At 41.9% G+C, this 60,816-nt stretch overlaps 5 protein-coding genes, 1 long non-coding RNA gene and 1 pseudogene across 6 annotated transcripts; 1 reads left to right on the top strand and 6 right to left on the bottom strand.

Moving 5' to 3' along the window:
• Positions 1-4,312: 4,312 nt before the first annotated feature.
• On the bottom strand, positions 4,313-7,379 carry LOC116358299 (olfactory receptor 10G7-like). The gene has a single exon (XM_031809485.1). It carries the CDS (start codon positions 7,233-7,235, stop codon positions 6,285-6,287), a length of 951 nt encoding a protein of 316 aa, XP_031665345.1. The 5' UTR covers positions 7,236-7,379; the 3' UTR covers positions 4,313-6,284.
• Positions 7,380-16,144: 8,765 nt separating this feature from the next.
• On the bottom strand, positions 16,145-20,697 carry LOC109873901 (olfactory receptor 1-like). Its single transcript, XM_031809388.1, has 7 exons — positions 20,611-20,697; positions 20,064-20,251; positions 19,461-19,513; positions 18,699-18,920; positions 18,411-18,527; positions 18,088-18,282; positions 16,145-16,594 (listed from the first exon to the last, which is right to left on the bottom strand). Exons 2-7 carry the CDS (start codon positions 20,208-20,210, stop codon positions 16,336-16,338), a joined length of 993 nt encoding a protein of 330 aa, XP_031665248.1. The 5' UTR covers positions 20,211-20,251; positions 20,611-20,697; the 3' UTR covers positions 16,145-16,335.
• Positions 20,698-24,023: 3,326 nt separating this feature from the next.
• Positions 24,024-26,329, bottom strand: LOC116358296 (olfactory receptor 10G7-like). Its single transcript, XM_031809471.1, has one exon. It carries the CDS (start codon positions 26,167-26,169, stop codon positions 25,219-25,221), a length of 951 nt encoding a protein of 316 aa, XP_031665331.1. The 5' UTR covers positions 26,170-26,329; the 3' UTR covers positions 24,024-25,218.
• Positions 26,330-35,160: 8,831 nt separating this feature from the next.
• Positions 35,161-36,035, bottom strand: LOC116352939 (olfactory receptor 1361-like). The gene is made up of 3 exons (XM_031809082.1): positions 35,779-36,035; positions 35,491-35,607; positions 35,161-35,362 (listed from the first exon to the last, which is right to left on the bottom strand). The coding sequence occupies exons 1-3, from the start codon at positions 36,033-36,035 to the stop codon at positions 35,161-35,163; spliced, it is 576 nt and encodes a 191-aa protein (XP_031664942.1).
• Positions 36,036-37,779: 1,744 nt separating this feature from the next.
• LOC109873902 (uncharacterized) lies at positions 37,780-38,749 on the bottom strand. The gene is made up of 3 exons (XR_004206171.1): positions 38,669-38,749; positions 38,122-38,309; positions 37,780-37,832 (listed from the first exon to the last, which is right to left on the bottom strand). It is a non-coding gene; the product is annotated as an uncharacterized LOC109873902 (long non-coding RNA).
• An 8,250-nt stretch (positions 38,750-46,999) lies between these two features.
• LOC116352930 (olfactory receptor 10G4-like) lies at positions 47,000-48,938 on the bottom strand. Its single transcript, XM_031809495.1, has one exon. It carries the CDS (start codon positions 48,753-48,755, stop codon positions 47,793-47,795), a length of 963 nt encoding a protein of 320 aa, XP_031665355.1. The 5' UTR covers positions 48,756-48,938; the 3' UTR covers positions 47,000-47,792.
• Positions 48,939-58,472: 9,534 nt separating this feature from the next.
• On the top strand, positions 58,473-59,148 carry LOC109873903 (olfactory receptor 6Y1-like; annotated as a pseudogene).
• The last annotated feature ends 1,668 nt before the right edge of the window (positions 59,149-60,816 follow it).

Genomic DNA, 60,816 nt, shown 5'->3' with positions numbered 1-60,816 from the left:
CTTGCTAGTTAACCAAATGACACCTGCATCTGTAGCTGTAGCCACCGAAAACAATATGGGGGGAAAAAGCCATTCACCCACTTGTCCAAGGACATGACATCCTCCCTAGCTAACATTAGGCCTTGTGTGTTTAGCTTGCTAAATAAATAGCTACATAAATAGATAAGCTAGCCTATTAGCCACATTACTCTGTCATGGAATTTTGATTTAAATTTAACCTAATTTTAAAACTTCATTTAAAGTTGGCTTTGAAGTATAAACTGGGAATTTTATATTTTTACTGATATTATGATTGTCTGTTGGATTCCAATCGGCAACGTAGTTAAAATGCTGTCCATTCAACTTTAAATTGTTGAAATAAGTAAGTTCCCATGAAATGTGTCTGGAACATTGACTGTCCGGCGCCGACAGAGATGGCCGCCTCGCTTCGCGTTCCTAGGAAACTATGCAGTTTTTTGTTTTTTTACGTGTTATTTCTTACATTAGTACCCCAGGTCATCTTAGGTTTCATTACATACAGTCGAGAAGAACTACTGAATATAAGATCAGCGTCAACTCACCATCAGTACGACCAAGAATATGTTTTTCGCGACGCGGATCCTGTGTTCTGCCTTACAAACAGTACAACGGAGCGGATCCTATGCAGCGACCCAAAAATCGACTCCGAAAGAGAGGGAAACGAGGCGGTCTTCTGGTCAGACTCCGGAGACGGGCACACCGTGCACCACTCCCTAGCATTCTTCTTGCCAATGTCCAGTCTCTTGACAACAAGGTTGATGAAATCCGAGCAAGGGTAGCATTCCAGAGGGACATCAGAGACTGTAATGTTCTTTGCTTCACGGAAACGTGGCTCACCGGAGAGACGCTATCCGAAGTGGTGCAGCCAACGGGTTTCTCCACGCATCGCGCCGACAGAAACAAACATCTTTCTGGTAAGAAGAGGGGTGGGGGCGTATGCCTTATGGCCAACGTGACATGGTGTGATGAAAGAAACATACAGGAACTCAAATCCTTCTGTTCCCCTGATTTAGAATTCCTCACAATCAAATGTAGACCGCATTATCTGCCAAGAGAATTCTCTTCGATTATAATCACAGCCGCATATATCCCCCCCAAGCAGACACATCGATGGCTCTGAACCTACTTTATTTAACTCTCTGCAAACTGGAAACAATTTATCCGGAGGCTGCATTCATTGTAGCTGGGGATTTTAACAAGGCTAATCTGAAAACAAGACTCCCTAAATTTTATCAGCATATCGATTGCACAACCAGGGGTGGAAAGACCTTGGATCATTGTTACTCTAACTTCCGCGACGCATATAAGGCCCTGCCCCGCCCCCCTTTCGGAAAAGCTGACCACGACTCCATTTTGTTGATCCCTGCCTACAGACAGAAACTAAAACAAGAGGCTCCCACGCTGAGGTCTGTCCAACGCTGGTCCGACCAAGCTGACTCCACACTCCAAGACTGCTTCCATCACGTGGACTGGGAGATGTTTCGTATTGCGTCAGATAACAACATTGACGAATACGCTGATTCGGTGTGCGAGTTCATTAAAACGTGCGTTGAAGATGTCGTTCCCATAGCAACGATTAAAACATTCCCTAACCAGAAACCGTGGATTGATGGCAGCATTCGTGTGAAACTGAAAGCGCGAACCACTGCTTTTAATCAGGGCAAGGTGTCTGGTAACATGACCGAATACAAACAGTGCAGCTATTCCCTCCGCAAGGCTATCAAACAAGCTAAGCGCCAGTACAGAGACAAAGTAGAATCTCAATTCAACGGCTCAGACACAAGAGGCATGTGGCAGGGTCTACAGTCAATCACGGACTACAGGAAGAAATCCAGCCCAGTCACGGACCAGGATGTCTTGCTCCCAGGCAGACTAAATAACTTTTTTGCCCGCTTTGAGGACAATACTGTGCCACTGACACGGCCTGCAACGAAAACATGCGGTCTCTCCTTCACTGCAGCCGAGGTGAGTAAGACATTTAAACGTGTTAACCCTCGCAAGGCTGCAGGCCCAGACGGCATCCCCAGCCGCGCCCTCAGAGCATGCGCAGACCAGCTGGCCGGTGTGTTCACGGACATATTCAATCAATCCCTATACCAGTCTGCTGTTCCCACATGCTTCAAGAGGGCCACCATTGTTCCTGTTCCCAAGAAAGCTAAGGTAACTGAGCTAAACGACTACCGCCCCGTAGCACTCACATCCGTCATCATGAAGTGCTTTGAGAGACTAGTCAAGGACCATATCACCTTCACCCTACCTGACACCCTAGACCCACTCCAATTTGCTTACCGCCCAAATAGGTCCACAGACGATGCAATCTCAACCACACTGCACACTGCCCTAACCCATCTGGACAAGAGGAATACCTATGTGAGAATGCTGTTCATTGACTACAGCTCGGCATTCAACACCATAGTACCCTCCAAGCTCTTCATCAAGCTCGAGACCCTGGGTCTCGACCCCGCCCTGTGCAACTGGGTACTGGACTTCCTGATGGGCCGCCCCCAGGTGGTGAGGGTAGGCAACAACATCTCCACCCCTCTGATCCTCAACACTGGGGCCCCACAAGGGTGCGTTCTGAGCCCTCTCCTGTACACCCTGTTTACCCACGACTGCGTGGCCACGCACGCCTCCAACTCAATCATCAAGTTTGCGGACGACACAACAGTGGTAGGCTTGATTACCAACAACGACGAGACGGCCTACAGGGAGGAGGTGAGGGCCCTCGGAGTGTGGTGTCAGGAAAATAACCTCACACTCAACGTCAACAAAACTAAGGAGATGATTGTGGACTTCAGGAAACAGCAGAGGGAACACCCCCCTATCCACATCGATGGAACAGTAGTGGAGAGGGTAGCAAGTTTTAAGTTCCTTGGCATACACATCACAGACAAACTGAATTGGTCCACTCACACAGACAGCATCGTGAAGAAGGCGCAGCAGCGCCTCTTCAACCTCAGGAGGCTGAAGAAATTCGGCTTGTCACCAAAAGCACTCACAAACTTCTACAGATGCACAATCGAGAGCATCCTGGCGGGGTGTATCACCGCCTGGTATGGCAACTGCACCGCCCTCAACCGTAAGGCTATCCAGAGGGTAGTGAGGTCTGCACAACGCATCACCGGGGGCAAACTACCTGCCCTCCAGGACACCTACACCACCCGATGCTACAGGAAGGCCATAAAGATCATCAAGGACATCAACCACCCGAGCCACTGCATGTTCACCCCGCTGTCATCCAGAAGGCGAGGTCAGTACAGGTGCATCAAAGCTGGGACCGAGAGACTGAAAAACAGCTTCTATCTCAAGGCCATCAGACTGTTAAACAGCCACCACTAACATTGAGTGGCTGCTGCCAACACACTGTCAATGACACTGACTCAACTCCAGCCACTTTAATAATGGGAATTGATGGGAAATTATGTAAATATATCACTAGCCACTTTAAACAATGCTACCTTATATAATGTTACTTACCCTACATTATTCATCTCATATGCATATGTATATACTGTACTCTATATCATCGACTGCATCCTTATGTAATACATGTATCACTAGCCACTTTAACTATGCCACTTTGTTTACATACTCATCTCATATGTTATACTGTACTCGATATCATCTACTGTATCTTGCCTATGCTGCTTTGTACCATCACTCATTCATATATCCTTATGTACATATTCCTTATCCCCTTACACTGTGTATAAGACAGTAGTTTTTTTGGAATTGTTAGTTAGATTACTTGTTCGTTATTACTGCATTGTCGGAACTAGAAGCACAAGCATTTCGCTACACTCGCATTAACATCTGCTAACCATGTGTATGTGACAAATAAAATTTGATTTGATTTGATTTGATATCTTATATTATGAGGACATGGCAACCATGTCCTGTATATGTTCGGTAAACATGGTAACCATGTCCTGTATATGTTCGGTAAACATGGTAACCATGTCCTGTATATGTTCGGTAAACATGGTAACCATGTCCTGTATATGTTCGGTAAACATGGCAACCATGTCCTGTATATGTTCGGTAAACATGGTAACCATGTCCTGTATATGTTCGGTAAACATGGTAACCATGTCCTGTATATGTTCGGTAAACATGGCAACCATGTCCTGTATATGTTCGGTAAACATGGTAACCATGTCCTGTATATGTTCGGTAAACATGGCAACCATGTCCTGTATATGTTCGGTAAACATGGTAACCATGTTCACACACAACAGTCAGGTATTATCAGTACTGTAATGGCTTACAGATTGCAGTGACACTGATGACGCTATGACACTTACAATGGATTGTTTTTATTGTTACTAAGCTTCAATAAAATAAATAGAGCTATTTCATTAACAACAATGCACAGTGACATAGTGGTCTTCTCACATATAAACATGACCCATATTTTATATTTCTTTGTGTCTGTAACTTTAAATGTATTTTGTAAAAGGATCCTTTAAATGAGACCAAACTCTTTGGTCCTGTGTGGCTCAGACAGACTTCCCAGGATGCATCCCAAATGGTACCCTATTGCCTATATTATTTAATTTTTATTCATTTTTATTTCACCTTTATTTTATTTAACCGGGTAGGCTAGTTGAGAACAAGTTCTCATTTGCAACTACTACCAGTTCAAGATAAAGCATAGCAGTTCAACACATACAACAACACAGAGTTACTCATGGAATAAACAAACATACAGTCAATAAAACAGTAGAAAAAAGGAAAACAAAAAGTCTATAAACAGTGAGTGTAAATTAATTAAGATAAGGGAGTTAAGGCAATAAATAGGCCATGATGGCGAAGTAATCACAATTTCGCAATTCAACACTGGAATGGTAGATGTGCAGAAGATGAATGTACGATATAGTGCACTACTTTTTGTTCCCGGTCACCTGGCACTATAAAGGGAATAGGGTGCCATTTGGGACAAATTGTCTTCCAGCTTCTCCACTGCATCTCCGTAGGCCTCAATAACTAGGTCCTGATTGAATGAATGCAACCAATCATTATTAATGGTTCTTATGGGTGATGATGATGACACAGTGGGAATAGACATTAACTACTACGTTGGTGGGGATTGTGACCTACTAAAGCTGTGAAGCATATTATAGCTATAATTTCTTGACTTCATTTTTATATCACTTTATTCAGAGGGCCTGTGGATTCATTGATAAAGAGTCAGGTTACAATCAAGCTCCTTTCTATAGATGAATCCTTCCCAACTAACAGCAGCACCAACTTTAGTTGCACAACAACATGTTATCTCCATCACTTCACTTCTCTGTCATTCACACATCTCTCATGTGAAACTCTTCTCACTTGCAGATGAGTATGGGAAAGGTACTTTCAGAATAAAACCCAGACATAAATTCTAGATGGCAATGCCATAATGAAAGTCTTGATAGACCTTACATACAGCAGTTCTGATGACTAAACTGAATACCATGGCTCCACTAGTACTATTGACAGTCTCTTCATGGTGTGCTTGGGGCTATGGTCCTGGCCTAGTAGGCATAAGAAAGAACAAGATCCAGATCAATCTTTGCCATGAAATAAGGAAAAGTCAAATGTATTCCGAGAGGGCTTCATCCTTGTCCAATTTTCATCTTCGTCCAATCTTTATCAGTGTTTAGACAATTGGGTGTTTGTTCAATTGTGTGTGTATCGGGTGGTTGTGGTGTGCATCGTTGTTGCGGTGTGTGTCGGCCATGGGGCCCAACACAATTGGCCCAGTGTTGTCCGGGATTGGCTGGGGTAGGCCGTCATTGTAAATAATAATTTGTTCTTAACAGACTTACCTAGTTAAGTAAAGGTTCAATTAAACAAATAAATATAAAGGGGTTATATAATCAAATCAAGTTTATTTGTCTTTTGAACCAGACACATGTTGTGTATACAGTACAATCAAATTCTAACTTGCATGTATAACTCTTGACATTGCAACAACAACAAAAATAATTATGTGGAATATACAAATGTAATAAAAACATTTAGATACAATAGATACATGAAAATAGACAGGTGTAGTAATGTAAATTGCAAACAGAAGAAGCCGGAACTATTTAAACCTTGGACTGTGGTTATTCAACGTAAATCCAATCTGATCTTTCTTGAAGACGAAGCAACTCTTAAAGGCAACGTAAACGCTGCTGATGTGAGCTGAATTGGAAATTATCTTTCAAATCTTTAAACACACATCTGTGCAATTTCTGATTTAATCCTGGGCCATGTCGCAAAAAAATACTGTCAAGACCTCATTTCATCACTGCAGTTCTTTTTCTAGACAGTATCTGAACCAATCTCTTTCTAATCTCCTTGGTCTTCAGACAGTAGACTACTGGGTTGATCAGAGAAGGTAACAGCGTGGCCATAATCAGTAAAGCATTACGCTCCGTCAGATTCAGCCTCACCCCTATCCTCGTCAACAACACAGAGACCAACTTGGGAGCGTAGTAACAGGACACCACAATGATGTGACAAATACAGGTATTAAACACCTGCACTCTGCTCTCGTTGTTTGGCAGTCTCAGTACTGTGTAGATCAGATTCACGTATGACAGCAGAATGAATATGAACTGTGCACCAATCAACCACAGACCCAGGATGGTGGGAAGCATCCAATAGGGTTCAGGGTTGACACAGGCAGCTCTGACCATAGCAGGATAGTCACAGAACACATATCTAATGATGGGCTGGCAGTATGGAAGGCTGTCTACCTGAGCTGCTACTACCCCCATGACCCCTAACCCTAACAGCCAGGTAGCTGTGATCAACAGGAAGAGCCGTGGGTTAGTCAGGATGCTGTGGTACCTAAGAGGGGTGCTGATAGCGATGGTTCGGTCCAAAGCCATCAGGGACAGAGACAGAAACTCTTCGATGTCACCCAGGTGGTAGATGGACATGCTTGATATGCAGGAGTAGTAAGAGATGGTTTTGACCTCGGCCAGCAAGACAGAGATCATGGTGATGCTGGTGCTGGTGGTGAACATGATGTCCACCACGGCCAGGTTACAGATGAGGAGGTACATGGGCGTGTGCAGCCGTCTGTCCGTCAAAATGATGCAGATGTTGGTGCCGCTTCCCAGAAGCACAAGGAAATAGGTGATGAAGATGAGGAAGCCCAGGAGCTTCTGGTGAGAGAGGTGGTCGAAGCCTGTGATGGTAAACTCCTCCACATTCTTCCCAGTGAAATTCACTGAAGACATCCTACACAAGCATCAGCCTACACAGACATAAAGATGATATAAAAACACAGTTAAACTAAGACACTAACAAGTGGTGACACAAGTCGCATGATCAAAGTCCTCCATTGAAACTAGCTGTGTAGACAGAACTCTTAAACCCCTAGGCTGTGTACTGTGACACTGTGACTGTCAGCACTTATACATTAGGTGACCAACCCACGTGGTGAAAAGGAGGGGGAGGTGTTTCCCAAATAACAGGTCAGGACCCACTGGGAGGAGACAGCCTATTGATTTTGAATCATGGCCTAAGTTTTGGTCTTGGATATCATTATTTGGAAACCTATATAGTTTGACATAAGAACATTTTAACAAAACCATCACAATTTATAGATCCAAAAGTCATCAGCTAATAAGACCACAGACTGCAACACTGCTGGCTTTCATCTCTCCTCTCTAATCAGGGAATGACTGTCGAATACCCATCAGTGAATTACCACTAAGAAAAAAGGCCAGCAGTACTGTGGATCTAGACTCCTAGATCTGAAAACCCCTCAGGATATAACATCTCCTTTAGTGAGTGTTATCGTATCTCTGGGGAGTAAACACCTACAGACAACAGGTGTAATCATTAGACGCTATACTATGCTATGCTACGCTTTCTCTGGGGCTCAACACCTACAGTCCCCAGGTCCAGAGGTCTAATCATTAGACTAATGGTTTCCCTCTCTTATTATTAAGGTTAATAAACATCATCAGGGAGCAGTATTACCACTTCCTAATTGAATTGATAGTCCCACTGATCCATCCAACTGGCTCCATGTGGACAAAGATACAGTAGATGATATGCAATGTATACGCTATCTCTAGATATACCCAGGCAATTCACACAAGGAGGTACAATTTCGATGGCCTCACCTGCTTCGTACTGCAAGACTAAACGAAAACTTTCAGATTGTAATGTATCTCAAGGTAGTGGTAAAAGTGAAAACATACACCTACGCCAAATACATTTAAACTGTCTTTCACAATTACTGACGTTTAATCCTAGTAAACATTCCCTGTCGTAGGTCAGTTAGGATCATCACTTTATTTTAAGAGTGTTAAACGTCAGAATAATAGTAGAGAGAATTATTTCTTCCAGCTATTTCAGCTTTATTTCATCACATCCCCAGTGGGTCAGAAGTTTGAATATGCTCAATTAGTATTTGGAAGCTTTGCCTTTAAATTGTTTTACTTGGGTCAAGAGTTTCAGGTAGCCTTCCACAAGCTTCCCACAAAACGTTGGGTGAAATTTGGCCCATTCCACCTGACAGAGGTGGTGTAACTGAGTCATGTTTGTAGGCCTCCCTGCTCACACATGCTTTTTCAGTTCTGCCCACATATTTTCCATTTAGAAGACCTGTTTGCGACCAAGATTTAACTTCTTGACTGAGGTCTTGAGATGTTGCTTCAATTTATCCACATAATTTTCCTTCTTCATAGTGCCATCTATTTTGTGACGTGCGTCAGTCCCTCCTGCAGCAAAGCACCACCACAACATGATGCTGCCACCCCAGTGCTTCACGGTTGGGGTGGTGTTCTTTGGCTTGCAAGCCTCCCCCTTTTTCCTACAAACACAATGATGGTCATTATGGCCAAACAGTTGTATTTTTGTTTCATCAGACCAGAGGACATTTCTCCAAAAAGTACGATCTTTGTTCCCATGTGCAGTTGCAAACCGTAGTCTGGCTTTTTTATGGAAGTTTTGGAGCAGTGGCTTCTGATGGCTGTGTGGTCCCACGGTGTTCTTTCTTGCATACTATTGTTTGTACAGATGAACAAGGTACCTTCAGGTGTTTGGAAATTGCTCCAAAAGGATGAACCAGACTTGTGGAGGTCTACAATTGTTTTTTTGGCTGATGTTCCGTTGATTTTCCCATGATGTCAAGCAAAGAGGCACTGAGTTTGAAGGTAGGCCTTGAAATACATCCACAGGTATACCACCAATTGACTCAAATGACGTCAATTAGCCTATCAGAAGCTTCTAAAGCCATGACATCCTTTTCTGGAATATTCCAAGCTGTTTAAAGGCACAGTCAGTTTAGTGTATGTTAACTTCTGACCAACTGAAATTGTGATACAGTGAATTATAAGTGAAATAATCTGTCTGTAAATAATTGTTGAAAAAATGAATTGTGTCATGCACGAAGTAGATGTCCTAACCGACTTGCCAAAAGTATAGTTTGTTATTAACAAGAAATGTGTGGAGTGGTTGAAAATTAGTTTTAATGACGCCAACCTAAGTGTATGTAAACTTCCAACTTCAACTGTACATTTGGGCTTAACATTGTGGCCTAAAGACAGGCCCCAACTTCATCTGAAGCATAATGTAGCTAACATCAGTTCCATCATCACCTGAATGGCTACCTGTAAACAGGTGAGGTGATGACTCAGGATCCCAGGTCTACCAACACTCTAATTAGGTCTCTGATGACCACCTGTTTGTTGATCCTGAGTCTGAGGAGAGTGACAGGGACACTATACCTGGTGGGAATACTGCTCTGCCATCATACAACTTGTTACTGTACACTCATTACGAGAGAGAGAGACTCGTTTAAGCAACAGGCCAAAGCAATGGGTTTAGGCAAGCTAATTAAATATTACTGCTAAATGTAAATTTGCTGAATCTTGCCAAAAGACTGTTAATCCATCTCTCTACATTGTCCCTAAAACACACAACAGTTAGTGGGTTGGTAATATTTTCAACACTGTAACATCAACCTTCTCATAGGATCTGATGTCACTCTGTACAGAGTTAACAAATAGGCAGTCATCAGAGAGACAATTATAATGTTGATACACCTGAGAAGAGTGTTTACAGGTAGACAACTTAGGCTGGGGAGAGTTAGGACGTTTAGGGTCAAAGGGCTACAGAACAAGGTCAATGCAGGTCAGCACTTTTGTTACTACCTTGCATGCTGTCAATTGCAAAGCACTTGAAAATAAACGACTGAAAATGTAGAACCAGACAAGGTTGTCCCTTCTCCCCCCTTTTGTTCACTATTGTGAAAAGCCACTGGTCATCTCAGTCCAGGCCAATGAGAACATAAGGGAAGTGAAACGGAATGACATTCAGGTCAATTAAAACATAAGGGAAGTGAAACAGAAGGACATGCAGGTCATTGAGAACATAAGGGAGGTGAAACAGAAGGACATTCAGGTCATTGAGAACATAAGGGAGGTGAAACAGAAGGACATTCAGGTCATTGAGAACATAAGGGAGGTGAAACGGAAGGACATCCAGGCCAATGACAACATAAGGGAGGTGAAACAGAAGGACATTCAGGTCATTGAGAACATATCAGGAGCTGTTCCAGAGGGCTCAGGCAGTGGTCAGACAACATTCCCATTTCAGAGTAATGAGTGAGTGATGCCATCCAGTCAGTGCCATGCTGGCACATGTCCATTGTCGAATTTAGGCACAGGCGACATGGGCATCCTGCCGGGGGGCAGCATGTGATGCCTGCTAAAATAAATTAAATAATGATATATATATATATATATATATATATATATATATACAAATTATATCCCGAATGGTGACATATGCGCGATCAGTTTTATATCGCTCATTTGCACATCACGTTGTCACGTTCTGACCTTTATTTCCTTTGTTTTGTATTTAGTTAGTATGGTCAGGGCGTGAGTTGGGTGGGCAGTCTATGTTTGATTTTCTATGATTTGGGGATTTCTATGTTTCGGCCTGGTTCTCAATCAGAGGCAGGTGTCATTAGTTGTCTCTGTTTGAGAATCATACTTAGGTAGCCTGGGTTGCACTGTTTGTTTGTGGGTGATTGTCTATGTTAGTGGCTTGTGTCAGCACAGGTCTCATTTGTAGCTTCACGGTCATATTTGGTTTATTGTTTTTGTTACTCTGTGTTTGATGGTGTGATTTATTCGTGTATTTATTCTCCGGACTATTTTGTCCTGTTGTTTGGACTGGCAACTTATATACGCCCTGTGCATTGGCGTGACTGTTTTCTTGCGCTGGGGAATACATTTGAAAAAAAGACTGAACCCTGCTCTCTGCGCCTGATTCCACCCACCACTCCTAGTTGATCGTAACACACGTCAATGATATCATGTCATCGTGTGGGACTGTGGGTCAATAATACTTGTCGGAGTGGGCGTCCTGATTCTAGTTTCTGAGCTTAGCAGGCTACTGCCTGGGAAGGTCCCTCACTCAGAAGTATGAGATATGGAGTGGGCGGGGTTAGGTTGACCTCAGGTCACTGGAAGCCCGAGGTAGGGAGAGCAGGTTGAATCTATCAAATAGAGAACCTCAAACTTTCTTCAGTACTAATGCAATTAGTTGTGTAATTTAGTTTGTGTGTTTCTTGTTTGAAGTGCAGTAGTGTAATAATCTTCTTTATAAGTGTGTTATCTATTTGTATATTTGTGTGGTATAGGATTTGTGCAATTTAGTTTCATTTGTGTGTTTTTTGTTAGCAATAGGGTAATAGTGTATTAATTCGATACTCTTTAACATTTGTATTTATATACTACAATTTGTTTCTATTTGTCTTTGTTAGTTTTGATATTTATGAGTCTTATTTTTGTATATATAATTATATTTATATAGTTTTTAATGTTTTGATTATTATTTGTGTTGTTCCAAATGTCAACAGATGGAGGACTGAAGAAATGCTTTGGAGTCCTCTGCTGTCTGAACTGGGAGACATTTCCCTCAATATTAAATTGATTCAAGACACATCTGTTACTTTTTATCATTTTTGTTATTATTGAATCCAATGGTATTATCATTACAGGGAGGAGTCTGTGTATTCTTCAAACATGCAAGGGAACTCCTGTCTTATACGGGGCACCATACAGGGAGGTATAATATTTGTACATTGTGATATTAGCAGAACACTGCTTCTACAGTATTGTGTGAAGGATGGTTTATTCTACATGAAACTGTTACACCTGAAAGTTAGCGAATCAAATGTATTTGTATTTGTCACATGCGCTGAATACAACAGGTGTAGACCTTACAGTGAAATGCTTACTTACAAGCCATTAACCCACACTTCAGCTTTAAGAAAAAAAAACATTAAGAAGTAAGTAACAAATACTTAAAGAGCAGCAGTAAATAACAATAGCGGGGCTATATACAGGGGTTATTGGTACAGAATCAATGTGTGAGGGCACCGGTGTCGAGGTAATTGAGGTAATATGTACATGTAGATATAGTTAAAGTTATTAAAATGGCTATGTAGATAATAGATAATAACAGAGAGTAGCAGCAGCGTAGAAGAGAGGTAGGGGGCGGGCAATGCAAATAGTCTGGGTAGCCATTTGATTAACGTCTCTGTCCTGAAGCAAGCACCAATTAGCCTGGAGCTAGCCCATGCTAGGCTCATCTTCCCGGCTAGCTGAAGAGGTCCATCAGCCACTCCTGGGCTACAATACCTATTTTGCCAATTGGCCAGGAACCCTTTTACTGCCGGTTCGAAGCCCCACCAATCCTTCACGACTGGACTACCGATGGGTTCTTCAACTGGCTAAAACATTGCGATGTCCCCTGAATGATCATCTGCTAGCATGCTAGCCACGGTCCTCTAGCTGTCTAGAGCATATTGGACTGTTAGCTGAATATGTACATCGGCCAATTTCTTGTGCCACTATACCTATTTTGGCAATTGGACTGGACCCCTTTTACTACACGGAACCCTGCTTATCCATCACGACTGGACTACCGACGTAATCTGCCCAAGTTTTTTTTTTTTACCAACAGGCCCCTCCGTCATCACGGAGGGGCCTGCTAGCCACGGGCCGCTAGCTGTTTAGAGAATATTTGGACTGTTAGCGGAAGAGACCCATCGGCCAATTTCTTGGGCCACTATACTGTATAGTACATACTATATACTATATATATTTTGCCAATTGGACTGGACCCCCTTCACTAAACGGAACCCTACTAATCCATCACAACTGGTTTGCCAACGTAACAGCACGAGGAGGCTCCGCATGAGGAGGCTATAACAGACTTATTTCGTCGCGACGTCCCTCTAAGGCCCTTCTGCTAGCTTGCCAGCACCGGCCCGCTAGCTGTCTAAATCGCCGTGTCTCTAGCCAGCCTAACTACTCACTGGACCCTTATGACCACTCGGCTATGCATGCCTCTCCCTAATGTCAATATGCCTTGTCCATTGCTGTTCTGGTTAGTGATTATTGTCTTATTTCACTATAGAGCCTCAAGCCCTGCTCAATATGCCTTAGCTAACCCTTTAGTTCCACCTCCCACACATGTGGTGACGTCACCTGGTTTAAATTATATTTCTAGAGTCAATATCTCTCTCATCATCACTCAATGCCTAGTCTTACCTCCACTGTATTCACATCCTACCATACCTTTGTCTGTACATTAACCCTTGGATCTATTCTATCGCGCCAATAATCCTGCTCCTTTTACTCTCTGTTCCGAACGTACTAGACAACCAGTTCTTATAGCCTTTAGCCGTACCCTTATCCTACTCCTCCTCTGTTCCCCTGGTGATGTAGAGGTTAATCCAGGCCCTGCAGTGCCTAGCTCCACTCCCATTCCCCAGGCGCTCTCATTTGTTGACTTCTGTAACTGTAAAAGCCTTTGTTTCATGCATGTTGACATTAGAAGCCTCCTCCCTCCTTCTTTATTCACTACTTTAGCACACTCTGCCAACCGGATGTCCTAGCCGTAGCTGAATCCTGGCTTAGGAAGACCACCAAAAACCCTGAAATGTCCATCCCTAAACATTTTCCAACAAGATAGAAATGCCAAAGTGGGCGGAGTTGCAATCTACTGCAGAGATAGCCTGCAGAGTTCTGTCTTTCTATCCAGGTCTGTATCCAAACAATTTGACCTTCTACTTTTAAAAATCCATCTTTCCAGAAACAAGTCTCTCACTGTGGCTGCTTGCTATATACCACCCTCTCCCCCCAGCTGTGCCCTGGACACCATATGTGAATTGATTGCCCCCCATCTATCTTCAGAGCTCATGCTGCTAGGTGACCTAAACTGTGACATACTTAATAACACCCTGGCCATCCTACAATCTAAGCTTGATGCCCTCAACCTCACACAAATTATCAATGAACCTACCAGGTACAACCCCAAACCCGTAAACACAGGCACCCTCATAGATATCATCCTAACCAACTTGCCCTCCAAATACACCTCTGCTGTCTTCAACCGAGATCTCATCGATCACTGTCACATTGCCTGCATCCGTAATGGGTCTGCGGTCAAACGACCACCCCTTATTACTGTCAAAAGCTCCCTCAATCACTTCAGCGAGCAGGCCTTTCTAATCAACCTGGCTCTGGTATCCTGGAAGGATATTGACCTCATCCCGTCAGTAGAGGATGCCTGCTTATTCTTTAAAAGTGCCTTCCTCACCATCTTAAATAAGCATGCCACATTGAAAAAATTTAGAACCAGGAACAGATATAGCCCTTGGTTCACACCAGACCTGACTGCCCTTGACCAGAATAGCCCCCGTGATATGCAACTTTTCAGGGAAGTTAGGAACCAATTTACACAGGCAGTTAGGAAAGTAAAGGCTAGCTTTTTCAAACAGAAATTTGCATCCTGTAGCACAAACTCAAAAAAGTTCTGGGACAGTGTAAAGTCCATGGAGAATAAGAGCACCTCCTCCCAGCTGCCCACTGCACTGAGGCTAGGAAACTCTGTCACCACTGATAAATCCACTATAAAGCATTTTTCTACGGCTGGCCATGCTTTCCACCTGGCTACCCCTACCCCGGTCAACAGCCCTGCACGCCCCACAGCAACTCTCCCAAACCTTCCCCATTTCTCCTTCACCCAAATCCAGGTAGATGATGTTCTGGAAGAACTTCAAAATCTGGACCCCTACAAATCAGCCAGGCTAGACAATCTGGACCCTCTCTTTCTAATATTATCTGCCGAGATTGTTGCAACCCATATTACTAGCCTGTTCAACCTCCCTTTCGTATCATCTGAGATTGGAAAGCTGCCGCGGTCATCCCCCTCTTCAAAGGGGGAGACACTCTAGACCCAAACTGCTACAGACCTATAAAAGTTTAACTCTTATGGATCCCGTCGCGCGCCAATCCCTTTAGATCGATTTGACAACATCCAGTGAATTTGCAGTGCGCCAAATTCAAAAACAGAAATACTCATAACAAAAATTCACAAAACATACATGGCTAATACATCAAAATAAAGCTTAACTTCTTGTTAATCCATCCGCAGTGTCAGATTTCAAAAAGGATTTACGGCGAAATCATGTGATTATCTGAGGAAAGCACCCTGCATACAAACATGAAAATCATATTTCAACCATCCAGGTGCGACACAAACGTCAGAAATAACGATATAATTGATGCCTTACTTTTGAAGATCTTCTTCTGTTGGCACTCCAAAATGTCCCAGAAACATCACAAATGGTCCTTTTGTTCGATAAATTCCTTCTTTATGTCAATTTATTTGGCGCATTTGATTCAGAAATCCACTAGTTCCAACTCGCCCAACATGACTACAAAGTATCTAATAAGTTACCTGTAAACTTGGTCCAAACATTTCAAACAATAAACAAGCCAATAACACAATAAACAAGTGAATGACACCGTAGAAAAAAGAAAGTCTACATACAGTGTGTGCAAAAGGCATGAGGAGGTAGGCAATAAATAGGCCATAGGAGCGACTAATTACAATTTAGCAGATTATAGTAGAATGCATCCCCCAAACAACTACCCCGGGCCATCCGAGCCTGGTTCCTCTCTAGGGTGTTAATCCTTCTAGGGTGTTAATCCTTCTAGGGTGTTCATCCTTCTAGGGTGTTTTTACTGGTTCTAATGTATTGCTTCTACTTCTGCTTGCTGAACACTTTGTAAAACTGAGATGTAGAAAGGGCTATATTTGATTTGTATTAGGGTTTTATCCAGCCTTTTTATTATGACATTTTCTGTATGGCTTTAAAGGCATATTGACAATAATATACATGTTTAATTTAAGAAAAACATTATTTTTAATTTAATTGAAACAACAATTAGCAGTATATCTTACACAGCATATCAATCAAAAACAAGTCAAATAGAGATATAAATAAATAGTAACACTTCATGTTGATTGGTTCAGCACCACAGCTCTCTGTGCTCTTCTTTTACTAAGCAGTTTCTTGGCCGATTCCTTAAACTCCTCTGTCTTCAGAACATATATGATGGGGTTGAGCATGGGCGGCAGCACCGAGGTCAGGGAGAGGTTGATGATCCGGGCGTTGGTTGGTATGATTGAGTGAAGGAAGTATGTGAAATTAACAGGCAGGTAGAATATGGCTACGAGTATCAGGTGTGAGGTACACGTCTTCAAGGCTCTGACTCTGAGAGAGAGAGAGAGAAAGAAAAGGAGAGAGAGAATGAGAGAGAGAGAAAATTAGAGAAGGAGAGAGAGGGAGAGAGAGGAAGAGAGAGGAAGAGAGAAGGAGAGAGAGGGAGAGAAGTAGAGAGAGAGAAGTAGAGAGAGGGAAAGAGAAGGAGAGAGATGAGAGAGAGGGAGAGAGAGGGAGATAGAGGGGGGGAGAGAGAGAGAGACAAAGAGAGACAGAGAGAGAGAAAGAGAGAGAAAGAGAGAGACAGAGAGAAAAGGACAAAAGTGTCAGTACAGTGAGGTCATCATCTATCCAGGTCAATGACATTCTCAGTATTTACAACATTTATCACTAGAACAACATACACTATATATACAACGGTATGTAGACACCCCTTCAAATTAGTGGATTTGTTTATTTCAGCCACATCCAGGTGTATAAAACTGTATAAAATTGAGCCCACAGCCATGCAATCTCCATACACAAGCATTGGCTATAGAACGGCCTTAATTAAGAGATCAGTGACTTTCAATGTGGCACTGTCATAGGATGCTTCCTTCCAACAAGTCAGTTCATAAAATTTCTGCCCTGCTAGAGCTGCCCCGGTCAACTGTAGGTGTTTTATTGGAAATTGGAAATGGTGGCAACACAAGCTTACAGAACGGGACCGCTGAGTGCTGAAGTGTGTAGTGTGTAAAAATCTTCTGTCCTCACTACTGAGTTTCAATCTGCCTTTGGAAGCAATTCACTTTTCTTCTGGAGCTTCATGAAATTGGTTTCCATGGCTGATCAACTGCAAACAGCCTGAAATCACTGTGCGCAATGCCAAGAATCTGGGTTTGGCAGATGCCAGGAGTACGCTATCTACCCCAATGCATAGTGACAACTGTAAAGTTTGGTGGATGACGAATAATGGTCCATGGCTGTTTTTCATGGTGCGTGCTAGGCCTCTTAGTTCCAGTGAAGGGAAACCTTTACACTACAGCATACAATGACATTCTGGATTCTGTGCTTCCAACTTTGTGATAACACTTTGGGGAAGGCCCTTTCCTGTTTCAGCATGACAATACCCAAGTGCACCAAGCGAGGTCCAAACAGAAATGGATTGTCGAAATCAGTGTGGAAGAACTTGACTAGCTTGCACAGAGCACCTTTGGGATGAACTGAAACACTGACTGCGAGCCAGGCCTATTCGCCCAACATCAGTGTCCGACCTCACTAATGCTCTTGTGCCTGAATGGAAGCAAGTCCCCGCTGCGATGCTCCAACATCTAGTGAAAAGCACTCACAAACGAGTGGCGGCTGTTTCAGCAGCAAAGGGGGGACCAACTCCATATTAATGCCCATAATTTTGGAATGAGATGTCTGATGAGCAGGTGTCCACATACTTTTGGTCTGGAGTGTATATCTGAGGCAGCACAACAATCAGTATCAGAGCTATATGTTTAGGTATATAAACAAAATATCTGGCTAAATCTCTGACTCTGATCAGTATGACTTCTCACCTGTCCTGGGGCAGTGTGATGGTGAACAGGGCGTGTGTGATACAGATGTATGATGATATGATGAAGACCATGGGGAGAAAGAGGACTGTAGAGATGAGATATGCCATCACTTTGTTAGGGACCACATCAGAACAGGGGGCCGCCAGACGGTACAGGGGACCGTGGTCACAGAAGTAGCTGTTGATCACCAGAGACCTACAATACAATACATCTTCATTGTCCATATGTTACAGTGATCAACTGATCATTTATTTTTACAGCACCCGGCCCGGGATTCAAACCGGGAACCATTCGGCAACAGGTTCACCTCCTCAGCCACCTACCGGCAGAAGGAGAGACGGGTGATAAGGCACACAGCCAGCAACATCAGGAACACAGCAAACGCCCAGGCAGCACCCGTCAGCTGGAACATGGACCTGTGAGTCACCATCATATGGTATCTATATGGACAGTGGAAAGAAGCTGTTATCAGGGATTTTAGATGCAGTGTATTCATATATCAGGTTGAATTGTCAGTGAAAGCAGAAACATTATTATCACACAAGGGGCAATAATGAAGGCCTTTTGAATTGTATTTTTTGAATTATTAGATTTGATGTATTATCTGAGACCTGAGTGGGCAGCAGATGGCCACCAGTCTGTCGTAGGAGAGGATGGTGAGGTTGAAGGACTGCATGTTGAGGAAGAGGAAGATGAAGAAGAGGCTAGCGAGGCACTGGTTGTAGGAGATGAGCTGTCTGCTGAACAGGAACGTATCCAGGAGCTTGGGGACCATGGCAGTGCTCCCACACACGTCTGTGAAGGCCAGGTTGAACACAGCAACGTACTTGGGGCTGTAAGGGTAAGATCCTGACTTGATTATCTCCATGGGGAAAATGTTGTTTATGCAACAAACACAGGACATAGACAATTACAGAGAAGGTAAATACAATCAATCAGTAAAGAAGTAGACAAAAAGTGGAGATCCTAAACATCTTTACACTTTCATCTGTAATGTGTAAGTTATCAACTATAGACCATCCGGCTGAACCTAATGGTGGTTTTCATTCAGAATCAACTATAGACCATCCAGCTGGACCTAATGGTGGTTTTCATTCAGAATCAACTATAGACCATCCAGCTGAACCTAATGGTGGTTTTCATTCAGATGCCTTATTGAGAGGCAGGCCGGTAACCAGGGATACAGTTGTAATCCCGAGCTGATGGGGGGAATCTAAAAGGAGTGAATTAGCAGCCAGAGCCCCTGTGCTACTTCAGCTTGTGTTGTGTGTGTTGTGGTTCATCTGGTTGGGTTCTGGAACTGCAAAAATACAGTCCAATAAAGGTAGAATTCTGCTGTATTATTACCACTGAGATAAAAGAGGACTGATTACCTGTGGAGACTGTTGTCCATGTAGATAACCATCATGACGAAGGTGTTGCCCACCTAGACCCAATACACACACACACACACACACACACACACACACACACACACACAGACATACATACAGGAGGAACCATGACTCATAATGTAAATACAGGTCAATTAATTTTTTCACTTTTCATTTTTCACCTGTTGACTATGGGCGCAATAGGCCCCCAGCTGAAATGATACTGCACCATACCAGGTTTTCTTAAGTTCAAAAAACATATACAAGTGTGATTTCGATAGGAAAGTGAAACCTTTTCTAGCTTATCAAGTGGATCAACTTGCTGACGATGGCGATACGTAACTCCCTGGACCAGAGCTAGTTTGTAACATCCTGGACTACATCTAGTTTGTAACAGACTGGACCAGAGCTAGTTTGTAACAGACTGGACCAGAGCTAGTTAGTAAAAGACTGGACCAGAGCTAGTTAATAAAAGACTGGACCAGAGCTAGTTAGTAAAAGACTGGACCAGAGCTAGTTAATAACAGCGTAGACCAGAGCTAGTTTGTAACAGCGTAGACCAGAGCTAGTTTGTAACAGCGTAGACCAGAGCTATGGACTAACCAGAGAGATGATGTATACGAAGCAGAGGAAGATGTAATAGTACTCCATGTGGGGGATGTCGATGAAACCACTGATGAAGAAGTAAGGGGGTCGGATAATGGTGTCAATGTTCTCTGTCTGGTTAGGGTCAGAGGTCAGGTAACTCATCCTGGTGGTGTTATCAGTGATTCCTCCTGGCTCGTAATAATCTGTGGAAATATAAAATAAATACATTACTGTTGTTTAATTCACCTGTTGAGACATTGCAATGGGTGAAACATCATCAATACAAAGGCAAATATCCAAGTTCAAATGTCTATTTTTAATGTAATTATATTTAAAAAACTAAGAATACAATGAATTTAACTGACAACAAAGTACAAAATAGAATCCATTTGACTTCTACCTCAGATACAGTTAAACAATTCTAATGAATAATCCAAGGAATAGCACTGGAAAGGTGATATTGGTTTCACGTTCCCTCCATTAGAATAACTCTTACCTGTTGAACCCTCATACTGTATAGTCTAACATGGTACAACTACATACTGCAGAAACTAAGTCTTACCTCGTCTTACCACAGACTTGATCCAAATGTCTCTCTTCAGTAGTCTGGTGATGTGTGTTGGGCTGAAGAACAATTTGTGGTGTTGGCTCTGAGTCCACCTCAACTGTTATACCTGCAGCCTCATGGTGAATCTGTAGTAGGATGTCCCCTGTGGGCCACCGTACTTGTGTATGACATGCCTAGATTGAGTGAAGTAGACGTGTCAGAGATTAATACCCTTGCTGTTGTTGTTGTTGTTGTCATAGGACACAACTCATTGCCCTTCTGGAACTACCAACCACACAGGCTGAGAAGAGAGAGGAGGGAGCTGATAGAAAGATGAGGAAAGAGAGAGGAAGGAGGAGAGAGAAAGAGGAGAAAGGAGAGAAAAAGAAAGTAGAAAGGAGAGAGAAATAGGAGAGTTGACCATTCAGATCTCATCAGAGTTCAATTTTTAATGTTTTGGTAATTGTGGTAATTTTAATAATTTAGCAGGCACTCTCATCCAGTTGAGCTAATGAATTGAGCTAATGACAGTAGCGTAAAGTACTTAAGTGAAACTACTTCAAGGTGCTAATTAAGTCGTTTTTTGGGAGTATCTGTACTTTCCTTTAATATTTATATTTTTGACTACTTTTACTTTTACTTCACCACATTCCTTAAGAAAATATTGTACTTTTACTCCAGGATGATTACTAGACCTATATCTCTCTGTAGTATTATAGAGGATGATTACCAGACCTCTATCTCTCTGTAGTATTATAGAGGATGATTACCAGACCTCTATCTATCTGTAGTATTATAGAGGATGATTACCAGACCTCTATCTATCTGTAGTATCACAGAGGATGATTACTAGACCTCTATCTATCTGTAGTATTATAGAGGATGATTACCAGACCTCTATCTGTCTGTAGTATTATAGAGGATGATTACCAGACCTCTATCTATCTGTAGTAGCATTGAGGATGATTACCAGACCTCTATCTATCTATAGTATCACAGAGGATGATTACCAGACCTCTATCTACCTGTAGTATTATAGAGGATGATTACCAGACCTCTATCTATCTGTAGTATTATAGAGGATGATTACTAGACCTCTATCTATCTGTAGTATTATAGAGGATGATTACCAGACCTCTATCTATCTGTAGTATTATAGAGGATGATTACTAGACCTCTATCTATCTGTAGTATTATAGAGGATGATTACCAGACCTCTATCTATCTGTAGTATTATAGAGGATGATTACTAGACCTCTATCTATCTGTAGTATCACAGAGGATGATTACCAGACCTCTATCTATCTGTAGTATTATAGAGGATGATTACCAGACCTCTATCTATCTGTAGTATTATAGAGGATGATTACCAGACCTCTATCTATCTGTAGTATTATAGAGGATGATTACTAGACCTCTATCTATCTGTAGTATTATAGAGGATGATTACCAGACCTCTATCTATCTGTAGTATTATAGAGGATGATTACTAGACCTCTATCTATCTGTAGTATTATAGAGGATGATAACCAGACCTCTATCTATCTGTAGTATTATAGAGGATGATTACTAGACCTCTATCTATCTGTACTATTATAGAGGATGATAACCAGACCTCTATCTATCTGTAGTATCATAGAGGATGATTACTAGACCTCTATCTATCTGTAGTATCATAGATTATGATTACCAAACCTCTATCTATCTGTGAACACATGAGTCTCCCACTGAGTTCACAGTCAGTCTAATGAGGACCGGCTTGTCCACATAGCTTAGAAACGCTCTCTGTAAATGAGAGAAGGAGAGCGAGAGCAACTCATGTGTAAGCAACAGGCCAAACCCAGCTAAAATCAGACGTTCCCACAATTTTAGAGAACGTTCCCTTAAGCGTCTCATTACGTCATTAAGTAACATTTTCATTGGAATGTTCCCGTGATGGGCAAGGAATTTTATCAAGAGACCAATTCCTTCCTGTCAAATAGAACTTACCCAGAACATGAACTTGCCTGCCTGCTCATTTGATCAATGCTAAATCCATTTGATTGATAACTAGAGATATGCTAACTGTTGACAACATAGCTAGCATAGCTAGCTAGCAAAGTGATTCACATTTCTTGCTAGTTAACCAATTGACACCTGCATCTGTAGCTGTAGCCACCGAAAAACGATATGGGGGGGAAAGTCATTCACCCACTTGTCCAAGGACATGACATCCTCCCTAGCTAACATTAGGCCTTGTGTGTTTAGCTTGCTAAATAAATATCTACATAAATAGATAAGCTAGCCTATTAGCCACATTACTCTGTCATGGAATTTTGAGTCAAATTTAACCAACTATTAAAACCTCATATGGAGGTTAATTTTGTAGTTTATCCTGGGAATTTTATATATTTATATATCTGTTTTTCATATCTGCAAAGTAGTGAAAACGCTGTCCGTTCGACTTTAAATTGTTGAGATAAGTAAATCAAATCAATGACGAGAGAATAGTCAAATGATATAAGTTGTAAGTTGAAAAAACTATCTATCAGCACTATGTGTGAGTACATACATAGAAACGTTCTTTCAAAGTTCCCATGAAACGTGTCTAGAACATTAATATCTTATATTATGAGGACATGGTAACCATGTCCTGTATATGTTCGGTAAACATGGCAACCATGTCCTTTATATGTTCAGTAAACATGGTAACCATGTCCTGTATATGTTCGGTAAACATGGTAACCATGTCCTGTATATGTTCGGTAAACATGGTAACCATGTCCTGTATATGTTCGGTAAACATGGTAACCATGTCCTGTATATGTTCGGTAAACATGGTAACCATGTCCTGTATATGTTCGGTAAACATGGTAACCATGTCCTGTATATGTTCGGTAAACATGGCAACCATGTCCTGTATATGTTCGGTAAACATGGCAACCATGTCCTTTATATGTTCGGTAAACATGGTAACCATGTCCTGTATATGTTCGGTAAACATGGTAACCATGTCCTTTATATGTTCGGTAAACATGGCAACCATGTCCTTTATATGTTCGGTAAACATGGTAACCATGTCCTGTATATGTTCGGTAAACATGGTAACCATGTCCTTTATATGTTCAGTAAACATGGTAACCATGTCCTGTATATGTTCGGTAAACATGGTAACCATGTCCTGTATATGTTCGGTAAACATGGCAACCATGTCCTTTATATGTTCGGTAAACATGGTAACCATGTCCTGTATATGTTCGGTAAACATGGTAACCATGTCCTGTATATGTTCGGTAAACATGGCAACCATGTCCTGTATATGTTCGGTAAACATGGCAACCATGTCCTGTATATGTTCGGTAAACATGGTAACCATGTTCACACACACAACAGTCAGGTATTATCAGTACTGTAATGGCTTACAGATTGCAGTGACACTGATGACGCTATGACACTTACAATGGATTGTTTTTATTGTTACTAAGCTTCAATAAAATAAATAGAGCTATTTCATTAACAACAATGCACAGTGACATAGTGGTCTTCTCACATATAAACATGACCCATATTTTATATTTCTTTGTGTCTGTAACTTTAAATGTATTTTTGTAAAAGGATCCTTTAAATGAGACCAAACTCTTTGGTCCTGTGTGGCTCAGACAGACCTCCCAGGATGCATCTCAAATGGCACCCTATTCCCTATATAGTGCACTACTTTTGGTTCCTGGTCACCTGGCACTATAAAGGGAATAGGGTGCCATTTGGGACAGAGGCCCAGTCTCCTCTTGTCTTCCAGCTTCTCCACTGCATCCCTGTAGTCCTCAATAACCAGGTCCTGATTCAATGAATGCAACCAATCATTATTAATAGACATTAACCACTACGCTGGTGGGGATTGTGACCTACTAAAACTGTGTAGCATATTATAGCTATAATTTCTTGACTTCATTTTTATATCACTTTATTCAGAGGGCCTGTGGATTCATTGATAAAGAGTCAGGTTACAATCAAGCTCCTTTCTATAGATGAGTCCTTCCCAACTAGCAGCAGCACCAACTTTAGTTGCACAACAACATGTTATCTCCATCACTTCACTTCTCTGTCATTCACACATCTCTCATGTGAAACTCTTCTCACTCGCAGATGAGTATGGGAAAGGTACTTTCAGAATAAAACCCAGACATACATGACGTAGGCCGTCATAGTAAAAAAATAATCTGTTCTTAACTGACTTTTCAAGTTAAATAAGTATATATAAATAGGGGTTATATAATCAAATCAAGTTTATTTGTGATTTTCACAGGACATACGTTATGTACACTATAACGTACATTGAAATTCTAACTTGCATGTTTAACTCTCGACATTGCAACAACAATAAAAAAAAGTATGTTGAATATTTAGTGTAATAAAATAAAACCATTTAGATATCTTCAGGTGTAATGTAACGTGCTGACAGAAGAAGCCGGAACTATTTAAACCTTGGATTGTGGTTATTCAACAGAAATTCAATCTGATCTTTCTTGAAGACGAAGCAACTCTTAAAGGCAACGTAAACGCTGCTGATGTGAGCTGAAGTGGAAATTATCTTTAAAACCTTTAAACACACTGATTTGAAGTCACAACATAATACTTTTCACTACCTCATTTCATCACTGCCGTTCTTTTCCTAGACAGTATCTGAACCAATCTCTTTCTAATCTCCTTGGTCTTCAGACAGTAGACTACTGGGTTGATCAGAGAAGGTAACAGCGTAGCTATAATCATTAAAGCATTACGCTCCGTCAGATTCAGCCTCACCCCTATCCTCGTCAACAACACAGAGACTAACTTGGGAGCGTAGAAACAGAACACCACAATGATGTGACAAATACAGGTATTAAACACCTGCACTCTGCTCTCGTTGTTTGGCAGTCTCAGTACTGTGTAGATCAGATTCACGTATGACAGCAGAATGAATGTGAGCTGTGCACCAACCAACCACAGACCCAGGATGGTGGGAAGCATCCAATAGGGTTCAGGGTTGACACAGGCAGCTCTGACCATAGCAGGATAGTCACAGAACATATATCTAATGATGGGCTGGCAGTATGGAAGGCTGTCTGCCTGAGCTGCTACTACCCCCATGACCCCTAACCCTATCAGCCAGGTAGCTGTGATCAACAGGAAGAGCCTTGGGTTAGTCAGTATGCTGTGGTACCTAAGAGGAGTGCTGATAGCGATGGTTCGGTCCAAAGCCATCAGGGACAGGGCCAGACACTCTTCGATGTCACCCAGGTGGTAGATGTACATGCTTGATATGCAGGAGTAGTAAGAGATGGTTTTGACCTCGCCCAGCAGGACAGAGATCATGGTGGTGCTGGTGCTGGAGGTGAACATGATGTCCACCACGGCCAGGTTACAGATGAGGAGGTACATGGGCGTGTGCAGCCGTCTGTCCGTCAAAATGATGCAGATGTTGGTGCTGCTTCCCAGAAGCACAAGGAAATAGGTGATGAAGATGAGGAAGCCCAGGAGCTTCTGGTGAGAGAGGTGGTCGAAGCCTGTGATGGTAAACTCCTCCACATTCTTCCCAGTGAAATTCACTGAAGACATCCTACACAAGCATCAGCCTACACAGACATAAAGATGATATATAAACACAACAACTCTATAGTTAAACTAAGACACTAACAAGTGGTGACACAAGTCGTACGATCAAATCCCTCTATTGAAACTAGCTGAGTAGACAGAACTCTACAACCCCTAGGCTGTGTACTGCGACACTGTGAAGCTGTCGGCACTTATACATTAGGTGACCAACCCACGTGGTGAAAAGGAGGGGGAGGTGTTTCCCAAATAACAGGTCAGGACCCACTGGGAGGTGACAGCCTATTGGTTTTGAATCATGGCCTCAGTTTTGGTCTTAGATATCATTATTTGTAAACCTATATAGTTTGACATAAGAACATTTTTTAAAAACCATCACACTTTATAGTCAATGATCAAAAAGTCATCCACCAATAATACCACTGTCATGTTCTGACCTTAGTTCATTTGTGATGTCTTTGTTTTAGTATGGTCAGGGTGTGGGTTGGGTGGGTTGTCTACGTCCCTTTTTCTATGATTTGGGATTTCTGAGTTTGGCCTGGTATGGTTCTCAATCAGAGGGAGCTGTCAATCGTTGTCCCTGATTGAGAACCATACTTAGGTAGCCTGGTTTCACTTTTGAGTTGTGGGTGATTGGTTCCTGTGTCTGTTTCGATTTTCGTTTGTTCACGTTGTTATTTTGTATTTTTAAAGTGTTCAGTTTTATATATTAAAATGGACACTTAGCACGCTGCGCATTGGTCCTCCAATCCTTCCTACTACTCCTCTTTGTCAGAAGAGGATTACAATTGTGGCAACCACAGATTGCAACACTACTGGCTTTCATCTCTCCTCTCTAATCAGGGAATGACTGTTGAATACCCATCAGTGAATTACCACTAAGAAAAAAGGCCAGCAGTACTGTGGATGTAGACTCCTAGATCTGAATACATCTCCTTAAGTGAGTGGTATCGTATCTCTGGGGTGTAAACACCTTCAGACCACAGGTTTAATCATTAGACGCTGTGCTATGCTATGCTATGCTATGCTACACTTTCTCTGGGGCTCAACACCTACAGTCCCCAGGTCCAGAGGTCTAATCATTAGACTAATGGTTTCCCTCTCTTATTAAGGTTAATAAACATCATCAGGGAACAGTATTACCACTTCCTCATTGAATTGATAGTCCCACTGAGCCATCCAACTGGCTCCATGTGGACAAAGATACAGTAGATGATATGCAATGTATACGCTATCTCTAGATATACCCAGGCTATTCACACAAGGAGGTACAACTTCGATGGCCCCACCTGCTTCGTACTGCAAGAAAAAACTATGACTATCAGATTGTAATGTATTTCAAGGTAGTGGTAAAAGTGAAAACATACAGTTGAAGTCAGAAAGTTTAAATACACCTTAGCTAAATACATTTAACCTCAGTTTTTCACAATTACTGACATTTAATCCTAGTAAAGATTTCCTGTCGTAGGTCAGTTAGGATCACATCTTTATTTTATTTTACATTCTTCTGAAATGTCAGAAGAATATTAAAGATAATTATTTATTTTAGCTTTTATTTCTTTCATCACATTCCCAGTGGCTCAGAAGTTTACATACGCTCAATTAGTAATTGGTAGCATTGCCTTTAAATTGTTTAACTTGGGTCAAACGATTTGGGTAGCCTTCCACAAGCTTCCCAAAATAAGTTGGGTGAATTTTGGCCCATTCCACCTGACAGAAGTGGTGTAACTGAGTCAGGTTTGTAGGTCTCCTTGCTCGCACACGCTTTTCCAGTTCTGCCCACAAATTTTCCATTTGGAAGACCCATTTGCGACCAAGCTTTAACTTCTTGACTGATGTCTTGAGATGTTGCTTCAATATATCCACGTAATTTTCCTACCTCATATTGCCATCTATTTTGTGACATGCACCAGACCCATCCTGCAGAACAGCACCCCCACAACATGATGCTGACTCCCCTGTTCTTCACAGTTGGTGTTCTTCGGCTTGCAAGCCTCCCACTTTTTCCTAGAAACATAACGATGGTCATTATGGCCAAACAGTTGTATTTTTGTTTCATCAGACCAGAGGACATTTCTCAAAAAAGTATGATATTTGTACCCATGTGCAGTTGCAAACAGTAGTCTGTCTTAATTATGGAGGTTTTGGATCAGTGGAGTCTTCCTTGCTGAGTGACCTTTCAGGTTATGTTGATATAGGACTCAATTTACTGTGGATATAGATACTTTTGCAACTCTTTCCTCCAGCATCTTCACAAGGTCCTTTGCTGTTGTTCTGGGATTGATTTACAATTTTTGCAGCAAAGTACATTCATCTCTAGGAGACAGAACGCATCTCCTTCCAGAGCGGTATGATGGCTACGTGTTCCCATGGTGTTTATACTTGTGTACTATTGTTTGTACAGATGAACATGGTACCTTCAGGCATTTGGAAATTGCTCCCAAGGATGAACCACACTTGTGGAGGTCTACAATTGTTTTTCTGAGGTCTTGGCTGATTTCTTTTGATTTTTCCATGATGTCAAGCAAAGAGGCACTGAGTTTGAAGGTAGGCCTTGAAATACATCCACAGGTACACCTCCAATTAACTCAAATTATATAAATTAGCCTGTAAGAAGCTTCTAAAGCCAATTTTCTGGAATTTTCCAAGCTGTTTAAAGGCACAGTCAACTTAGTGTATGTTAACTTCTGACCAACTGGAATTGTGATACAGTGAATTATCAGTGAAATAGTATGTATGTAAACAATTGTTGGAAAAAATACTTGTGTGTCATGCACAAAGTTGATGTCCTAACCAACTTGCCAAAACTATAGTTTGTTTAACAAGAAAATTGTGGAGTGGTTGAAAATGTGTTTTAATGACGCCAACCTAAGTGTATGTGAACTTCCAACTTCAACTGTACATTTGGGCCTAACATTGTGGCCTAAAGACATAGGCCCCCACTTCATCTTAAGCATGGTGTAGCTAACAACAGTTCCATCATCACCTGCATGGCTACCTGTAAACAGGTGAGGTGGTGACTCAGGATCCCAGGTCTACCAACACTCTAATTAGGTCTCTGATGAACACCTGTTTGTTGAGCCTGAGTCTGAGGAGAGTGACAGGGACACTAGACCTGATGGGATTACTGCTTTGCTGTCATACAGCTTGTTACTGTACACTCATTAGGAGAGAGAGAGCCAGAGACAGAGTGAGAGAGAGAGCGAGTGAGAGAGAGACTAACTCATGTGTAAGCAACAGGCCAAAGCAATGGGTTTAGGCAAGCTAAGTAAATATTACTGCTAAATGTAAATTTGCTGAATCTTGCCAAAAGACTGTTTATCCATCTCTCTACATTGTCCCTAAAACACCCAACAGTTAGTGGGTTGGTAATATGTTCAACACTGTGACATCAACCTTCTCATAGGATCTGATGTCACTCTGTACAGAGTTAACAAATAGGAAGTCATCAGAGAGACAATTAGAATGTTGATACACCTGAGAAGAGTGTTTACAGGTAGACAACTTAGGCTGGGGAGAGTTAGGACGTTTAGGGTCAAAGGGCTACAGAACAAGGTCAATGCAGGTCAGCACTTTTGTTACTACCTTGCATGCTGTCTACTGCAAATCACTTGAAAATAAAGTACTGACAATGTAGAACTAGACAAGGTTGTCCCTTCTCCCCCCTTTTATTCACTATTGTGAAAAGCCACTGGTCATCTCAGTCCAGGTCAATGACAACATAAGGGAAGTGAAACAGAAGGACATTCAGGTCATTGAGAACATATCAGGAGCTGTTCCAGAGGGCTCAGGCAGTGGTCAGACAACATTCCCATTTCAGAGTAATGAGTGAGTGATGCCATCCAGTCAGTGCCATGCTGGCACATGTCCATTGGCGGATTTAGGCACAGGCGACATGGGCATCCTGCCGGGGGGCAGCATGTGATGCCTGCTAAAATAAATTAAATAATGATATATATATATATATATATACAAATAATATCCCGAATGGTGACATATGCGCGATCGGTTTTATATCGCTCATTTGCACGTCACGTCAATGATATCATGTCACCGTGTGGGACTGTGGGTCAATTAAACTTGTCGGAGTGGGTGTCCTGATTCTAGTTTCTGAGCTTAGCAGGCAAGGTCTCCCACTCAGAAGTATGAGATATGGAGTGGGCGGGGTTAGGTTGACCTCAGGTCACTGGAAGCCCGAGGTAGCCGGAGCAGGGGAATCTATCAAATAGAGCACCTCAAACTTTGCTCAGTACTAATGCAATTAGTTGTGTAATTTAGTTTGTGTGTTTCTTGTTTGAAGTGTGATAGTGTAATCCTCTTCTTTATAAGTGTGTTATCTATTTGTGTGATACAGGATTTTTGCAATTTAGTTATATTTGTGTGTTTTTTGTTAGCAGTAGGGTAATAGTGTAATAATTCGATACTCTTTAACATTTGTATTTATATAATACAATTTGTTTCTGTTTGTCTTTGTTACTTATTTTGTATATATATATGAGTCTTATTTTTTAAATATATTTATATTTACATACTTTTAAATGTTATGATTATTTATTTGTGTTGTTCCAAATGTCAACAGATGGAGGACTGAAGAGACTGAAGAGTCCTCTGATGTCTGAACTGGGAGGGACATTATATATATTTATATAGTTTTACATTTTATGATTATTTATTTGTGTTGTTCCAAATGTCAACAGATGGAGGACTGAAGAGATGCTTTTGATATGGAGTCCTCTGCTGTCTGAACTAGGAGGGATGTTTCCCTCAGTATTAATTTGATACAAGACATATCTGTTACTTTTTATCATCTTTGGTTGTGGATGGGTGTGTGTTGTTTCCTATCCTATCCCTTCCTATTTGGGGCGGCAGGTAGCCTGGTGGTTAGAGAGTTGGTCTAGTAACCGAGAGGTTGCAAGATTGAATGCCTGAGCTGACAAGGTAAAAATCTATTGTTCTGCCCCTGAACAAGCTGTGTACATTTTATAGACTCCAAGAATTCCTCTGTCTTCCTCTGTCTTCCTCTGTCTTCCTCTGTCTTCCTCTGTCTTTAGTGAGTATATGAATATTACATATAATCTCATTGGCCAATTGCTTTTAGGTACACCACCCTGTTCACTAAAACACCATCCCGTTCGCTAAAATGGTTGGCTCCTAAACAAGTGAGTCATGTGGCCGTGGCTTGTTATATAAAGCAGGCAGACAGGCATTGAGACATTCAGTTACCGTTCGATTGAACGTTAGAATGGGCGGAACGAGTGACCTAAGCATCTTTGAGCGTGGTGTGATCTTCTGTGCCAGGCGTGCAGGTTCCAGTACCTCCGAAACCAGGGGCGAAACTTTGGCTTTAGAGGTGGGGGGACATAACCTGGTGGGGGCTCTGGGGCTTCCTCCATCAGTATTTTTTGGCATCTAAAGCTAATATCCTGCATTTCTACACAATCTAATATGACCCTTTTTTTGGGGACACTTTTATTGTAAATAAGAATAGAATATGTTTCTAAAAACGTCTACATGAATGGATGCTTCCATGATTATGTATAATACTGAATTAATCGTGAATTATGATGACTGAGAAGGTTATAGGCTCACTGATTGTAATGGTGAGAGGTTAGCATATCTTGGGGGTGTGATGTTGTGTAGAGACAGACTGGAGAGTCTTGAAGAAATAGACAAAGAACATGCTACTGAGACAGACCTGGTTGGAGATGTACTGCTTCTCAAACAGAAAGGTCTCTATGAGATTAGGGATGAGACACACAGGTCTGTCAGGTTGAAGACTACGACGTCCCTAAGTTGAAGATAACAGAGTTTATAACAACGTCGGTGAGAAAACTGTTGAAAGTGAACAGATTCATAGGACCAGCGCTATAACTAAAATAACATATCCAGGCTGCTTGTTAAGAAATTATACCACATTTATGCAAAGAGTTATGTGACATTAGAATACTTGTGTTACTGGAGCTAACAACGTACTTGGCCGTGTGGAGGTTCCTGGCCAGGTAGATAACAGCCATGATGGAGTTAGCCATGACCGTCACGGCATAGACCAGACACTAAAACACATGATAGTATTTGATGGAAACTGTTGATGTAGAAATATCACTGGCGTTTTGAATGTAGCAGTGTAAGAGATTAGGACTGACTGCTCGTAAGCCATGCTCCAGGAATCTAGGGGGGCCCTGTTTATAGGATGTCAATGGTGAGGTCATCATGCAGGGGTTGGCTGACATACACGTATCTATCTATATGGTAGCTTCTCTAGCCAACAGGGATGGACACTCACCTGGGCCAAACACTCCCCTGGGTGTCAACAGGTCAACCCTTATACTGTAAGAGATATTATAGTAGAATGCATCCCCCTAACAACTACCCCAGGCTTCCCATCCGAGCCTGGTTCCTCTCTAGGGTGTTCATCCTTCTAGGGTGTTTTTCCATCTAGGGTGTTTTCCTTCTAGGGTGTTAATCCTTCTAGGGTGTTCATCCTTCTAGGGTGTTTTTTCTTCTAGGGTGTTAATCCTTCTAGGGTGTTCATCCTTCTAGGGTGTTAATCCTTCTAGGGTGTTAATCCTTCTAGGGTGTTAATCCTTCTAGGGTGTTAATCCTTCTAGGGTGTTAATCCTTCTAGGGTGTTCATCCTTCTTGGGTGTTTTTACTGGTTCTAATGTATTGCTTCTAATTCTGCTTGCTGAGCACTTTGTAAAACTGAGATGTAGAAAGGGTTTTATAAATAGATTTGATTTGTATTAGGGTTCTATCCAGATTTTTTATTATGTAATTTTCTATATGGCTTTAAAGGAATATCGCCAAAATAATATAAATATTTAATGTAGAAGAAAAACCATTTTAATTTAATTGAAACATAATTCACTATGGCAGATACAGTATATCTTACACAGCATATCAATCAAAAACAAGTCAAATAGAGATATAAATAAATAGTAACACTTCATGTTGATTGGATCGGCACCACAGCTCTCTGTGCTCTTCTTTTACGAAGCAGCTTCTTGGCCGATTCCTTAAACTCCTCTGTCTTTAGAACATATACGAAGGGGTTGAGCATGGGCGGCAGCACCAAAGTCAGGGAGAGGTTGAATATCCGGGCGTTGGTTGGTATGATTGGGTGAAGGAGGTAGGTGATATTAATAGGCAGGTAGAATATGGCTACGAGTATCAGGTGTGAGGTACACGTCTTCAAGCCTCTGACTCTGAGAGAGGGAGAGAGAGACGGAGAGAGAATGACAGATGGAGAGAGGGAGAGAGAGAGAAGGAGAGGAGAAGTGTCAGTACAGTGAGTCATAACCTATCCAGTTCAATGGCATTCTCAATCTTTACCAGCCTTTCTCACCATAACAAGTCCATCACTCTAACATACACACACTGTACAGTCTATACAAAAGAATGTGGACACCCATTCAAATGAGTGGATTCAGTTATTTCAGCCTCACCCATTGCTGACAGGTGTATAAAATGGAGCACACAGCCATGCAATCTCCATTAACATGCAGTGGCAGCAGTAGAATGGCCTTACTGAGGAGATCAGTGACTTCCAACATAGTACTGCCATAGGATGCCACATCTCCAACAAGTCAGTTCATCACATGTCTGACCTGCTTGAGATACCCAGCTGAACTGTAAGTGCTGTTAATGTGAAGTGGAAACGTCTAGGTGTCACGATCGTCGTATGAGTGAGACCAAGGCCCAGCGTAGTAATGAATGAATTAATGAAACACTTAACAAAACCAACAAACGACACGTGAAACTATACAACTTAGTGCAGACAGGCAACTAAACATAGTCAAGATCCCACAACACAAATTAGGAAAATGGCTACCTAAATATGATCCCCAATCAGAGACAACGATTAACAGCTGTCTTTGATTGGGAACCATATCAGGCCAACATAGACATACAAAAAACCCTAGACATACAAAAACTAGAGTACCCACCCTAGTCACACCCTGACCTAACCAACATATATAGAAAAACAGAGATATCTAAGGTCAGGACGTGACACTAGGAGCAACAATGACTCAGCCGCGAAGAGGTAGGCCACACAATGTCACAGAATGGGGCCGACGAATGCTGAAGCATGTAGAGCGTAAAAATTATCTGTCCTCAGTTGCAACACACGCTACCTAGTTTCAAACTGCCTCTGGAAGCAACATCAGTGCAATAACTGTCTGTCAGGAGCTTCATGAAATGGATTTCAATACAATGGAGTATACGCACACAAGCCAAAGATCACCATGCGCAATGTCACGCGTCAGCTAGAGTGGTGTAAAGCTTTCCGCCATTGGACTCATTGGAACAATGGAAACCGGCAGTCCGACGGATGAATCTGGGTTTGGCAGATGCCAGGAGAACGCTACCTGCCCCAATGCATAGTGCCAACTGTAAAGTTTGGTGAAGGAGGAATAGTGGCCTGGAGCTGTTTTTTAATGGTTCGGGCTAGGCCCCTTAGATCCAGTAAAGGGACATCTTAACGCTACAGCATTCAATGACATTCTAATCGATTCTGTGCTTCCAACTATGTGACAACACTTTGGGGAAGGCCCTTTTCTGTTTCAGCATGACAATGCACAGAGCACTGAGCTCAAACCCATCAAACAACTTTGGGATGAAATGGAACACCGACTGAAAGCCGGGCCTAATCGCCCCACATCAGTCCCCGACCTCAGTAATGCTCTTGTGGCTGAATGGAAGCAAGTCCCTGCAGCAATGTTCCAACATCTAGCGGAAAGCCTTCACATAAGAGTGGAGACTGTTATAACAGCAACGGGGGGACCAACTCCAAATTAATGGCCATGATTTTGGAATGAGATGTCTGACGAGCAGTACTTTTGGTCATAAGGTGTAGGTCTGAGGCATCAGAACAAGAGCTATATATTTATATTTATATCTGGCTAAATCTCTGACTCTGATCAGTATCAGAGCTATATGTTTAGGTATATAAACTAAATCTCTGGCTAAATCTCTGACTCTGATCAGTATGACTTCTCACCTGTCCTGGGGCAGTGTGATGGTGACCAGGGCGTGTGTGATACAGATGTATGATGATATGATGAAGACCATGGGGAAATAGAGCATTAAACAGGGGTTGAGATAAGATATTACTATGTTAGGGACCACATCAGAACAGGGGGCCGCCAGACGGAACAGGGGACCGTGGTCACAGAAGTAGCTGTTGATCACCAGAGACCTACAATACAATACATTTTCATTGTCCACATGTTACAGTGATCAACTGATCATTTATTTTTACAGCACCCGGCCTGGGATTCAAACCGGTAACCTTTCGGCAACAGGTTCACCACCTCAGCCACCTACCGGCAGAAGGAGAGTCGGGTGATGAAGAACACAGCCAGAAACACCAGGAACACAGCAAACGCCCAGGCAGCACCCGTCAGCTGGAACATGGACCTGTGAGTCACTATCATATGGTACCTATATGGACAGTGGAAACAAGCTGTTATCAGGGATTTTAGATGCAGTGTATTCATATATCAGGTTGAATTGTCAGTGAAAGCAGAAACATTATTATCACACAAGGGGCAATAATGAAGGCCTTTTGAATTGTATTTTTTGAATTATTAGATTTGATGTATTATCTGAGACCTGAGTGGGCAGCAGATGGCCACCAGTCTGTCGTAGGAGAGGATGATGAGGTTGAAGGACTGCATGTTGAGGAAGAGGAAGATGAAGAAGAGGCTAGCGAGGCACTGGTTGTAGGAGATGAGCTGTCTGCTGAACAGGAACGTATCCAGGAGCTTGGGGACCATGGCAGTGCTCCCACACACGTCTGTGAAGGCCAGGTTGAACACAGCAATGCACTTGGGGCTGTAAGGGTAAGATCCTGACTTGATTATCTCCATGGGAAAATGTTGTTTATACAACAAACACAGGACATAGACAATTACAGAGAAGGTAAATACAATCAATCAGTAAAGAAGTAGACAAAAAGTGGAGATCCTAAACATCTTTACACTGTCATCTGTAATGTGTAAGTTATCAACTATAGACCATCCAGCTGATCTAATGGTGGTTTTCATTCAGAATCAACTATAGACCATCCAGCTGAACCTAATGGTGGTTTTCATTCAGAATCAACTATAGACCATCCAGCTGATCCTAATGGTGGTTTTCATTCAGAATCAACTATAGACCATCCAGCTGACTTAATGGTGGTTTTCATTCAGAATCAACTATAGACCATCCAGCTGATCTAATGGTGGTTTTCATTCAGAATCAACTATAGACCATCCAGCTGATCCTAATGGTGGTTTTCATTCAGAATCAACTATAGACCATCCACCTGATCTAATGGTGGTTTTCATTCAGAATCAACTATAGACCATCCAGCTGATCCTAATGGTGGTTTTCATTCAGAATCAACTATAGACCATCCAGCTGATCCTAATGGTGGTTTTCATTCAGAATCAACTATAGACCATCCAGCTGACTTAATGGTGGTTTTCATTCAGAATCAACTATAGACCATCCAGCTGAACCTAATGGTGGTTTTCATTCAGAATCAACTACAGACCATCCAGCTGAACCTAATGGTGGTTTTCATTCAGAATCAACTATAGACCATCCAGCTGAACCTAATGGTGGTTTTCATTCAGAATCAACTATAGACCATCCAGCTGAACCTAATGGTGGTTTTCATTCAGAATCAACTATAGACCATCCAGCTGAACCTAATGGTGGTTTTCATTCAGAATCAACTATAGACCATCCACCTGATCTAATGGTGGTTTTCATTCAGAATCAACTATAGACCATCCAGCTGATCCTAATGGTGGTTTTCATTCAGAATCAACTATAGACCATCCAGCTGATCCTAATGGTGGTTTTCATTCAGAATCAACTATAGACCATCCAGCTGACTTAATGGTGGTTTTCATTCAGAATCAACTATAGACCATCCAGCTGAACCTAATGGTGGTTTTCATTCAGAATCAACTACAGACCATCCAGCTGAACCTAATGGTGGTTTTCATTCAGAATCAACTATAGACCATCCAGCTGAACCTAATGGTGGTTTTCATTCAGAATCAACTATAGACCATCCAGCTGAACCTAATGGTGGTTTTCATTCAGAATCAACTATAGACCATCCAGCTGAACCTAATGGTGGTTTTCATTCAGAATCAACTATAGACCATCCAGCTGAACCTAATGGTGGTTTTCATTCAGAATCAACTATAGACCATCCAGCTGAACCTAATGGTGGTTTTCTTTTAGAATCAACTATAGACCATCCAGCTGACCTAATGGTGGTTTTTATTCAGAATCAACTATAGACCATACAGCTGAACCTAATGGTGGTTTTTATTCAGAATCAACTATAGACCATCCAGCTGACTTAATGGTGGTTTTCATTCAGATGCCTTATTGAGAGGCAGGCCGGTAACCAGGGATACAGTTGAAATCCCGAGCTGATGGGGGGGAATCTAAAAGGAGTGAACTAGCAGCCAGAGCCCCTGTGCTACTTCAGCTTGTGTTGTGTGTGTTGTGGTTCATCTGGTTGGGTTCTGGAACTGCAAAAATACAGTCCAATAAAGGTAGAATTCTGCTGTATTATTACCACTGAGATAAAAGAGGACTGATTACCTGTGGAGACTGTTGTCCATGTAGATAACCATCATGACGAAGGTGTTGCCCACCTAGACCCAATACACACACACACACACACACACACACACACACACACACACACACACACACACACATACATACAGGAGGAACCATGACTCATAATGTAAATACAGGTCAATTCATTTGGCCGTTGACTATATGTGGTGCTATAGGACCCCAGCTGAAATGAAACTGCACCATATCAGGTTTTCTTAAAACTTCAAAAAAATACGTGCTTTCGATAGGAAAGTGAAACCTTTTCTAGTTAATCAAGTGGATCAAAGTTTGTGACAGCTTAGACCAGAGCTATGGACTAACCAGAGAGATGATGTATACGAAGCAGAGGAAGATGTAATAGTACTCCATGTGGGGGATGTCGATGAAACCACTGATGAAGAAGTAAGGGGGTCGGATAATGGTGTCAATGTTCTCTGTCTGGTTAGGGTCAGAGGTCAGGTAACTCATCCTGGTGGTGTTATCAGTGATTCCTCCTGGCTCGTAATAATCTGTGGAAATATAAAATAAATACATTACTGTTGTTTAATTCACCTGTTGAGACATTGCAATGGGTGAAACATCATCAATACAAAGGCAAATATCCAAGTTCAAATGTCTATTTTTAATGTAATTATATTTAAAAAACTAAGAATACAATGAATTTAACTGACAACAAAGTACAAAATAGAATCCATTTGACTTCTACCTCAGATACAGTTAAACAATTCTAATGAATAATCCAAGGAATAGCACTGGAAAGGTGATATTGGTTTCACGTTCCCTCCATTAGAATAACTCTTACCTGTTGAACCCTCATACTGTATAGTCTAACATGGTACAACTACATACTGCAGAAACTAAGTCTTACCTCGTCTTACCACAGACTTGATCCAAATGTCTCTCTTCAGTAGTCTGGTGATGTGTGTTGGGCTGAAGAACAATTTGTGGTGCTGGCTCTGAGTCTACCTCCACTGTTATACCTGCAGCCCCATGGTAAATCTGTAGTAGGATGTCCCTTGTGGACCACCGTAGTTGTGTATGACACACCTTGATTGAGTGAAGAAGACATGTCGGAGATCAATAACCTTGCTGTTGTTGTTGTTGTTGCTGTGTGGTTGTCATAGGACACATCTCAATGCCCTTCTGGATCTACCAACCACACAGGCTGAGAAGAGAGAGGAGGGAAATGAAAGAAAGAGGAGGTAAGAGAGAGGAAGGAGGAGAGAGAAAGAGGAGAAAGCAGAGAGAAAGAGAGTAGAGAGCAGAGAGAAAGAGAGGAGAGAGCAGAGAGAAAGAGAGTAGAAAGCAGAGAGAAAGAGAGTAGAGAGCAGAGAGAAAGAGAGTAGAGAGCAGAGAGAAAGAGAGTAGAGAGCAGAGAGAAAGAGAGTAGAGAGCAGAGAGAAAGAGAGTAGAGAGCAGAGAGAAAGAGAGTAGAGAGCAGAGAGAAAGAGAGCAGAGAGCAGAGAGAAAGAGAGCAGAGAGAAAGAGAGTAGAGAGCAGAGAGAAAGAGAGTAGAGAGCAGAGAGAAAGATAGTAGAGAGCAGAGAGAATGAGAGTAGAGAGCAGAGAGAAAGAGAGTAGAGAGCAGAGAGAAAGAGAGTAGAGAGCAGAGAGAAAGAGAGTAGAGAGCAGAGAGAAAGAGAGTAGAGAGCCGAGAGAAAGAGAGTAGAGAGCAGAGAGAAAGAGAGTAGAGAGTAGAGAGAAAGAGAGGAGAGAGCAGAGAGAAAGAGAGTAGAAAGCAGAGAGAAAGAGAGTAGAGAGCAGAGAGAAAGAGAGTAGAGAGCAGAGAGAAAGAGAGTAGAGAGCAGAGAGAAAGAGAGTAGAGAGCAGAGAGAAAGAGAGCAGAGAGAAAGAGAGTAGAGAGCAGAGAGAAAGAGAGTAGAGAGCAGAGAGAAAGACAGTAGAGAGCAGAGAGAATGAGAGTAGAGAGCAGAGAGAAAGAGAGTAGAGAGCAGAGAGAAAGAGAGTAGAGAGCAGAGAGAAAGAGAGTAGAGAGCAGAGAGAAAGAGAGTAGAGAGCAGAGAGAAAGAGAGTAGAGAGCCGAGAGAAAGAGAGTAGAGAGCAGAGAGAAAGAGAGTAGAGAGTAGAGAGAAAGAGAGGAGAGAGCAGAGAGAAAGAGAGTAGAAAGCAGAGAGAAAGAGAGCAGAGAGAAAGAGAGTAGAGTTGACTATTCAGATCCAATCAAAGTTACATTTTTTATGTTTTGGTTACTGTGGTAATTTTAATAATTTAGTAGACACTCTCATCCAGTTGAGCTAATGAATTGAGCTAATGACAGTAGCGTAAAGTACTTAAGTGAAACTACTTTAAGGTGCTAATTTAGTCGTTTTTTGGGGGGGTATCTGTACTTCCCTTAATATTTATATTTTTGACAAGTTTTACTTTTACTTCACTACATTCCTTAAGAAAATATTGTACTTTTACTCCAGGATGATAACTAGACCTCTATCTATTTGTAGTTTCATATTGTCACGACTTCCGCCGAAGTTATCTCCCCTGCCTGTTCGGGTGGTGCTCGGCGGTCGTCGTCACCGTCCTACTAGCCGCTACCGATCCCTTTTTCGTTTGTCTGTTGGTTTTGTCTTATTAGTTTCACCTGTGTGTATTTTGGTTTAGTTAGCATCCCTATATGTAGTAGTTTGACCCGCCCTTGTTTTGTGCGGGATTGTCTTTTGTTACGTGTGTACATATTAGGTTGTGGTGTATTTTATTTTCAATACTGGACACCCTGTGGTTTTGGGTTGTCTGGTATAGTGTTGCGCCCTGTATTGTATTGGGCTTATCAGTTTGGTGTGCAATAGTAAAGCACTTTACTCCGATACTCTCTCTATGCATCTGATTCCTGCACACACACGTAGTCCCGCGTGACACATATAGGATGATTTCTAAACCTCTATCTATCTGTTTTCTCATCTTACTCAACTGTTACCATGTACCTGGAACAAAGATAGCTCAGATGTGTCTTTTAAAATACTATTTCAGCAAATGTTGGTGGGGCATCTGAACCTGTTTTAATGATACTCCCGAATCTCTATGATCAATAAAATATTTTCTTGATTATACTTTTAACAGAGCTGGGATTTACTTCAATGTGCGTTCACCCTATTGCTTCCACCTATCAAGTTGTTTCAGAGTGCCTAGTGAGGAGGGGTTAGGGATTCTTCTGGACAGGACCTAAATATACTGGCCTAATAACCACATGCCCTAGACATATTCCTTATTGGGACAGTGGTTAGAGCGATCATTGGTGCTGGTGGCCTGGGTTTGAGACCCAGGCCAGCCATATTCCTTATTGGGACAGTGGTTAGAGCGATCATTGGTGCTGGTGCCTGGGTTTGAGACCCAGACCAGCCATATTCCTTATTGGGACAGTGGTTAGAGCGATCATTGGTGCTGGTGCCTGGGTTTGAGACCCAGGCCAGCCATATTCCTTATTGGGACAGTGGTTAGAGCGATCATTGGTGCTGGTGCCTGGGTTTGAGACCCAGGCCAGCCATATTCCTTATTGGGACAGTGGTTAGAGCGATCATTGGTGCTGGTGCCTGGGTTTGAGACCCAGGCCAGCCATATTCCTTATTGGGACAGTGGTTAGAGCGATCATTGGTGCTGGTGCCTGGGTTTGAGACCCAGGTCAGCCATATTCCTTATTGGGACAGTGGTTAGAGCGATCATTGGTGCTGGTGCCTGGGTTTGAGACCCAGGTCAGCCATATTCCTTATTGGGACAGTGGTTAGAGCGATCATTGGTGCTGGTGCCTGGGTTTGAGACCCAGGCCAGCCATAATCCTTATTGGGACAGTGGTTAGAGCGATCATTGGTGCTGGTGCCTGGGTTTGAGACCCAGACCAGCCATATTCATTATTTGGACAGTGGTTAGAGCGATCATTGGTGCTGGTGCCTGGGTTTGAGACCCAGGTCAGCCATATTCCTTATTGGGACAGTGGTTAGAGCGATCATTGGTGCTGGTGCCTGGGTTTTAGACCCAGACCAGCCATATTCATTATTGGGACAGTGGTTAGAGCGATCATTGGTGCTGGTGCCTGGGTTTGAGACCCAGGCCAGCCATATTCCTTATTGGGACAGTGGTTAGAGCGATCATTGGTGCTGGTGCCTGGGTTTGAGACCCAGACCAGCCATATTCCTTATTGGGACAGTGGTTAGAGCGATCATTGGTGCTGGTGCCTGGGTTTGAGACCCAGACCAGCCATATTCCTTATTGGGACAGTGGTTAGAGCGATCATTGGTGCTGGTGCCTGGGTTTGAGACCCAGGTCAGCCATATTCCTTATTGGGACAGTGGTTAGAGCGATCATTGGTGCTGGTGCCTGGGTTTGAGACCCAGACCAGCCATATTCCTTATTGGGACAGTGGTTAGAGCGATCATTGGTGCTGGTGCCTGGGTTTGAGACCCAGACCAGCCATATTCCTTATTGGGACAGTGGTTAGAGCGATCATTGGTGCTGGTGCCTGGGTTTGAGACCCAGACCAGCCATATTCCTTATTGGGACAGTGGTTAGAGCGATCATTGGTGCTGGTGCCTGGGTTTGAGACCCAGACCAGCCATATTCCTTATTGGGACAGTGGTTAGAGCGATCATTGGTGCTGGTGCCTGGGTTTGAGACCCAGACCAGCCATATTCATTATTTGGCAGCAGTTAAAACACACTTTTCTCAGTTAATTAAATGCAGTTTCCCATTTTACATTTGAAAACTTTACAGTCCAATATCAAACAACCACCAAGAGGTAGGCTCTCTCTCCCTCAGTTGTCTATGTACATCAACAACTAGCTAATGTTAGCCAGAGTGAGGTGAGCTCAACTCTAATCAGCAAACAGTAGATAAACACTTTTTCTGCTTTTAGTTGGCCGTCAACATACCACTGATGAATGATGAACGATGGGGAATGTCCCAACTGTCCCAACCCACATTGTCCCAATTTCCCAACCCACATTTTGACAACTGAATGTGAACTTGCCTGCCTGCTAATTTGATCAATACCAAATCCGTTTGATTGATAACTAGAGATATGCTAACTGTTGACAACATAGCTAGCATAGCTAGCTAGCAAAGTGATTCACATTTCTTGCTAGTTAACCAATTGACACCTGCATCTGTAGCTGTAGCCACCGAAAAACGATATGGGGGGGAAAGTCATTCACCCACTTGTTCAAGGACATGACATCCTCCCTAGCTAACATTAGGCCTTGTGTGTTTAGCTTGCTAAATAAATAGCTACATAAATAGATAAGCTAGCCTATTAGCCACATTACTCAATGTCATGGAATTTTGAGTCAAATTTAACCTAATTTGAAAACTTCATATAAAGTTGGCTTGGTAGCATAAACTGCAAATGTTATATTTTTACTGATATTATGATTGTCTGTTGGATTCCAATCGGCAACGTAGTTAAAATGCTGTCCATTCAACTTTAAATTGTTGAAATAAGTAAGTTCCCATGAAATGTGTCTGGAACATTGTTTGATATTGGACTGTGAAGGTGGTAAATTACATTTTAATGGCATCGGACCGAGGCTCTGCATCTGTCCTCGTGCTCCTAGACCTTAGTGCTGCTTTTGATACCATCGATCACCACATTCTTTTGGAGAGATTGGAAAACCAAATTGGTCTACACGGACAAGTTCTGGCCTGGTTTAGATCTTATCTGTCGGAAAGATATCAGTTTGTCTCTGTGAATGGTTTATCCTCTGACAAATCAACTGTACATTTCGGTGTTCCTCAAGGTTCCGTTTTAGGACCACTATTGTTTTCACTATATATTTTACCTCTTGGGGATGTTATTCGAAAACATAATGTTAACTTTCACTGCTATGCGGATGACACACAGCTGCACATTTCAATGAAACATGGTGAAGCCCCAAAATTGCCCTTGCTAGAAGCATGTGTTTCAGACATAAGGAAGTGGATGGCTGCAAACTTTCTACTTTTAAACTCGGACAAAACAGAGATGCTTGTTCTAGGTCCCAAGAAACAAAGAGATCTTCTGTTGAATCTGACAATTAATCTTAATGGTTGTACAGTCGTCTCAAATAAAACTGTGAAGGACCTCGGCGTTACTCTGGACCCTGATCTCTCTTTTGAAGAACATATCAAGACCATTTCAAGGACAGCTTTTTTCCATCTACGTAACATTGCAAAAATCAGAAACTTTCTGTCCAAAAATGATGCAGAAAAATTTATCCATGCTTTTGTCACTTCTAGATTAGACTACTGCAATGCTCTACTTTCCGGCTACCCGGATAAAGCACTAAATAAACTTCAGTTGGTGCTAAATACGGCTGCTAGAATCCTGACTAGAACCAAAAAATTTGATCATATTACTCCAGTGCTAGCCTCTCTACACTGGCTTGCTGTCAAAGCAAGGGCTTATTTCAAGGTTTTACTGCTAACCTACAAAGCATTACATGGTCTTGCTCCTACCTATCTCTCTGATTTGGTCCTGCCGTACATACCTACACGTACGCTACGGTCACAAGACGCAGGCCTCCTAATTGTCCCTAGAATTTCTAAGCAAACAGCTGGAGGCAGGGCTTTCTCCTATAGAGCTCCATTTTTATGGAACGGTCTGCCTACCCATCTCAGAGACGCAAACTCGGTCTCAACCTTTAAGTCTTTACTGAAGACTTATCTCTTCAGTGGGTCATATGATTGAGTGTAGTCGAACCGCCCTTGCTGTCTCTGCCTGGCCGGTTCCCCTCTTTCCACTGGGATTCTCTGCCACTAACCCTATTACAGGGGCTGAGTCACTGGCTTACTGGGGCTCTCTCATGCCGTCCCTGGAAGGGGTGCGTCACCTGAGTGGGTTGATTCACTGATGTGGTCATCCTGTCTGGGTTGGCGCCCCCCCCCCCCTTGGGTTGTGCCATGGCGGAGATCTTTGTGGGCTATACTCAGCCTTGTCTCAGGATGGTAAGTTGGTGGTTGAAGATATCCCTCTAGTGGTGTGGGGGCTGTGCTTTGGCAAAGTGGGTGGGGTTATATCCTTCCTGTTTGGCCCTGTCCGGGGGTGTCCTCGGATGGGGCCACAGTGTCTCCTGACCCCTCCTGTCTCAGCCTCCAGTATTTATGCTGCAGTAGTTTATGTGTCGGGGGGCTAGGGTCAGTTTGTTATATCTGGAGTACTTCTCCTGTCCTATTCGGTGTCCTGTGTGAATCTAAGTGTGCGTTCTCTAATTCTCTCCTTCTCTCTTTCTTTCTCTCTCTCGGAGGACCTGAGCACTAGGACCATGCCCCAGGACTACCTGACATGATGACTCCTTGCTGTCCCCAGTCCACCTGACCGTGCTGCTGCTCCAGTTTCAACTGTTCTGCCTTATTATTATTCGACCTTGCTGGTCATTAATGAACATTTGAACATCTTGACCATGTTCTGTTATAATCTCCACCCGGCACAGCCAGAAGAGGACTGGCCACCCCACATAGCCTGGTTCCTCTCTAGGTTTCTTCCTAGGTTTTGGCCTTTCTAGGGAGTTTTTCCTAGCCACCGTGCTTCTACACCTGCATTGCTTACTGTTTGGGGTTTTAGGCTGGGTTTCTGTACAGCACTTTGAGATATCAGCTGATGTACGAAGGGCTATATAAATATATATAAATAAATAAATGTGATATCTTATATTATGTGGACATGGCAACCATGTCCTGTATATGTTCGGTAAACATGGTAACCATGTCCTGTATATGTTCGGTAAACATGGTAACCATGTCCTGTATATGTTCGGTAAACATGGCAACCATGTCCTGTATATGTTCGGTAAACATGGTCACCATGTTCACACACACAACAGTCAGGTATTATCAGTACTGTAATGGCTTACAGATTGCAGTGACACTGATGACGCCATGACACTTACAATGGATTGTTTTTATTGTTACTAAGCTTCAATAAAATAAATAGAGCTATTTCATTAACAACAATGCACAGTGACATAGTGGTCTTCTCACATATAAACATGACCCATATTTTATATTTCTTTGTGTCTGTAACTTTAAATGTATTTTGTAAAAGGATCCTTTAAATGAGACCAAACTCTTTGGTCCTGTGTGGCTCAGACAGACTTCCCAGGATGCATCTCAAATGGCACCCTATTCCCTATATAGTGCACTACTTTTGGTTCCTGGTCACCTGGCACTATAAAGGGAATAGGGTGCCATTTGGGACAGAGGCCCAGTCTCCTCTTGTCTCCCAGCTTCTCCACTGCATCTCCGTAGGCCTCAATAACCAGATCCTGACTCAATGAATGCAACCAATCATTATTAATGGTTCTTATGGGTGATGATGATGACACAGTGGGAATAGACATTAACCACTACGCTGGTGGGGATTGTGACCTACTAAAGCTGTGTAGCATATTATAGCTATAAATTCTTGACTTCATTTTTATATCACTTTATTCAGAGGGCCTGTGGATTCATTGATAAAGAGTCAGGTTACAATCAAGCTCCTTTCTATAGATGAGTCCTTCCCAACTAGCAGCAGCACCAACTTTAGTTGCACAACAACATGTTATCTCCATCACTTCACTTCTCTGTCATTCACACATCTCTCATGTGAAACTCTTCTCACTCGCAGATGAGTATGGGAAAGGTACTTTCAGAATAAAACCCAAACATTAATTCTAAATGATGATGCCATAATAAAAGTATTGATAGACCTTACATACAGCAGTTCTGATGACTAAACTATCGCTGAATTACCATGGCTACACTAGTACTATTGACAATCTCTTCATGGTGTGCTTGGGGCTATGATCCTGGCCTAGTAGGCATAAGAAAGAACAAGATCCAGATCAATCTTTGCCGTGAAATAAGTAAAAGTTAAATGTATTCCGAGAGGGCTTCATCCTGGTCCAATTTTCATATTCGTCCAATCTTTATCAGTGTTTAGACAATTGGGTGTTTGTTCAATTGGGTGTTTGTTGTGGTGTGTATCGGGGTGGTTGTGGTGTGTATCGGGGTGGTTGTGGTGTGTATCGGTTGGTTGTGGTGTGTATCAGCGTTGTGGTGTGTATCGGTTGGTTGTGGTGTGTTTCAGGTGGTTGTGGTGTTTATCAGCGTTGTGGTGTGTATCGGTTGGTTGTGGTGTGTATCAGCGTTGTGGTGTGTATCGGTTGGTTGTGGTGTGTTTCAGGTGGTTGTGGTGTGTATCAGCGTTGTGGTGTGTATCGGTTGGTTGTGGTGTGTTTCAGGTGGTTGTGGTGTGTATCAGCGTTGTGGTGTGTTTCAGGTGGTTGTGGTGTGTATCAGCGTTGGTGGTGTGAGTCGGGTGGTTGTATCTATTCACAGACAGAAAATTTGATATTCGGTCAGTAGTAATGAGCTGCCTGGAAGAGAGTCAACACTATTCATATTGTTCATCACAATATAAGGGCTCTCAAGTGGCACAGCGTTCTAAGGCACTGCATCTCACTGCAAGAGGCGTCACTACAGTCCCTAGTTCGATTCCAGGCTCTATCACATTCGGACGTGATTGGAAGTCCAATAGGGTGGCGCACAATTGCCCCAGCGTTGTCCGTGTTTGTCCGATGTAGGCCGTCATAGTAAAAAAAATAATCTGTTCTTAACTGACTTTTCAAGTTAAATAAGTATATATAAATAGGGGTTATATAATCAAATCAAGTTTATTTGTGATTTTCACAGGACATACGTTATGTACACTATAACGTACATTGAAATTCTAACTTGCATGTTTAACTCTCGACATTGCAACAACAATAAAAAAAAGTATGTTGAATATTTAGTGTAATAAAATAAAACCATTTAGATATCTTCAGGTGTAATGTAACGTGCTGACAGAAGAAGCCGGAACTATTTAAACCTTGGATTGTGGTTATTCAACAGAAATTCAATCTGATCTTTTTTGAAGACGAAGCAACTCTTAAAGTCAATGTAAACGCTGCTGATGTGAGCTGAAGGGGAAATTATCTTTAAAACCTTTAAACACACTGATTTGAAGTCACAACATAATACTTTTCACTACCTCATTTCATCACTGCCGTTCTTTTCCTAGACAGTATCTGAACCAATCTCTTTCTAATCTCCTTGGTCTTCAGACAGTAGACTACTGGGTTGATCAGAGAAGGTAACAGTGTGGCCATAATCAGTAAAGCATTACGCTCCGTCAGATTCAGCCTCACCCCTATCCTCGTCAACAACACAGAGACTAACTTGGGAGCGTAGAAACAGAACACCACAATGATGTGACAAATACAGGTATTAAACACCTGCACTCTGCTCTCGTTGTTAGGCAGTCTCAGTACTGTGTAGATCAGATTCACGTATGACAGCAGAATGAATGTGAGCTGTGCACCAACCAACCACAGACCCAGGATGGTGGGAAGCATCCAATAGGGTTCAGGGTTGACACAGGCAGCTCTGACCATAGCAGGATAGTCACAGAACACATATCTAATGATGGGCTGGCAGTATGGAAGGCTGTCTGCCTGAGCTGTTAATACCCCCATGACCCCTAACCCTATCAGCCAGGTAGCTGTGATCAATAGGAAGAGCCGTGGGTTAGTCAGGATGCTGTGGTACCTAAGAGGGGTTCTGATAGCGATGGTTCGGTCCAAAGCCATCAGGGACAGGGACAGACACTCTTCGATGTCACCCAGGTGGTAGATGTACATGCTTGATATGCAGGAGTAGTAAGAAATGGTTTTGACCTCGCCCAGCAGGACAGAGATCATGGTGATGCTGGTGCTGGTGGTGAACATGATGTCCACCACGGCCAGGTTACAGATGAGGAGGTACATGGGCGTGTGCAGCCGTCTGTCCGTCAAAATGATGCAGATGTTGGTGCCGCTTCCCAGAATCACAAGGAAATAGGTGATGAAGATGAGGAAGCCCAGGAGCTTCTGGTAAGAGAGGTGGTCGAAGCCTGTGATGGTAAACTCCTCCACATTCTTCCCCGTGAAATTCACTAGAAGTTCACTAAAAATCATCTTCAAGCATCAACCCTTGTGAGTTATTAAAATTAAATCACTATATTCCTATAGCTTCAAATACAAATTAGTTAATTTGAAAACAGTACAACAGTACAAAAATCCAAATGTATTTGATTCTTCAAACAAAGCAGTCTCCACAATGCAATCCGTCCATAACTTGTTAAGTTGTGGAGCCAATCCAAGCCCTGCGGTAGAATTTAGTGGAGCAGATTTTAAAGAGGCTCAATCCACCCAGGGAGTGGCAAAAACAGACATGGAGGACACAGGGGAGAGGGATCCAAAGTCATTATGCTTTGGAAAGCTTTCAAAGTTTTCTAATTAAGTAAACATGACACTACTCAAAAGTTTAAACATAAGATATACAGATATACAGTGCCTTGCAAAAGTATTCATCCCCCTTGGCATTTTTCCTATTTTGTTGCATTACAACCTGCAATTTAAATCGATTTGGATTTCATGTAATGTACATACTTATAATAGTCCAAATTGGTGAAGTGAAATGAAAAAAAATGAATGTTTAAAAAAATTAAATGAACGTAAAAGTGGTGTGTGCATATGTATTCACCCCCTTTGCTATGAAGCCCCAACCAATTTCCTTCAGAAGTCACATAATTAGTTAAAGTCCACCTGTGTGCAATTTAAGTGTCACATGATATGTCACCTGATCTCTGTATATATACACATGTTCTGAAAGGCCCCAGACTCTGCAACACCACTAAGCAAGGGGCACCACCAAGCAAGCGGCACCATGAAGACCAAGGAGCTCTCCAAACAGGTCAGGGACAAAGTTGTAGAGAAGTACAGATCAGGGTTGGGTTATAAAAAAATATCAGAAACTTTAAACATCCCACAGAGAACCATCAAATCCATTATTTAAAAATATATATATGGCACCAAAACAAACCTCCCAAGAGAAGGCCGCCCACCAAAACTCACAGACCAGACAAGGATGTCATTAATCAGAGAGGAAACAAAGAGACCAAAGAAAAGCCTGAAAGAGCTGCCAAGCTCCACAGCAGAGATTGGCCAATCTGTCCATAGGACCACTTTAAGCTGTACACTCCACAGAGCTAGGCTTTACTGGAAAGTGGCCAGAAAAAAGCAATTTCTTAAAGAGAAAAATAAGAAAACACGTTTGGTGCTCACCAAGTGGCATGTGGGAGACTCTCTAAACATATGGAAGGAGGTACTCTGGTCAGATGAGAGTAAAATGTAGCTTTTTGGCCATCAAGGAAAATGCTATGTCTGGCGCAAACCCAACACCTCTTATCACTCAACATCTCCACAGTGAAGCATGGTGGTGGCAGCATCATGCTGTGGAGATGTTTTTCATCGGCAGGGACTGGGAAACTGGTCAGAATTGAAGTAATGATGGATGGCGCTAAATGCAGGGAAATTCTTGAGGGAAACCTGTTTCAGTCTTCCAGAGATTTGAGACTGAGACAGAGGTTCACCTTCCAGCAGGACAATGATCTTAAGCATACTGCTAAAGCAGCACTCGAGTGGTTTAAGCTCTTAAAGCTAGGGGGCAGAATTTTCACTTTTGGATAAATAGCATGCCCAATTTCAACTTCCTGCTACTCATGCCAAGAATATAAGATATGCATATTATTCATATATCTGGATAGAAAACACTCTGAAGTTTCTAAAACTGTTTGAATCATGTCTGTGATAATAACAGAACTTATGTAGCAGGCAAAACCCAGAGGACTAACTGTTCAGATTTTCTTTTCCCCCCTCTCTGTTCCCTATCTTGTCTTTGCCATTGGATATTTAATAGTATATTCAACAAAATATTGGAGTGCCAAAAAGCATTTTTTTAATCTGACATGTTAGCTGGATTCACAACGAGTGTAGCTTTAATTGAGTATCTTACATGTGTGATTTAATGAAAGTTTGAATTGTATAGCATTTTATTTGAATCTGGCGCTCTGCATTTCCCCCAGCAATTGGCCAGTTGAGACGTTAGCGTCTCGCCTATCCATAAGAGGTTTTAAGGGGAAACATTTAAATGTTTTGGAATGGCCTAGTCAAAGCCCAGACCTCAATCCAATTGAGAATCTGTGGTGTCATGACGTGGCCCTTTTTGGGTATAGCGAGTGGCTTCCCCCTATCTCCCTCCAACACCCAGGTTCTGTTATATCAGGTAATAAATTCCTGAAGGAGACTCTCCTCCTGGCCACGCAGAAAGATACACATAGAAAGAACAAAGGAACATCTTCTATATCACAGAACTTGAGAACGGAACAATATCCATGTTTTGGAGAATGTGTAAACGGTCGGTGGAGAAGCCAGCTACGACCCGGTCCGTTTTGTTTCATGTTTGTGACCTCATGAAAGACAATACAGCCACATTACCATAACTCTGTTTATACAGGAGCCTCCGTTATGAGGTTTGCGTCTCATCATTGTATAAAATGAATGAGTAAAGATGAAACTACTTGTGAAAGTATGTAATGTGATGTTAAACTGTTAATGTGAGAGAATTGTATTCCCTTTAAAGTTTAACAAAATTATTGCCCCACCTCCATGACTACTGGCATGATCTGGCTCATGGGACAGCCCTTTTCTACTGTTAGGAATAAAAAAAACACCTGAAGAAATCCTCTTGAAACCATGCATACATCAATCACTGAGGGGGCGAAGGTTTTAGTTTAGACCACAAAAAACTCAGTATAAGCTAAGGTTGTAATGGTTGTTGAATTCCTAACCATATCTCGTGGAGCATTGGCTACACGGGTGGGAATGGTTAAACTCTGAGACTATCGATCCTGACAGAATAAGAGCAAATCTTAGATAATAATTACTAGTCTACAGCTAGAACTTATGTCAACCTGGATTGCGATGACCGTCAACCACTGAAACATCTATCTATAAGAACATTTCTGAGTGGTACTCTGAAGTATCCATCCTAACCACGAAAGACTTAAGGCAAGCAGAGAGAGAGAGATGTGAGAATGAACTTTCCAACAGAAAGACGGACGATATATATTGATTGCAATTATTCCCGAATGAATGGCCGTTCATGTGCAAAGGATTAGCATTTCAATTAATATAATTATCAACTGTGCAGTGGCTCTTTTGTCTTTCGCGCCCTTCTCAGTCCACACCCACTTCCCTTTGTCCATCAAGCCGTCATATCGGCTTAGCCCACTAGGGAACCTCCCCTATCATTTCCTTGTAACCATATCTACTGTTTGTTTGTTTGTGCATTTCTGTGATTATATAGTTAATAAATAAATGATTAAGTCAATTGGTGTATGGATGATTCATAGTAAAGGCTAGGTTTGTGCAGATAACCAACAATTTATGATGTTTGGAATGAGACTAACGTGAGGTAAAGAATAATTCATTAATTAGAAGACTAACTGATCAGATACTAAAATATCTGAAGAGTTACAGTGGGGCAAAAAAGTATTTAGTCAGCCACCAATTGTGCAAGTTCTCCCACTTAAAAAAATGAGAGAGGTCTGTAATTTTCATCATAGGTACACCTCAACTATGACAGACAAAATGAGAAAATTAAAACCAGAAAATCACATTGTAGGATTTTTATGAATTTATCTGCAAATTATGGTGGAATATTTTGGCCCATTCCTCCATGCAGATCTCCTCTAGAGCAGTGATGTTTTGGGGCTGTTGCTGGGCAACACAGACTTTCAACTCCCTCCAAAGATTTTCTATGGGGTTGAGATCTGGAGACTGGCTAGGCCACTCCAGGACCTTGAAATGCTGCTTACGAAGCCACTCCTTCATTGCCCGGGTGGTGTTTTTGGGATCATTTTCATGCTGAAAGACCCAGCCACATTTCATCTTCAATGCCCTTGCTGATGGAAGGAGGTTTTCACTCAAAATCTCATGATACATGGCCCCATTCATTCTTTCCTTTACACGGATCTGTCGTCCTGGTCCCTTTGCAGAAAAACAGCCCCAAAGCATGATGTTTCAACCCCCATGCTTCACAGTGGGTATGGTGTTCTTTGGATGCAACTCAGCATTCTTTGTCCTCCAAACACGACGAGTTGAGTTTTTACCAAAAAGTTATATTTTGGTTTCATCTGACCATATGACATTCCCCCAATCTTCTTCTGGATCATCCAAATGCTCTCTAGCAAACTTCAGACGGGCCTGGACATGTACTGGCTTAATTCCAAGGTGGGTGAATACTTTCGCAAGCCACTGTAAAGGCTTCTCTTCCCTGCTCTCTGTAAAGTCCACCGATAAAGTGCATGTGTGGTGCTATGCACACATTTTTATCCTTGTTTTGGCAGACACAACATAGCTGTGTTCTTCCGTACCGGAGAAGGAGAGCAAGGACCCAAGACACAGACGTCTTGCTCCAATTGGAGAGACATGCTGGTGGGCTAAAGACAATGCCTTAAAGAAGGTCTTAGGAGCTTTTAGAAATCCAGATGAGGGTCTGTATATTGATGTCATTCTCACTCTTTCAACCATAGAAGATCAGAAAAACATCAACACTACTGTACAGGTCAAGGCACAAAGATACATTGAGGGGTTGCTTATGTATGAAACAATACTTACAGCTCAGATATTCCTCTGAATATTTTCAGGTAACCTCAGCAGTCACAAAATATCTTCAAACAAGTGGAATGGACATTCTGTCTGCACCTCGTATGGTTGTGTCTACAGCGGAGCAGCTGAACTGAATGGCAAGAGATTTTGAAAAAGTCAAGGAAGCTGTAGACACATTTGATCAGTGGGCCAACAGGAAGTTACAGGAACAGGTAGAAAAAACAGAGCTGTAGTTAGAGACCACTCTGCCAACGAAAAGGGCTCGAAAGAAGAAAACCATGCCTGGAGAGATGGCACAATACAAGACCTTTACTGGGGCAGAGAGTGCATACAGGATTGGTGTCCATAATCATATTCTGGATACAGGTATAGATAGCATCCAATGGCATTTTCTAAGTAATGGCTATGCCCTCCAATGAACCATCAAACAGGCAAAGCGTAAATACAGGACTAAAATGGAAGCACAGCCGAGAGCTGCCCAGTGACATGAGCCTACCAGACTAGCTAAATTACTTCTATGCTCTCTTCGAGGCAGGTAACACTGAAACATGCATGAGAGCATCAGCTGTTCCGGACGACTGTGTGATCACACTCTCCGCAGCCTATGTGAGTAAGAACTTTAAACAGGTCAACATTCACAAGGCCACAGGGCCAGACGGATTACCAGGACGTGTTCTCCAAGCATGCACTGACCAACTGGCAAGTGTCTTCACTGACATTTTCAATCTCTCATTGTCTGAGTCTGTAATACCAACATGTCTCAAGCAGACCACCATAGTCGCTATACCAAAGAACACTAAAGTAACCCGCCTAAATGACTACCGACCTTGAGCACTCATGTCTATAACCATGAAATGCTTTGAAAGGCTGGTTATGGCTCAGATCAACACCATTATCCTAGAAACTCTAGACCCACTCCAATTTACATACTGCACCAACAGATCTACAGATGATACATTCTCTATTGCACTCCACACTGCCCTTTCACACCTGGACAAAAGGAACACCTATGTGAGAATACTATTCATTAACTACAGCTCAGCGTTCAACACCATAGCTCCAAGCTCATCACAAAGCTAAGGATCCTGGGATTAAACACCTCCCCATGCAACTGGATCCTGGACTTCTTGACGGCCTGCCCCTAGGTGGTAAGGGTAGGTAACAACACATCCGCCATGCTGATCCTCAACACGGGGGCCCCTCAGGGGTGGTGCTCAGCCCCTCCTGTACTCCCTGTTCACTCATGACTGCAAGGCCAGGCACAACCCCTACACCATCATTAAGTTTTCTGTTGACACAACAGTGGTAGGTCTGATCACCGACAATGATAAGACTATGGGGAGGAGGTCAGAGACCTGACCGTGTGGTGCCAGAATAACAACCTATCCCTCAACGTGATTAAGACAAAGCAGATGATTGTGGACAACAGGAAAAGGAGGACCGAGCACGCATCCATTCTCATCAACGAAGCTGTAGTGGAGCAGGTTGAGAGCTTCAAGTTCCTTGGCGTCCACATCACCAACAAACTAACATGGTCTAAGCACACCAAGACAGTCGTGAAGAGGGCACGACAAAACCTATTCTCCTCAGGAGACTGAAAAGGTTTGGCATGGGTCCTCAGATCCACAAAAGGTTTTACATCTGCACAATCGAGAGCATCCTGATGGGATGCATCACTGCCTGGTATGGCAACTGCTCGGCATCCGACCACGTGGCACTACAAATTCCTGCCATCCAGGACCTCTATACCAGGCGGTGGCATAGGAAGGCCCTAAAAATGGTTAATGACTCCAGCCACCCTAGTCATAGACTGTTCTCTCTGCTACCGCCGGTAAGCGGTACCGGAGCGCCAAGTCTAGGTCCAAGAGGCTTCTAAACAGCTTCTACCCCCAAGCCATAAGACTACGGAACAGCTAATAATTTTGTTCATATTGCTCATATTGTTCACCTAACACCTTTTTTGCACTATTGGTTAGAGCCTGTAAGTAAGCATCTCACTATTTGGCGCATGTGACAAATAAACTTTGATTTGATTTGAAATGGCTACCCAGACTGTTTGTATTGCCTGCCCCCTACCCTTCTACTACACTGCTGCTACTCTCTGTTATCATCTATGCATTGTCACTTTAATAACTCTACCTACATGTACATATTACTTCAATTACCTCGACTCCAGTGCCCCCCCGCACATTGATTCTGTTCCAGTGATCCCTGTATATAGCCCCGCTATTGTTATTTACTGCTGCTCTTTAATGATTTGTTTTTCTTATCTCTTACTTTTTTTGTTGTATATTCTAAAAGCTGCGTTGTTGTTTAAGGACTTGTAAGTAAGCGCTTCATTTGTCACAATAGCCGAATACAATCAAATCAAATCAAATTGTATTTGGCACAATAGCCGAATACAAACAATCAAATCAAATCAAATCAAATTTGTCACAATAGCCGAATACAAACAGGTGAACAACCTGTTTGTATTCGGCTATTGTGACAAATTTGATTTGATTTGATTTGATTGTTTGTATTCGGCTATTGTGACAAATACAATTTGATTTGATTTGATTTGATAACTTTCAGGTGTAACAGTTTCATGTAGAATAAACCATCCTTCACATAATACTGTAGAAGCAGTGTTATGCTAATATAACAATGTACAAATATTATACCTCCCTGTATGGTGCCCCGTATAAGACAGGAGTTCCCTGACATGTTTGAAGAATACACAGACTCCTCCCTCTATTGAAGACTCCATTTCAAAAGCATCTCTTCAGTCCTCCATCTTTTGACATTTGGAACAACACAAATAAATAATCATAACATTTACAACTATATACATTTAAATATATATACAAAAATAAGACTCAAAAATATAAATAATAAGTAACAAAAAGAAATAGAAACAAATTGTAGTATATAAATACAAATGATAAAGAGAAAATCGAATTATTACACTATTACCCTATTGCTAACAAAAAACACACAAAATAAAACTAAATTGCACAAATCCTATATCACACAAATACACAAATAGATAACACACTTATAAAGAAGAGAACCTGATTATAACACTATTGCAATTCAAACAAGAAACACACAAAATAAATTGCACAACTATTTGCATTACTAATTGCATTAGTACTGTACAAAGTTAGAGGTGTGCTATTTGATAGATTCCCCCGCTCCCCCTATCTCGGGCTTCCAGTGGGGAGACCTGAGGTCAACCTACCCCCGCCCACTCCTCATCTCATACTTCTGAGTGAGGGACCATCCCAGGCAGTAGCCTGCTAAGCTCACAAACTAGGATCAGGACGCCCACTCCGACAAGTTTAATTGACCCACAGTCCCACACGGTGACATGATATCATTGACGTGACATGCAAATGAGCGATAGAACACCTATTGCGCAAATGTCACCATTCGGAATATTATTTTCAAATATATATATGAATACCTGTATATACAGTATATATATAATATTTTGTTCAGGTACCCCATGCCTCCCCTGGCAAGATGCCGCCCTGGGCGGATGCCCATGTCGTCTATGCCTAAATCACCACTGGACACGTGCCAGCATGGCACTTACTGGTTGGCATCACTCACTCGGGCCAGGAGTAGTCCATTGGCATAGTAGGAAAGGACACCTCCTTGCAACGTACACTATAATCATATAGACACAGCACTGATTACATTATCAATGGTGGTTCGGTGAATTCCAGGAAAGTATTTTGACTCTTGATCAGATCCAATGTGACCAACCAAATTCCAGTGTCCTCCATTACTCTGAAGTGGGACTGTTGTTTGACCACTGCCTCAGCCTTCTGGCACAGCTCCTGATATGTTGTCATTGACCTGGATGTCCTTCTGTTTCACATCCCTTATGTTCTCATTGACCTGGATTTCCTTCCGTTTCAGTCCCCTTATCTTCTCATTGACCTGGACTGAGATGACCAGTGGCTTTTCACAATAGTGAACAAAAGGGGGGAGAAGGGACAACCTTGTCTAGTTCTACATTTTCAGTAGTTTATTTTCAAGTGCTTTGCAATTGACAGCATGCAAGGTAGTAACAAAAGTGCTGACCTGCATTGACCTTGTTCTGTAGCCCTTTGACCCTAAACGTCCTAACTCTCCCCAGCCTAAGTTGTCTACCTGTAAACACTCTTCTCAGGTGTATCAACATTATAATTGGCTCTCTGATGACTGCCTATTTGTTAACTCTGTACAGAGTGACATCAGATCCTATGAGAAGTTTGATGTTACAGTGTTGAAAATATTACCAACCCACTAACTGTTGGGTGTTTTAGGGACAATGTAGAGAGATGGATTAACAGTCTTTTGGCAGGATTCAGCAAATGTACATTTAGCAGTAATATTTAATTAGGCTTGCCTAAACCCATACCTTTGGCCTGTTGCTTACACATGAGTTAGTCTCTCTCTCTCTCTCTCTCTCTCTCTCTCTCTCTCTCTCTCTCTCACTCACTCACTCACTCACTCACACACTCTCTCTCTCTGGCTCTCTCTTTCCTAATGAGTGTACAGTAACAAGCTGTATGACAGCAAAGCAGTATTCCCACCAGGTCTAGTGTCACTGTCACTCTTTTCGGGCCCAACAAACAGGTGTTCATCAGAGACCTAATTAGAGTGTTGGTAGACCTGGGGTGGCTGAGTCATCATGCAGGTGACGATGGAACTATTGTTAGCTACATCATGCTTGAGATTAAGTGGGGGCCTATGTCTTTAGGCCACGATGTTAGGCCCAAATGTATGTTTTCACTATTACCATTACCTTGACATACATTACAATCTGATAGTCATAGTTTTTTCTTGCAGTACGAAGCAGGTGGGGCCATCGAAGTTGACCTAGGTATATCTAGAGATAGAGTATACATTGCATATCATCTACTGTATCTTTGTCCACATGGAGCCAGTTGGATGGATCAGTGGGACTATCAATTCAATGAGGAAGTGGTAATACTGCTACCTGATGATGTTTATTAACCTTAATAAGAGAGGGAAACCATTAGTCTAATGATTAGACCTCTGGACCTGGGGACTGTAGGTGTTGAGCCCCAGAGAAAGTGTAGCATAGCATAGCACAGCGTCTAATGATTAAACCTGTGGTCTGCAGGTGTTACATCCCAGAGAAAACATAGCTCCATAGCATAGCGTTGCATAAAATAGCGTCTAATGATTAAGACAGCCATGGTGGACATCATGTTCACCACCAGCACCAGCACCACCATGATCTCTGTCCTGCTGGGCGAGGTCAAAACCATCTCTTACTACTCCTGCATATCAAGCATGTACATCTACCACCTGGGTGACATCACAGGGTGTCTGGCCCTGTCCCTGATGGCTTTGGACCGAACCATCCCTATCAGCACTTCTCATAGGTACCCCAGCATCCTGACTAACCCAAGGCTCTTCCGGCTGATAGGGTTAGGGGTCATGGGGGTATTAACAGCTCAGGCAGACAGCCTTCCATACTGCCAGCCCATCATTAGATATGTGTTCTGTGACTATCCTGCTATGGTCAGAGCTGCCTGTGTCAACCCTGAACCCTATTGGATGCTTCCCACCATCCTGGGTCTGTGGTTGGTTGGTGCACAGCTCACATTCATTCTGCTGTCATACGTGAATCTGATCTACACAGTACTGAGACTGCCTAACAACGAGAGCAGAGTGCAGGTGTTTAATACCTGTATTTGTCACATCATTGGTGTCCTGTTTCTACGCTCTCAAGTTGGTCTCTATGTTGTTAACGAGGATAGGGCTGAGGTTGAATCTGACGGAGCCTAATGCTTCACCTTCTCTGATCAACCCAGTAGTCTTCTGTTTGAAGACCAATGAGATTAGAAATTAGAAAGAGATTGGGTCAGATACTGTCTACAAAAAACAACTGCAGTGATGAAATGAGGTAGTGAAAAGTATTATTTTTGTGACTTTAAATCACTAATGGGTTCAGTGTGTTTAAAGGTTTTAAAGATAATTTCCAATTCAGCTCACATCAGCAGCGTTTACGTTGCCTTTAAGAGTTGCTTTGTCTTCAAGCAAGATCAGACTGGATTTATGTTGAATAACCACAATCCAAGGTTTAAATAGTTCCGGCTTCTTCTGTCAGCACTTCACGATACCTGTATATTATCCTGTATCTATTGTATCTAAATGGTTTTATTTTATTACACTGAATATATTCAACTTACTTATTTTATTGTTGATGCAATGTCGAGAGTTATACATGCAAGTTAGAATTTCATTTTATGGTGTACACAACATGTGTCCTGTGAAAATGACAAATGAACTTGATTTGATTATATAACCCTTAGATATATATATATATATAAAATACTAATATATATATATAAAATACTAATATATATATATAAAATACTAATATATATATATAAAATACTAATATATATATAAAATACTAATATATATATATAAATACTAATATATATATAAATACTAATATATATATAAAATACTAATATATATATAAAATACTAATATATATATAAAATACTAATATATATATATAAAATACTAATATATATATAAAATACTAATATATATATATAAAATACTAATATATATATAAAATACTAATATATATATATAAAATACTAATATATATATAAAATACTAATATATATATATAAAATACTAATATATATATATAAAATACTAATATATATATATAAAATACTAATATATATATATAAAATACTAATATATATATAAAATACTAATATATATATATAAAATACTAATATATATATAAAATACTAATATATATATAAAATACTAATATATATATATAAAATACTAATATATATATAAAATACTAATATATATATATAAAATACTAATATATATATATATATGTATATCAGTATTTTTTTAAATTTATTTTAACCTTTATTTAGCTAGGCAAGTCAGTTAAGAACAAATTCTTATTTACAATGATGGCCTACCCCGGACCAACACTGGGTCGATTGTGCACCATCCTACGTCCGGATGTGATAGAGCCTGGAATCGAACCAGGGACTGTAGTGATGCCTCTTGCAGTGAGATGCACTGCCTTGCAACGCTGTCGTACTTGAGAGCCCTTATATTGTGATGAACAATATGAATAAAGTGTTGACTCTCCCAGGCAGCTCCTTACTCCAGACCCAATAAAACACTTTCTGTTACAACCACCCGATACAACCACCCGATACACATCACAACACTGATACACGCCACAACACTGATACACACCACAACCACCCAATACACACCACAACACTGATACACACCACAACCACCCGATACAACCACCCGATACACACCACAACACTGATACACACCACAACACTGATACACACCACAACCACCCCGATACACACCACAACAAACACCCAATTGAACAAACACCTAATTGTCTAAACACTGATAAAGATTGGACGAATATGAAAATTGGACCAGGATGAAGCCCTCTCGGAATACATTAGACTTTTCCTTATTTCACGGCAAAGGTTGATCTGGA

Source organism: Oncorhynchus kisutch, linkage group LG29 (assembly GCF_002021735.2).
Source record: "Oncorhynchus kisutch isolate 150728-3 linkage group LG29, Okis_V2, whole genome shotgun sequence".
NCBI classification, from domain to species: domain Eukaryota; kingdom Metazoa; phylum Chordata; class Actinopteri; order Salmoniformes; family Salmonidae; genus Oncorhynchus; species Oncorhynchus kisutch.
This window is presented reverse-complemented; position numbering and strand designations above follow the sequence as displayed.

What these genes read in the sequence shown, in the direction of transcription:
- LOC109873901 (XM_031809388.1), bottom strand. Translation starts at nt 20,210, where the DNA reads ATGAGTTACCTGACCTCTGACCCTAACCAGACAGAGAACATTGACACC. An exon ending in GCCATCTGCTGCCCACTCAG is followed by an intron (nt 18,528 to 18,698) that starts GTCTCAGATAAT and finishes CTGTCCATATAG; the next exon opens with ATACCATATGATGGTGACTC. An exon ending in ATCACACTGCCCCAGGACAG is followed by an intron (nt 16,595 to 18,087) that starts GTGAGAAGTCAT and finishes TCTCTCTCTCAG; the next exon opens with AGTCAGAGCCTTGAAGACGT.
- LOC116358299 (XM_031809485.1), bottom strand. Translation starts at nt 7,235, where the DNA reads ATGTCTTCAGTGAATTTCACTGGGAAGAATGTGGAGGAGTTTACCATC.
- LOC116352939 (XM_031809082.1), bottom strand. Translation starts at nt 36,035, where the DNA reads ATGGAGATAATCAAGTCAGGATCTTACCCTTACAGCCCCAAGTGCATT. An exon ending in GCCATCTGCTGCCCACTCAG is followed by an intron (nt 35,608 to 35,778) that starts GTCTCAGATAAT and finishes CTGTCCATATAG; the next exon opens with GTACCATATGATAGTGACTC. An exon ending in ACCCGACTCTCCTTCTGCCG is followed by an intron (nt 35,363 to 35,490) that starts GTAGGTGGCTGA and finishes ATTGTATTGTAG; the next exon opens with GTCTCTGGTGATCAACAGCT.
- LOC116352930 (XM_031809495.1), bottom strand. Translation starts at nt 48,755, where the DNA reads ATGATTTTTAGTGAACTTCTAGTGAATTTCACGGGGAAGAATGTGGAG.
- LOC116358296 (XM_031809471.1), bottom strand. Translation starts at nt 26,169, where the DNA reads ATGTCTTCAGTGAATTTCACTGGGAAGAATGTGGAGGAGTTTACCATC.